Raw genomic sequence first — 61,440 nt, 5'->3', positions numbered from 1 at the left:
CTGGAATTAAAGGTGTAAGCCACCACGCCCGGCTGTGTGTAGTGGTTTTTTGTTTTTTGAGATGAAGTCTCGCAGTGTCGCCCAGGCAAGAGTACAGTGGCGTGATCTCAGCTCACTGCAACCTCCACCTTCCGGGTTCAAGCCATTCTCTCACCTCAGCTTCCCAAGTAGCTGGGATTACAGGCATGCGCCACCATGCCGGGCTAATTTTTGTATTTTCAGTACAGACGGGGTTTCACCATGTTGGCCATGCTGGCCTCGAACTCCTGAGCTCAAGTGGTCCACCCACCTCGGCCTCCCAAAGGGCTGAGATTACAGGTGTAACATGGCCCGGCCCCGGCCATGTTTTTAACTGCCTTTCTCTAATAGCTAATAATGCTGAGCATCTTTTTGTGTGTTTCTTAGCCATTAGTGTATCTTTTTTGGTAAAATGTCTGGTTTTTTTTTTTTTTGGTCCATCTTAAAATTATTTTTTGTTTTGTTTTGAGAGAAGCACTCACTTTGTTGCCCAGGCTAGAGTGCAGTGGCACAATCATGGCTCACTGCAGCTTCGACCTCCCTGGGCTCAGGTGATCCTCCCACCTCAGTCTCCCGAGTAGATGGGACTATAGGCGTATGTCACCATGCCCAGCTAATTTTTGTATTTTTTTGTAGAGGTGGGGTTTTGCTATGTTGCCCAGGCTGGTCTTGAACTTCTGAGGCTCAAATGATCCACCTCAGCCTCCCAAAGTGCTGAGATAACAGGCGTGAACCACCACACCCAGCTAAAATTGTTTTAAAAATCTTTTTCTTGAGTTTTGAGAGTTTTTATGTGTTAGGGATACCAGTCCCTTATGAGGTATATAATTAGCAAGTAGTTTCTCCCACTATGTGACTGTGACCTTTCTTTTTTTGAGGCAGGGTCTCACTCTGTTACTTAGGCTGGAGTGCAGTGGTGTGATCATGGTTCACTGCAACCTGGAACTCCTAGGCTCAAGGGCTTTTCCCACCTCAGCCTCCCAAGTAGCTGGGTCTACAGGTGTGTTATTGTGCCAGGGTTAATGTTTTACATTTTTTGTAGAGATAATGTCTCTACAAAAGACGCCATCTTTGTTGCTGAACTCCTGGCTTCAAGGAATCCTCCAGCCTCAGCCTCCCAAAGTGTTGGGATTACAGCATGAGCCACATCCAGCCTATGACTTTTCTTTTCTTTTCTTTTTTTGAGACGGAGTCTCACTCTGTCGCCCAGGCTGGAGTGCAGTGGCGCGACCTCCACTCACTGCAAGCTCCGCCTCCCAGGTTCACGCCACTCTCCTGCCTCAGCCTCCCGAGTAGCCGGGACTACAGGTGCCCGCCACCGCCACCTGGCTAATTTTTGTATTTTTAGTAGAGACGGGGTTTCACCGTGTTAGCCAGGATGGTCTCGATCTCCTGACCTCGTGATCCGCCTGTCTCGCCCTCCCAAAGTGCTGGGATTACAGGCGTGAGCCACCGCGCCCGGCCAACTTTTCTTAATGATACCTTTGTAGTAAAAGAGTTTTTAATTTTAATAAAGTTAACTTTTTTGTTTATTGTTCAAGCTTCTAGTGCTGTGTCTTAAGAACTCGTTGCCATAAAGCTGTTCTCTTACGTTTTCTTTTTTCTTTTTCTTTTTTCTATTTTTTTTGAGATGGAGTCTCACTGTGTCACCCATGTTGGAGTGCAATGGCACGATCTCGGCTGACTGCAACCTCTGCCACCCTGGTTCAAACGATTCTTCCGCCTCAGCCTCCAGAGTAGCTGGGATTACAGGCGCACGACACCACGCCCGGCTAATTTTTGTATTTTTGTGAAGACGGTTTCACCATGTTGGCTAGGCTGGTTTACGTTTTCTTTTAGAAGTTTTATATTTTTGGCTCTTATATTTAGTTTGTGATCCATTGAGTTGATGTTATGTATGTATGTATGTATGTATGGTAGCGTTCTTTCCTGTCTTTTTTCTTTCTTTTTTGAGACGGAGTCTCACTCTGTCGCCCAGGCTGGAGTGCAGTGGCGCGACCTCCACTCACTGCAAGCTCCGCCTCCCAGGTTCACGCCACTCTCCTGCCTCAGCCTCCCGAGTAGCCGGGACTACAGGTGCCCGCCACCGCCACCTGGCTAATTTTTGTATTTTTAGTAGAGACGGGGTTTCACCGTGTTAGCCAGGATGGTCTCGATCTCCTGACCTCGTGATCCGCCTGTCTCGCCCTCCCAAAGTGCTGGGATTACAGGCGTGAGCCACCGCGCCCGGCCAACTTTTCTTAATGATACCTTTGTAGTAAAAGAGTTTTTAATTTTAATAAAGTTAACTTTTTTGTTTATTGTTCAAGCTTCTAGTGCTGTGTCTTAAGAACTCGTTGCCATAAAGCTGTTCTCTTACGTTTTCTTTTTTCTTTTTCTTTTTTCTATTTTTTTTGAGATGGAGTCTCACTGTGTCACCCATGTTGGAGTGCAATGGCACGATCTCGGCTGACTGCAACCTCTGCCACCCTGGTTCAAACGATTCTTCCGCCTCAGCCTCCAGAGTAGCTGGGATTACAGGCGCACGACACCACGCCCGGCTAATTTTTGTATTTTTGTGAAGACGGTTTCACCATGTTGGCTAGGCTGGTTTACGTTTTCTTTTAGAAGTTTTATATTTTTGGCTCTTATATTTAGTTTGTGATCCATTGAGTTGATGTTATGTATGTATGTATGTATGTATGGTAGCGTTCTTTCCTGTCTTTTTTCTTTCTTTTTGCATATGAATATTCAATTCTATTTAATTTGAAAGGATTGGGCAGGTACCTTTGAGCAGTGCAAGTACAGAGCGGCACTGCCAGCAGTCAGACTACACGAGGTAGAGCGCCGACCGTGGTGAGCATGTTGGTGTTGGACAGTGAGCAGAGAAAGGATGGACGATTACGGAGCGTACTCGTCTCCAGTCAGCGTTTTCTGGAAACACCGTCCGCCAGGGCGGGGCTGTTCCACGCCGGGGGCGGCGCGGGGGTTGTTCCACGCCAGGGCGGTACTACGACTCCCAGCATGCACCTCGCGGCCGGCCCTCGGTGGAAGCGGGAACCCAGGCGGACCTGGGAGTGTGGCAGCGAGGAAGGGGCAAGCCACGGACTGTGGAGCCGAGACTCGCTCCCGCCACCCTTTCTCGAGGCTGTGGCCTCCGCGAGGGCCGAGCGGACCGCACCGCCGGCCGTGCGACTGCCCCAGACACGGCCCCCGCTTCTAGCCCGCCTAAGCCTACCTGTCGGGGGTTGCTGACTCGTTTCCTCCCCGAGTTTCCCGCGGGAACTAACTCTTGAAGAGGACCAACCGCAGCCCAGAGCTTCGCAGGCCCTGCCAACCACAGGCGAGGTTGAGAGCCGGGCGGGCCGCGCTGAGAGAGCGTCCCATCTGTCCTGGAAAGCCTGGGCGGGTGAATTGGGACCCCGAGGGAAGCAGAGGAGCTCGGCGGGGTGCGGAAGTGCCCAGGCCCCTCCCCGCTGGGGTTGAGAGCTTGAGCGTGCCAGCTTCACCCTTCCCGAGTCCGCTTCAGGTGTCTGGGCCCAGCCTCGGCCACCATGTCCCGCCACACCACCTCTGTGGGCTCCAGCTGCCTGGACCTGTGGAGAGAAAAGAATGACCGGCTCGTTCGACAGGCCAAGGTAACACGGTTGGTGGCACCCTCGGTTTGCAGCCCCAAGATCCCTGAAAGCGGGTTTGCAGTGGATTTACCCCAACCGATGGGGAGGGGCTGAGCTTGACCAAAGAGCCAGAAATGACCGGAGAATGCATCCCTTGCCACTGCTTCAAGGGGAGAAAAAAGGATTGATCCTCAATGACAACCTCTCCCTCATGTGGCAGGTGGCTCAGAACTCCGATCTGACTCTGAGGCGACGACAGTTGGCTCAGGATGCACTGGAAGGTCTCAGAGGGCTCCTCCATAGTCTGCAAGGTAAGCACGTCCTCCTCAGGATGGTCACTTCCCCTCCTCCATAGCCAGAGACTCATCCGCTCCTGCATTTCTGGCATTGACATAATTACTCAGGGGGCAGGGAGTCCTGTTTAAGGCACAGAGGGTACTGGAGTGAATCATCTTTGTACAGGCAAATCCCTCTCTTCCTTACGCACAGAGTGGCATTTGAAAAATGATTTCCAGGATGGTCTGATCTGGATAACTTTTTTGCCCTTTCCAGACTCTCTGTCCAAAGGTTGGGTTCTTTTTTTTAATCCTTAGCTAATCGGCTGGAGGGTGGGTTCTTTATTTTGGCCATTTTTGGTTGGAGTGGGGTGATCTCTGGGTTGGGATCTTATTTGGAAGATCTTCCACGGGGGAGCAGTCTGTAAGACCAACATTGTTGCTCCAGGGCTCCCTGCCGCAGTTCCTGTTCTCCCCTTGGAGCTGACTGTCATCTGCAACTTCATTATCCTGAGGGCAAGCTTGGCCCAGGGTTTCACAGAGGATCAGGCCCAGGATATCCAGCGGGGCCTAGAGAGAGGTGAGGGCCAGAGATTGTTCCCGATTCCCCTGCCAGCTTCAGTCTGGGTTTAAGTTATTGCAGGGGGATGGGAGGATCAACAACATCTGTCACCTCCATGGAGAGAAGTGCCCTTCTCTGTACTCCTCAGACCAGGTTGAGGTATTATTATTGTGACCTTTGGGGTCCTACAGGAGAGGAAAGCCAGAGTGTGTGGGGAGATGGAAGATGAGGTCCTACCTCAGCTGTGTGTGTGTCTGTGTGTGTGTGTATACTCTACAGTGCTGGAGACACAGGAGCAGCGGGGGCCCAGGTTGGAACAGGGGCTCAGGGAGCTGTGGGACTCTGCCCTTCGTGCTTCCTGCCTTCTGCCAGAGCTGCTATCTGCCCTGCACCGCCTGGCTGGCCTGCAGGCTGCCCTCTGGTTGAGCGCTGACCGTCTTGGGGACTTGGCCTTGTTGCTAGAGACCCTGAATGACAGCCAGGTAATAGGGAAAGTGACCTGAAGCTGAGGGTCTCCTCCTTCCTTCCTCCTCCTTTCTCTCCAGCTGCAGTAGCATCATCATGTACTGGACAGGCGGCTGGGTTGGTGGTCAGAAAACCTAGATTTTCTCTGGGACCCTTGGGTGACCTTGCCCTGGTTGGTCTCTCATTGTGGGGATTCTCTTAGTGTTTTTTAAAAATGGGACAGGCATGGTGACTCATACCTGTAATCTCAACACTTAGGGAGGCTGAGGTAGGAGGATCACTTGAACCCAAGAGGTGGAGGCAACAGTGAACTGTGAGCTATGATCATGCCACTGCACTCCAGCCCTCTAGCCTGGGTGACAGAAGGAGACCCTGTCTCAAAAAAAAATAAAATTTTTTTTTGGGGGGGATAGGGATAGGGCTCTAGTGAACTTGCTGAAGTCACCTCTCAGCCTTAGTCTCCTTACTGGTAATTCAAATATGGTCCTTGCCCTGAGTGAGGAGCCACGCTAGAGTAGTAGATCATCACTGCCCCAGGTTTTTCTTTCTTTTTTAAATCCTTGCCTCATAGCTGTCTATCTCTTAGAATTGGGGGAAACCACAGGCATTATGCATAGCTTCTTGCTTTGTAAGGGTAGCTTAGGCCTGTGTCCTCAAGGATCAAGAGGACCCTTGAGCTCAAGGTCTAGCCATGATGGAGATAGGAGAAGACAGGGAGGTTGTAGGCTTGGAGCTTCTGGTTGTCCTTCTTTCCCCAGAGTGGAGCCTCTGAGGATCTGCTGTTACTTCTGAAAACTTGGAGTCCCCCAGCTGAGGAATTAGATGCTCCGTTGACCCTGCAGGATGCCCAGGGATTGAAGGATGTCCTCCTGACAGCATTTGCCTACCGCCGAGGTCAGCTAGCAACCTGACTCATCTCTTCCTCTCTTAAGTGGTCCTCCAGACTCATGCCCTCTCTCGTACCATTCAGTTCCATGGGCTTCTTAGACCCTTGTCCCCCATCATGACCCCTGCTCTATAGGCCTCTCCAAGCTCACACCCTGATTGTCCTCAGGTCTCCAGGAGCTGATCACAGGGAACCCAGATAAGGCACTAAGCAGCCTTCATGAAGTGGCCTCAGGCCTGTGTCCACGGCCTGTGTTGGTCCAGGTGTACACAGCACTGGGGTCCTGTCACCGTAAGATGGTAAAGACAGTCCTAGGGTGGATTGGGGAAACCACAAGCATTATGTATAGCTTTTTGCTGTGTAAGGGTAGCTGAGGCCCGTATCCTCCTATCCCTCTAGGGAAATCCACAGAGAGCACTGTTGTACTTGGTTGCAGCCCTGAAAGAGGGATCAGCCTGGGGTCCTCCGCTTCTGGAGGCCTCTAGACTCTATCAGCAACTGGGGGACATACCAGCAGAGCTGGAAAGTCTGGAGCTGCTAGTTGAGGTAGGGAATTGCCAGGTGAAGATATAGGGTGGAGAATTCCTGGGGTGCTTGTGTTGGGGTGACTTGACTAGTCAAGATCCAAGTATAAGGAAGTATGGTTCCCAAAGATTATAGATACAATTTTTTTCTTTCTCTTTTAGGCCTTAAATGTCCCTTACAGTTCCAAAGCCCCACAGTTTCTCATTGAGGTAGAATTACTACTGCCACCACCTGACCTAGCCTCACCCTTTCACTGTGGCACTCAGAGCCAGGCCAAGCACATACTAGCAAGCAGGTGCCTGCAGACCGGGAGGTGAGGTTCCCCTTGCTCACTTGAGCTTCTCTTCCCACTTCTGATGCCTCCCCTGGGGTGTGACTCTGCTTTTGTTCTTGTGACTTGGGGGATGAATGAGGCAGTGGAAGGACATAGGTCGCCACTACTCAGCCTCCTACCTTGCTTCTAGACCTGAACTGAGGACTCTTCACTAAGACATTAACCCCCACTATCTTTGACACTCTGAAGTCTCTTCCCCAGTCAATTCTGTAACGGGTAGATCTATACTGAGCCAGAATTGGAGCCCTAAGACCTTCCCTTCCCTCCTCCTCCTCAGGGCCCATGAGCATCCCTCTGTTAGCTAAGAGAGAACATTTTCAGGACCCTTGCAGGGCCCTGCTAGGGCCTAGGGTGAGGCTTATGGGCTCTGACTCCTTAGGGCAGAGGACGCTGCAGAGCATTACTTGGACCTGCTGGCCCTGTTGCTGGATAGCTCGGAGCCAAGGGTGAGTGTGTCTTCAAGCTTCTCTACAGTGGGGTAGAAGGGTTGGTGTCCCCTTTGGAATAGAGGGGGATTTTGTGTTTCCCTCTTTTTTTTTTTTTTTTTTTTGCAATTTTTTGTTTTCCCCTCTTTTCTGTCTGTCCAGTCTGGGGGCCCAGGACTCTGCATGGTACCAGAGCCTGGTGAAGAGGTTGGGGATGGTGGCTTATGCCTTTGAAGACACTGCCTCTTCTTCCCTCTCCAGTTCTCCCCACCCCTCTCCCCTCCAGGGCCCTGTATGCCTGAGGTGTTTTTGGAAGCAGCGGTAGCACTGATCCAGGCAGGCAGAGCCCAAGATGCCTTGACTCTATGTGAGGAGTTGCTCAGCCGCACATCATCTCTGCTACCCAAGATGTCCCGGCTGTGGGAAGATGCCAGAAAAGGAACCAAGGAACTGCCATACTGCCCACTCTGGGTCTCTGCCACCCACCTGCTTCAGGGCCAGGCCTGGGTACAACTGGGTGCCCAAAAAGTGGCAATTAGTGAATTTAGCAGGTGGGCCCGGGGTCCTAGAAGGGGTGTGGAGGGATGATTTTCTGATTGGGACCTGAGTTGGTGAGCTCCATGTTCACCTACTCACCCTAGAGTTTCTGAAATTGATTCCTCTTCACCCCTGTTCCGTGTCCTACTTCAGGTGTCTCGAGCTGCTCTTCCGGACCACACCTGAGGAAAAAGAACAAGGTGATCTAGACTTTCAGTTTTCCTCTTACCTCCTGGAAGTGGTAGTGGTGGAAGTGGGTTCCCTTTAAGGTGTCCCAGCCCACCAGGAGACTTAAGAGAAAGGGACTGTGGACACAGGAAGAAATAGAGGAGGATTTGGGGTTTTGGTGACTGTGAGGCTGGGAAGACACTTCTTGATTTTGGGAGTGGTCCCCAGGGGCAGCTTCCAACTGTGAGCAAGGATGTAAGTCAGATGTGGCACTGCAGCAGCTTCGGGCAGCCGCCCTCATTAGTCGTGGACTGGAATGGGTAGCCAGCGGCCAGGATACCAAAGCCTTACAGGACTTCCTCCTCGGTGTGCAGATGTGCCCAGGTACGTATACTTGCATGACATCAGCTATGCATAGATGTGCAAGGACAGAGAAGCCCATGGGAAATACTTGGGCATAAGTGTACGAGTGATGTTCTCAGACAGGAGGGGTGATTTGGGTTGTGCTATATATACCTAGGGTTATATCCAGGTGTTCAAACATACACTGTGTATGCAGGGCTCCCAAGAGTTCCCTGATTTCCCCAATATCCTCAGACACAAAGACCATGACTCTGCTGGGGTGGTTTGCACAGGAGTAGGGGGCAGATGATGGACACCGGGATGGGAATGGTTGTGAATGATCTGCCCCTGCTTCCATATGTGAGTGTAGGCAAAATATTTCCTCTCTCTAGGCCTCAGTTTCCCTTTTTATAAAACAGTGCCTAAGATTATGTCAAGTTCTAAGATTCTGTACTCTGGGCTGGGGCTACAGGTAATGGAGACACTTACTTTCACCTGCTTCAGACTCTGAAGAGGCTAGATCGGAGGGATGAGGCCACTGCACTCTGGTGGAGGCTGGAGGCCCAAACTAAGGGGCCACAGGAAGATGCTACTTGGTGAGGCTCAGGCCTGCTGGCTTGGGGCTGAGGGGCAGTTGGTGTCCTAGAGTCCTTGGACCTATTGTGGGTGGTGAACACTGAAAGAGGGGGCATGGCTGCCCAGCTTTCTGCCAATGTTTCACCCTTAGGCATCATCCTTATTGCTCTCCAGGTCTCTCCCCCTGTACCTAGAAAGCTATTTGAGCTGGATCCGCCCCTCTGATCGGGATGCCTTCCTTGAAGAGTTTCGGACATCTCTACCAAAGTCTTGTGACCTGTAGCTGCCACGTTTCCAAGAGCTTGAGCTGGGGCCCCATTGGGCTGTCTCTCTGTGGGGAGGGCTTTCTGCTTCACCATCATTAGGAATGTGACCATTCCTATATAATTTCTGGACTGGTGAGGTTGGTGGTAGGCCTGTGAAATTTGCCCTAGTTACTACCATTCTGGTTTTGGAGGAAACAATCTCTGCCACCACCAAGTCATTGGCTTCGCTCGAGGCACCTTTTTTCCTGTTTCCCCTTTTCTTTTGTCGAGTAAAATTTCATATTTATCTCTTGTCTGCCTACTACATATACTTGCGTGGGAAGGCTCATGACCGTCTAGGTCAGTGCTAGTTGTCTATGATGCCCTTTCCTGACATCGTCTACCTTACAAACTTGAAGTCTGGGTATGAAGAAAGGGCTACAATAATCCTTCCTTAGGAGGCAGTGGCTTTAGTCCTTCACATTGCCTAAATGCAGAGCCCCAAAGCCCAGGACAGTGACAATGAGTTGGGTCTGAAGGGTGGTCTAGATAGGCTTCTCAGGACAAGAGCAGATACGTGATACTTAGAGACAGGCAGATTTCTCTCCGAGTGACTCTCATTCCCTTCCTAATTCCAAATTCTAGAAATTGGACTCGTCTCAGTCAAATGTGTCTGTGTGGCTAGAAGGTGAAAGGTGAATTGAGTCGGCATTACCACCAAAAGCTAGCTGCCTGTTGACTGCAAACAGGGACCCCTGTTATTTGGGGCTTAAGGATTTTCAAGTCCCAACATACGCAGTTTTCTTGCTAATTTGGGTTCTGCTGAATTGGCTGTGTGTTCTGTGGTTGCCCTTTGACTTCTCTGGATTTGAGTGCCTTATTATAATGTATTAATATTAATGACGGGAGGAAGAAAGGCACAAGCACTGAGAAACTGCAAAGGTGTGGGATTGGGGTTACCAGAGGGTGCAGTGACAATGGGGTAGGAGTGGGGTGCTAGTCACAAAGTTCAGAGTAGGGGTGGTTGGAGGCAGCGTTGGAAAGGAGCAAGAAGGGTCAGGGTGGTGATGGCGTCTTAGAGGATCCCCAGGTTTTGGGAAAAGATGGATGTATAGGTTACCACAACAGGACTAGACTAATACAAGGGTTCAGTCTATTGTGCCACGTTCTTCTAGGAGGATAAACTCCGGAGCCAATGAACTGGAGCCAAGTGGGAGAGTCCGCCTCTAAGGGATTAAAGGGTCTCCTTTCACAAGTCGATCTCGCCCTATTCCTTTCGTTGATTGGCTGAGAATTCCAATCCGTCGAGGAAGCGTAGCGTTGCGGCCAATTGACGTGGCGTTACTAGGCGTGTCGCATCACTGAGGCGGGAGCCAGGCCGCAAGCGAATTTCCTGATTGGTTGCGGTCTGCGGGTTGCTGGGGAGAGGCACGGAGAGGCGGGCGAGAGTCCGCAGGGCAGACGCTGATTGGCTGAGGTGGGAGCAGCTTCCCTTCCGATGATTCGGCTCTTCTCGGCTCAGTCTCAGCGAAGCGTCTGCGGCCGTCGTTTGAGTCGTCGCTGCCGGTGCCACTGCCACCTCGCGGATCAGGAGCCAGCGTTGTTCGCCCGACGCCTCGCTGCTGGTGGGAGCAAGCGAGAAGGAAGCTGCTTGCGGGTTTGTCGCCGCTGCTCGCCCACCGCCTGGGAGAGCCGAGCCCCGGCCCAGTCGGTCGCTTGCCACCGCTCGTAGCCGTTACCCGCGGGCCGCCACAGCCGCCGGCCGGGAGAGGCGCGCGCCATGGCTTCTGGAGCCGAGTGAGTGTGCGCGCGCCGTCCGCTTGCTGCGGCGGCGCGCACCGGGACCCGCGGCGCTGGGTAGGCCTGGCGGGGCCTGGCCGTGGGCGCGTCAGAGAGGTGGAGACCAGGAAAGAGGGAAGGGGAACTAGGGAGCGAGTGAGGGGCCGTGGACCCGGCAGGCCCGGCTGGGCCAGCTGCGCACCCGCGCGCCCCCTAGGCGGGGCTTGCGTTGGGCCCGGGTCGGAGCCTGGGGCCGGATCGTGCTGTGTCATGCAGGCCCCGGCCCGCCCGATTGGCTCTCTTGGAATGGCCGTCCGGGCCTGACGAGGTCTTCCGGCCCACACCGCCGGCGCGGAACCCCGAGGCCTTGGGGCGCCAGTCTGCAGACCTGCCTACCACCCGCCGAAGGCCTTAGGTCCCTGGAGAGAGCGGGCCCCACGAGCCCGAGGCCCCAACCGGGCCCAGTGGGCGTGGACTTTGCGCCATGTGAAGGCCTCAGGAGCGCTGCCACCGAGGCGGAGGCCGGGGTCGGGGAAGGCCGGGCGAGCTCAGGGAAGCTCACAGCCGCCTTTTTGGAGCCATGTCGGCCGGTACAAGGTGGGCATCCTCTGTGTGTGATCTGAGTAGTGAGGGACTCTTAGGGAGAGGGCGAGCCCTACCTTTCGCTTCTGGTGTTCTTACTTTAGGCCTGTTGTTCATACTAGAAAGTTTGAGCCAGTTTTCCTTAATGTTATGATTAGTGGGTGGGGAGAAAAGAATTTTTGTTTAACATTTTAGCTTCTTGCTAAAGTTGGAATCTCAGTTCGTGTTTTGTGCGCCTTTCCAGATTTCCAGCTTTCGTGGTGTGCAGTTTTGAGTTGCACTAACTCTTCAAAAACAAACGTGCGCGCACCGCTTCCCCCAGCTAGCTGTATTGAGAAATTATCCGGGCTCTGGGGCTTTCTGACCCCACCTCCATCCTCCAGGAAAGCGTCAGATAAAACTTGGCTACCTACCTCAGCCGATTCAATTTAGAATAGAGCTTTTAGAGGCTAAAAAAAAAAAAAAAACAACCAGCCCAAGGAAACTCTTCTATGCAAATTACCTTCCTTCCTTGAAGAGAGTAGTTTTTTGAAGTGTGTTCCTTTTTCTCAAGTTTCTGAATTGGGATAAAGTATTACTCAGTTGCTTATTTAAAAGGGTCACTTATTCTGAAAGTGTTCTTTTGGTTTATATGCAGTCAGCCTTTATTTTCAAAAGTAAAGATCTAAAATTCTTGGAACCTGGAATCACCAGCTGTTTCTAACTTCTTGGTCACCCTGATGACTCTTAGCTGAACCCCCTCCAAGTCCCTTGGAGTCCCCTGTGCAGTTCTGGAAAGGGATTGACTCATACAGAAGACAGTGGAGAATGGTCCCAAAGAGTGTCCAGAACTGCTGTTGGCCCATGGTCAGGCCGAATTCACTGTTTTAGAGATTAACACCTCTGATCTCACTAGATAGATGGGGAATTAGAGGCTTTACCTTAAGAAAAGGGCATACCACTCATCTCCAGAGCCAGAGTCCTGGCTATCCCCATCCTAACGGGATGGTAGGCAGAATGGAGGTTTTCCTAGGATGCAACTTTGAGATTAAAATACAAACTATTGGCTGGTCACAGTGGCTCAGGCCTGTAATCCCAGCATTTTGGGAGGCCGAGGCAGGCAGATCACCTGAGGTCGGGAGTTCAAGACCAACCCGGGCAACAAGGAGAAGCCCCATCTCTCTTAAAATGCAAAAATTAGCCAGGCATGGTGGTGGCGCACACCTGTAGTCCCAGCCACTCTGGAGGCTGAGGCAGGAGAATCACTCGAACCCAGGGAGGCAGAGGTTACAGTGAGGGAGATGGCGCCACTGCACTCCAGCCTGGGCAACAGGGAGACTCTGTTTCAAAAAATAAAAAACTATGATGACTAGAGGCATCTGGCATTTTATTTTTCTCCAGTCCCAGTTCTATAAGTCAAGCAAGAAGATGGCAACCCCTGAAAGAGTATTTTGATGGGACAGGAGTGGGAGAGCTCATGGGTTTACATTGCTCTCAGCTGTCGCATTGAGCATGCTTGGCTTCCAGTGTGTTGATAAGCATTGGAAAAGTCTACCTACTCAGCAGCATCGTGCCTAGAGTGGCACACTTTTGGAATGGGGGAAGCAAATTTGAGCAGAGGAAACTGTCGTTAGAAACTAGTTTAGAGGCAGTGGTTAAAAATGCAGCCTATGTGTGAGGGTTAGCAGAAGGCCTACCATTTTGTTCGATGAATGGGGTTTGTTTTTCTCTTGGGTGTATCAGGACCCAGAGATGTAAGAACCCCACAGCTTCCTAGCTGAGCACAGTGTCTTGGAAATTGTGAGGATATTTCCAATGGGAATACTATTTTGTGTTGTTTTGTTGACTGCAGTATCCCCAGCCCTTAGAACAATGCCTGGCACATAATTGACACTCATGAATTTGTTGAATGAAGAAATTCCTTTTAAAAATTTATTTTCTTGGCTTCCTTCATTGTCTAGCCTTCCTACTTTGGTTAATGCTTATGTTTTCCTGAGCCTTACTAACAGGAGGCAGCTCTTAAAAAAAAGAGAGAGAGTGCTGGGCGCGGTGGCTCACGCCTGTAGTCCCAGCACTTTGGGAGGCCGAGGTGGGCAGATCACCTGAGGTCAGGAGTTCGAGACCAGCCTGACCAAGATGGTGAAACCCCATCTCTAGTAAAAATGCAGAATTAGCTGGGCGTGGTGGCGCATGCCTGTAATCCCAGCTACTGGGAAGGCTGAGACAGGAGAATCACTTGAGCCGGGAGGCAGAGCAGAGGTTGCAGTTAGCTGAGATCGCTTCATTGCATTCCAGCCTGTTCAACAAGAATGAAACTCCATCTCAAAAAAAAAAAAAGAGAACTTGAGTCTACTAAGTGACAGCTGGAGATGGGCTAGGTAATAAGTTGGTGTCACTGTCTGGTGAATGACCCTGTCTTGTAGGAAATAACAAACTGAGTATAGACCCAGTCAACTTTGATTTGGGTGAGAGGGATTTGTATTTGCCCCATGTTTCAGCATTTCTTGGTTTTGGTTTTTTGAGCCAACTTTATGGAATTGTGTGCTTTTGCAGAAATTACTGTGAAGTTCCTTTTGACCTTGAGCCTCTTTCTGGCGGTTTCATGTCTGTTAGTGTTGTTTCCAAATATGATGGTCTTTATGCTTGGCATTCCTTTGGTACTATGGAATGCCCTGGCATCAGTAGGTTTAGCCTATAAGGAGGGTAGTGCCAGTAATTCTGCTTCATTGTCCCCAGGCTTGCTTGGTAGAACTTGAGAGCTCCCTGAGCCTCAAGGGAAGTTGTCTGGCTTACTTCATTCCCTGGAAAGTTAGCTTATGCTTTATACTGTTAATCATGGTGACTGTTAATACCATGTGCCAGCTATTATGTTAAGCATTTTACATTCATTATCTCCCTTAAGACAATAAGCCTCTGAGGTAAGTGTTATAGTCTCTCTTTTATAGAGGAGGACATCAAAGTTCAGAGATTAGGTAACTTGCCCAAGATCACAGTTAAGCAGTGGCAGAATTGGAATTCAGACCCAATGGGTCTGACTATTATAGAGTTCCCGCTCTTAACAACTCTTCTATAAGTCTAAGACTATTTTTATTTCTCTAATAACTATTCAGTCTCCACTTCTATTATGTCTTCTTGGGGCAGGATCACTTACTTGGAGCCTTATACCTGGGACACTGATGCTCAAAATACCAGGAGCTGCTGGAATGGGTATTGTAATATGTATACTAGATACTCCTCCTCGTGACCTTGGCTGCCTTTCCTTCATCCGAGCTCTCTGGTCTAGGAACAGCTTCATCTATTCACTGTTTCTTTCCTAAGTATGAGTTTTAGAGACTGGTGAGGCCCTTGGGGCAGGAGTATCTACTGGGACTGACTCCATTTCCTGCTTCTAGTTCAAAAGGTGATGACCTATCAACAGCCATTCTCAAACAGAAGAACCGTCCCAATCGGTTAATTGTTGATGAAGCCATCAATGAGGACAACAGTGTGGTGTCCTTGTCCCAGGTAAGCTGGGGCCACAGACTAGTCTTTCTTCACTGCACTTACTTGAGGGATTTGCCCAGGTTTCTTTTCTCATTTTGCAGATATTTCTGTTTGCAGACTGCAGATAGAGTGGGGTTTACTGGGAATCCCAATCTCCAGGGCTGTTGCTTACTCCCCTTCTGCCCAGTGACCCAAAGGCCTTAACTTTCTTTCCTCAGCCCAAGATGGATGAATTGCAGTTGTTCCGAGGTGACACAGTGTTGCTGAAAGGAAAGAAGAGACGAGAAGCTGTTTGCATCGTCCTTTCTGATGACACTTGTTCTGATGAGAAGATTCGGATGAATAGAGTTGTTCGGAATAACCTTCGTGTACGCCTAGGGGATGTCATCAGGTGTGTGGGGTTTTTGGCTCCACATGGATGGGAGGCCAGATATAGCCTGCATTACAGACAGTACCCTTGTATTACAGGGAGGACCAAGTTCTTGGAACCTGTCGATGCAGGAAGCCTCCTGGTCTTCTCGATGCAGGAAGCCTCCTGGTCATGGGAAGACTTATGCTTCACTATTGTCTTTAGGTTTTGGTTCTGCCTTCCTGGGACTTCAAAATCCATTTCTGCAGGTCCCTTGAGACAAATTGGCATTCCTGTAACTTTCTTGGTGCCTTTATTTTTTCCTACTAGAAGTGTAATTTATCATACTTATAGCCTAGCTTAGGATACCACTCGAGGGTGTGTATGTATCTGCCAAATAACCTCCTCACTACTTACTAGTATGTCCAGTTAATAGCTTGTGTTGGGGTTGGAATGAGGTGGGGATATGGACATGGAAGGTGAGCTGCTAGCAGGCCTTTTAAGCCCCTAAGTGAACCCGGGAGAGAGGAATAGTTGGAGCCAGACCCAGAATAGTTCTCAATGTGAGTGATTTTGCTTGTTATTGCATAATTTTAGGCAAGAGATTACCCCATCTTGGAGTCATCTCTAGCCACTCCTACCCAACCAGCCATCAGCTGGCCAGGATCATCTCAGGCTTTTGATTCTTTTTGATGGAGTCTAAGTTTCATGTAGCTTTTTTCTTGGGGGTGCTTAGTCACTTCCTCAAGGTGTTCTGAACACCTGGCTGAGATAATTTTGTTTTTTTTCACTTCTGTTTCACTGACTCTGACAATTGTTAGCTTAAGACCTTCCCTTGGAATATTGGGTCACCAGTATTAGCTAGAAGGGGATCATCCTTGGATATCTCACTGAAGACTTTGCATATCTTTGTGGGGTTTCTAAATGTGTGGCTCTTGATTTTGGCTCACTGATTAGAAGTGAGTGGGGCTGTTCCTTTGCCCTCACTTCCACCGTGTTCTCCTTCCTCTCTTCACCTAAAGCCATCCTGCCTTTTCTTTTTCACTTACTATCAGCTATCTGTGCCAGGCCCTTTTGGACACCCAGTGCTTGGGCCCGAAGTGTGGTTGGTAATATGGAGTCTGCTTGTCATCCTCAGCATCCAGCCATGCCCTGATGTGAAGTACGGCAAACGTATCCACGTGCTGCCCATTGATGACACGGTGGAAGGCATTACTGGTAATCTCTTTGAGGTATACCTTAAGCCGTACTTCCTGGAAGCTTATCGACCCATTCGGAAAGGTGAGAGCTAATTCTGAGCTTAAGGATTATTGACTGTAGGGAATAAACCCTGGAACATCTTCGTCTCGTTTTCTTTTTTTTTTTTTTTAATCTTTTATGCTTTTCTCCTGTATTTATTTATTTATTTTTTAAGAGATGGGGTCAGCTGGGCACTGTGGCTCACACCTATAACCCCAGCAATTTGGGAGGCTGAGGCGGGTGGATCACTTGAGGCCAGGAGTTCGAGACCAGCCTGGCCAACATGGCAAAACCCCATTGTGGGAACCTGTAATCCCAGCTACCTGGGGGTCTGAGGCACAAGAATGGCTTGAACCCAAGAGGTGGAGGTTGCAGTGAGCCAAGACCAGGCCACTGTACTCCAGCCTGGGTGACAGAGCAAGACTCTGTCTCAAAAAAAAAAAAAAAGAAACGAGATCTCAATGTGATGCCCATGCTGGTCTCAAACTGCTGGGCTCAAGTGATCCACCTGCCATGGCCTCCCAAAGTGCTGGGATTACAGGCATGAGCCATCATGCCTAGTCTCATTTTCTTTTCTTTTTTTTTTTTTTGAGACAGAGTCTCGCTCTGTCCCCCAGGCTGGAGTGCAATCGTCCAGTCTTGGCTCACTGCAACCTCCACCTCCTGGGTTCAAGCAGTTCTCCTGCCTCAGCCTCCCGAGTAGCTGGGATTATAGGCGTCTGCCACCACGCCCGGCTAATTTTTGTATTTTTAGTAGAGATGGGGTGTCACTGTGTTGGTCAGGCTGGTCTTGAACTCGACCTCAGGTGAACCACCGTGCCCAGCCACTAGACTCATTTTCATATATTTGTATACACACGCATGCAAACTCTGCACACATATTCATATGTCTTACCCTGCTCCTTTCCTCCATCCTTCCCTGGCTCCCATCTCTCCCCTTCTGTGTTCTGGGAGAGTAAGCTATCTTTATGGATCTCTGAAGGAGAAGGTGGTCCATTTTGGCTGGGTCAGGGTCCAGAGTGCACAGTTCTACCATTGGTGGTTGTAGTGAAAACTTGGGCTACTTACATGGCAGAAGTCAGAACTCGATAGTCTTCTGACATGTCAGGTTTTGTTGACTGACCTCTTGAGCATTAGGGGGACTCTTCACAGTTTACCTTTCTCTTCTTACCTGCTGCTTATTAAGACAGGTGGAGTTGGGGAGAGATAGGGCAATATCTAATGAGTTTGGCATTTTGACCCCGGGGTCTGATGAGTTCTCACTTTGTCTTGTAGTTGACACCCCTAACTGTGCTTGTACTGCTTGCTCTCATAGGAGACATTTTTCTTGTCCGTGGTGGGATGCGTGCCGTGGAGTTCAAAGTGGTGGAAACAGATCCTAGCCCTTATTGCATTGTTGCTCCAGACACAGTGATCCACTGCGAAGGAGAGCCTATCAAACGAGAGGTGAGTTTTCTCCCTGATTCTAGTATCTGATTTCATGATTACTCAGTGTGGCATCATGTGGTAACTGTCAAGACTGGGTGCTCGGCCGGCTGCGGTGGCTCACACCTGTAATCCCAGTACTTTGGGAGGCTGAGGTGGGCAGATCACTTGAGGTCAGGTGTTCGAGACCAGCCTGGGCAACATGGTGATACCCCGTCTCTACTAAAAATACAAAAATTAGCCGGGCCTGGTGGTGCACATCTGGAATCCCAGCTACTCAGGAGACTGAGGCAGGAGAATCGGTTGAACCCAGGAGTTGGAGGTTGCAGTGAGCTGAGTTTGTACCACTTCTCTCCAGCCTGGGTGACAAAAAAAAAAAAAAAAGAGACTGGGTGTTCTTTGGAGAACTAACCATCTTTCAAGGGTGAGAGACCTGCCAGCTATTCATTTCTGGGCCCAATTGTTTCTTGGATGTACCTAATGTCAGGAATTTCAAAAACCTAGACTGAATCCAAAATATATAAGTGATTGAAACCATTTTTGAAGTAAAGCTGATGGTGGCTTCAGGCCTCTGCCCATTCCCAGGGTTTCCAGCTTCAGATTTTAGAGACCCCTTCTCAGTAAGACTACGAGTAATGTGAGAGGCAAGGACTGTGCTGGAAATCTTTGCCTTGGGATTTTTGTGGTTGTTCTTTGAGGCTGGATCCCTTTAGAGGAGAATCTTCTTTTTTAAATTTAATTTTTAATGAGATGGGATCTTGCTGTATTGCCCAGGAACTCCTGGACTCAAGCGGTCCTCCCACCTCTGCCTTCCAAAGTGCTGAGATTACAGATGTGAGCCACCATGCCGGATTGAGAATCTTATATGCTCACACGCTAGGTTTTTGCACACTAGGTAGTGGAATGATTTAGAGAAACTCAACTTTTGCTGATATAATATTCTTGCCTTCTCCTTTCTTTATCTTTTCCACATTCAGGATGAGGAAGAGTCCTTGAATGAAGTAGGGTATGATGACATTGGTGGCTGCAGGAAGCAGCTAGCTCAGATAAAGGAGATGGTGGAACTGCCCCTGAGACATCCTGCCCTCTTTAAGGCAATTGGTGTGAAGGTGAGCATCCTGAGCTCTGGGATCAAGTCTAAAGTGGTGATTAATATCCAGTGTCTAATCCTGGGACTGTTTTCATACATGGCTTTCATTATTGCCTTGGATTAGAGGGGCAATAATATATCCTTTAGTTTACCTAAGGCTCTAAATTCATTAGAGCTGATGGTCTAGACCAGAGTAGGCTAGTTAAATTGTCTGTCGTGTGCGTGTGCACACAAAACACACACATATATATGGGTTTTTTTCACAACTCTTAGAATATAAAAGCCATCATTGTATCAATGGACCCCGTAAAAACAAATCTCACAATAGTTTGCCAGCCTGTCTAGAGCAATGTCACCCAATAGAAGTAAGGAAGTTAAGGAAATTTTCAGAGTGTTAAAGGGTTTTGAGTCTGAAACATTTGAGAACTATTGGTCTAGAGTGTAGCTTCCCAATCTTTTCTATATCATGGAACACACTGAAGATGAAGTTACTCATTTTTCTAGTAGGTGTCACACAAATTCATCTTCTCTGTGGACAGTTTACATGTTCTGCTTGTGGATAGGGCCATAGAAAGGGTATTGTCAAAGAAGAAAATTGATGATTGTAAGGAACACCATTCCAGTGTGATAAATTCTGGAGGGCATGGTTATTGGAGTGAGTGATCCTCTGGCAATGAAGAAAATAGACCCTGCTCTCTTAAATGGCTTAGCTAGTCTTTAGCCCTTGGTCTGTCTAAAATCGAGCCCTTAGTGTAATGGCCTCTTGCCTTTCCCTAGTCATGTATCTTCAAATACATTTGGACTAGAGTTTCTCTGCCCTTAGTCTCCTATGCAAGTTGCAATCATAAATATTGCCCACTTTCTAGCAGTATTTTCCCTGCTAGTAATAGAAATGATTGTGGCCTAAGGTAAATCGTCTGTTTAGCATTTACTGCTGAGGGCTTATTCTTAATATAGTCAGGGTTGAAGCCTGATTCTCCCCATCTCTGGAGCCCTAGTTAAGCCGTTTTAGGGTTTGGGAGAAGGTGGGAACGTAATCACCACTCTGCATTGGTCCACAGCCTCCTAGAGGAATCCTGCTTTACGGACCTCCTGGAACAGGAAAGACCCTGATTGCTCGAGCTGTAGCAAATGAGACTGGAGCCTTTTTCTTCTTGATCAATGGTAAGATACTTGGTTCATCTTATGTCTAGCTAGACCCAATTTTGAACTGGGCTCATGAGCTGGAGCACTCATGGTCACATCCTTTTTGCACCCATGCCCTCCTGCACCTTTTTAGCATATTCTGCTTGGGTATGTTACAGACAGATGAGCAACAAAGGGAAGATATTTTACACTGGTGCTCCCTGTCCTACCCCCCTTGAGAAAGATTGTGGACAGACTGAAGAGCAGGAGCAAGCTAGAACGAGAAATCAAAGGGTGAATGCTTAGTGATTTGAGAGAGTTTGGGGAAAATGAACTTCAATCACTGGCTCTTGGAGAATGCTATTTAGTGGTGTGCCATCTCTCCTGCTCTGGCTAGAGCATTTGTCACATTTACACTTCTAGTTCAACTGTGAGAAGAGTATACTGAGTCCCTGGGCTTCTCTCCAGCCTTGCCTGGTGGCTATCCTGGGATAATGGCTGGTAGAGGATCTGAGAAGTAGGCATAGGTTACCACCTTTTCACCCAGGACCTGTCTCTGGGCCAAACAAGCAAGATAACTGATTTTTGGGGGGAAATGGGAAAGACTGTCATTTTGTTATTGCCTCCATTCTGTATCCTTTCAGGTCCTGAGATCATGAGCAAATTGGCTGGTGAGTCTGAGAGCAACCTTCGTAAAGCCTTTGAGGAGGCTGAGAAGAATGCTCCTGCCATCATCTTCATTGATGAGCTGGATGCCATCGCTCCCAAAAGAGAGAAAGTAGGAGCTTACCCGAAGGGATAGTGGGGGGTTGAAAGGCCCTGACTTCACTTCTGACCAGACATCCTGTTCTGGCAGACTCATGGTGAGGTGGAGCGGCGCATCGTATCACAGTTGTTGACCCTCATGGATGGCCTAAAGCAGAGAGCACATGTGATTGTCATGGCAGCAACCAACAGACCCAACAGCATTGACCCAGCTCTACGGCGATTTGGTAAGGACTCCAGATACTTTTGACCATGTCCTTGCTTAGGTCCTACCTCTCTCCTTCATCTAAGTCACCTAATCCTCTTGAAGCCCTTCACAGTGATTGGATCTGGGGTTCTTTTTCCTTTATCCTGCGTCCTGTCTACAGTGACCATCCACCCTGGTTTTCCTGAGACTGAAAGGTTTCCCAGGGTTGAGACTTTCTCAGTGCTAACATTAGGACAATCCTGTGCTAGCTGAGATGGTTGGTCACCCTAGGCTTGTCTCTTACCTCTGGACTAGAAACGAGCCCTGTCTATGTTCATGCACTGTCCCACAGGTCGTTTTGACAGGGAGGTAGATATTGGAATTCCTGATGCTACGGGACGCTTAGAGATTCTTCAGATCCATACCAAGAACATGAAGCTGGCAGATGATGTGGACTTGGAACAGGTGAAGTGATGATGAGGGCTGACCAGGCGTTACAATATCTCTAGGCAGTTGCTGGGAACTGGCTAAAGACATAAGGTTTAGATGTGAGGAGATGGGTTTTTATTTCTGGACAGGGGAAAGGAGGTAATCTGAGATTAAATCCAGAAAATTGGAGTTGGCATTTTTCTCACTTGATGCTGCATTTAGAGTAAATCAGAATTGTTGGAGCAGCTTTATTTCTAGGTCCCAAGTCCAGGATTAAGTACTTAAAACCCGGCCCATAAAGGTATTGCTAGTATATATATTCAAGGAAATCAGAGGACGCAGGGATAGCAGTCAGGGGAAGCATTCTATTGTCTCTGAGCCTCCTGCGGCAACTGGGTCTTTGAGGCAGCACAGTAAATAGATCTTTCTCTGCAGGTAGCCAATGAGACTCACGGGCATGTGGGTGCTGACTTAGCAGCCCTGTGCTCAGAGGCTGCTCTGCAAGCCATCCGCAAGAAGATGGATCTCATTGACCTAGAGGATGAGACCATTGATGCCGAGGTCATGAACTCTCTAGCAGTTACTATGGATGACTTCCGGGTAAGGACCACACCCCTGCCTCAGGTACACACATATGTGCTTTGACCCCTCCCCTGGTAAGTCTCATCCCCAGTTTTCCCTCCTTTTCTAGTGGGCCTTGAGCCAGAGTAACCCATCAGCACTGCGGGAAACCGTGGTAGAGGTGCCACAGGTAACCTGGGAAGACATCGGGGGCCTAGAGGATGTCAAACGTGAGCTTCAGGAGCTGGTCCAGGTAGGGTAACTTGGTCCAGGGTGAGTCACTGCCTCAATACATTGTAATTGACCTTGGTGATCTCAGGGTGTCAACACGTTTGCTGCAAGAGATGTGAGAGCATGACTTAGGAACCTAGTGTTCTTAGGTTTGAGGCACTAAGGAGTCTGCTTCTAGAGAAGCTGGATCTGATACCATTGGGTACACCATGAAGTAATGGAGGAGATGTTTCTGTTTAGTTAGGTTTCTTTCACAATGTGGAGGTAGCCTTGAACCCTCTTTCCTTTTCCTCCTAGTATCCTGTGGAGCACCCAGACAAATTCCTGAAGTTTGGCATGACACCCTCCAAGGGAGTTCTATTCTATGGACCTCCTGGCTGTGGGAAAACTTTGTTGGCCAAAGCTATTGCTAATGAATGCCAGGCCAACTTCATCTCCATCAAAGGTCCTGAGCTGCTCACCATGTGGTTTGGGGAGTCTGAGGCCAATGTCAGAGAAATCTTTGACAAGGTGAGCTACAATAGGCTGAGCTATCTATTGATTTGCCTGGGGACAAGGAATAGAGGCTGTTTTTCTTTAAGAGGGTTGAAACATTCTTATTGCTGGCTGCTCAGCTGGACAGCAAGTCACTTGATTTTCTTTCTGAGGTGTGAGAGAGCTGGTGTTTTTTTTTTTTTTTTTTTTTTGAGGCGGAGTCTCGCTCTGTCGCCCGGACTGGAGTGCAGTGGCCGGATCTCAGCTCACTGCAAGCTCCGCCTCCCGGGTTCACGCCATTCTCCTGCCTCAGCCTCCCGAGTAGCTGGGACTACAGGTGCCTGCCACTTCGCCCGGCTAGTTTTTTGTATTTTTAGTAGAGATGGGGTTTCACCGTGTTAGCCAGGATGGTCTCGATCTCCTGACCTCGTGATCCGCCCGTCTCGGCCTCCCAAAGTGCTGGGATTACAGGCTTGAGCCACCGCGCCCGGCCCTTTTTTTTTTTTCTTAAATTGAGACAGGGTCTGGCTCTGTTGCCCAGGCTGGAGGGCAGTGGTACAGTCATAGTTCACAGTAACCTTGAAACCTGGGCTTAAGCCATTCTACTGCAGCCTCCTGAGTAGCTGGGACTACAGGCATGCTTCACCACATCTGGCTAATTTTTTATTTTTTGTAGAGATGAAGTCTCAGTATGTTGCCATGCTGGTTTCGGATTTCTGGCCTCAAGTGATCCTCCCACCTTGGCCTCCCAAAGTGCTGGGAATACAGGTGTGAGCTACCACGTTTGGCCGAGAGATCTTGTTTTGTTAATGCTTGAATCAATCCATTCCTCCTACAGGCCCGCCAAGCTGCCCCCTGTGTGCTATTCTTTGATGAGCTGGATTCGATTGCCAAGGCTCGTGGAGGTAACATTGGAGATGGTGGTGGGGCTGCTGACCGAGTCATCAACCAGATCCTGACAGAAATGGATGGCATGTCCACAAAAAAAAATGTGTTCATCATTGGCGCTACCAACCGGCCTGACATCATTGATCCTGCCATCCTCAGACCTGGCCGTCTTGATCAGCTCATCTACATCCCACTTCCCGATGAGAAGTCACGTGTTGCCATCCTCAAGGCTAACCTGCGCAAGTCACCAGTTGCCAAGGCAGGTGCAGGATCATGGGCTGTGGGAGACTTGTATGAGTCCTCAGTCTGGTATGGAGTGCTCTTTGGGTTCTGGACAAGATTGCTTTGGGGTTAGGGTCGGTCTAAAGGGAAGGTAGAATTTTTGAGGGTATTAAGATAATCTAGAATCAGGAATAAAATGGGGTGGCCAAAGAAGGGGCAAACTAGTTGGGAGTGCTTGGATGGCCCAAAGATCTGTGTATCTCAAGAGAGAAGAGGCTAAATGCTAAGGTAGTTCTGCTGCTTCTTTCAGGATGTGGACTTGGAGTTCCTGGCTAAAATGACTAATGGCTTCTCTGGAGCTGACCTTACAGAGATTTGCCAGCGTGCTTGCAAGCTGGCCATCCGTGAATCCATCGAAAGTGAGATTAGGCGAGAACGAGAGAGGCAGACAAACCCATCAGCAATGGTGAGTCTGTATCCTTTCCCCAGATGTGCCATTCATGGGGAGCCAGGCAGCAGCCACCACCATGCCCTAGAGTTGAGAGTAGAAGTTGTTGAAAGATCATCTGAGAAGAATGTTTTTTTTTTTTTTTTTTTTTTTTTTTGAGACGGAGTCTCACTCTGTCACCCAGGCTGGAGTGCAGTGGCCAGATCTCAGCTCACTGCAAGCTCCGCCCCCCGGGTTTACGCCATTCTCCTGCCTCAGCCTCCCGAGTAGCTGCGACTACAGGCGCCCACCACCTCGCCCGGCTAGTTTTTTGTATTTTTTAGTAGAGACGGGGTTTCACCGTATTAGCCAGGATGGTCTCGATCTCCTGACCTCGTGATCCGCCCGTCTCGGCCTCCCAAAGTGCTGGGATTACAGGCTTGAGCCACCGCGCCTGGCAGAAGAATGTTAATAGGGCATCAAAGATAAAGAATACTGAGATGAATCCATTCAATTTGAAGTAAGGCCGAGAAGAGATGGGCAGGCTCCATTCTCAGTCTGAACCAAGCTCCATGAGGGAAATCAGAGTATGAGAGTGCACCAAACAGAGCAAGGTTTTTGTTTTTGTTCTTGTTTTTGTTTTTTTTGAGACAAAGTCTTGCTCTGTTGCCCAGACCGAAGTGCAGTGGCACGATCTCGGCTCACTACAACCTCCGCCTCCCAGGTTCAAGCCATTCTCCTGCCTCAGCCTCCCGAGTAGCTGGGACTACAGGTGCATGCCACCACGCCCGGCTAGTTTTTTGTGTTTTTTTTAGTAGAGACGGGGTTTCACCGTGTTATCCAGGATGGTCTCGATCTCCTGACCTTGTGATCCGCCCACCTTGGGCTTTCAAAGTGCTGAGATTACAGGCGTGAGCTGCAGAGCAAGGTTTTGAACTGAGATGAGACCCATATACCTATCCCTGATGGTTGGGGAAGGGATGGGGTCCACAGACCTCCCAAAATGAAAAGACAAATTCATGTGTGTGTAAGCTCCATAAAGGTAGGATCTCTGTCATCTCACTTGTTTTCCACTGTGTCTTGTGTTACCCTTAATTAATTCATTAAGTTCCAAACGTGGGACTTAATGAATGAGCAAATAAATGGCTTTCTTTCTGTTTTGAAGGGTCTGTGACAGTCCTTCTCTCTCCCATAAAAGCTTAAAACTACTGATGAACTTATCCTAGGAAGCAGTCTCATAAGTCACAGCAATTGGCCTCTCAATGGAAGAGATAGGTTTTGAGCCGGGCTGTGAAGAGAGTAGAATTTGAATGAAGGGAATAAGCAGCCCCAATAATGTGCTCCAGTAGTAGCATTGCAATCATTGGGAAACTCTGGGTATATTTAAGAGTATATATGTCTCTGAAAGTGAGACCACTGGGTAGGATGTAATCCAAATGTGGTAAGCACTGAAAGCCATTGGCATTTCCTTTTAAAGTATTAAGCCCTAGTGATCTGTGTTTACCAACTATAGGAGGTAGAAGAGGATGATCCAGTGCCTGAGATCCGTCGAGATCACTTTGAAGAAGCCATGCGCTTTGCGCGCCGTTCTGTCAGTGACAATGACATTCGGAAGTACGAGATGTTCGCCCAGACCCTTCAGCAGAGTCGGGGCTTTGGCAGCTTCAGGTAACTTGGTTGGGAGCCTTAGACAGTGCTTAAGTTACTTTGGGGACCTACACCAAAAAGGGAATGGGAGTCCTAAGGAAGCTAGAGGGGTAGTTGTGGAAATCTTACACAGGCTCTATCCTAACCGTCTTTTTTGGCTTTGCTCTTGTACACAGATTCCCTTCAGGGAACCAGGGTGGAGCTGGCCCCAGTCAGGGCAGTGGAGGCGGCACAGGTGGCAGTGTATACACAGAAGACAATGACGATGACCTGTATGGCTAAGTGGTGGTGGCCAGCATGCAATGAGCTGGCCTGCCCGGACCTTGTTCCCTGGGGGTGGGGGCGCTTGCCCAGGAGAGGGACCAGGGGTGCGCCCACAGCCTGCTCCATTCTTCAGTCTGAACAGTTCAGCTACAGTCTGACTCTGGACAGGGGGTTTCTGTTGCAAAAATACAAAACAAAAGCGAAAAAATAAAAGCGATTTTCATTTGGTAGGTGGAGAGTGAATTACCAACAGGGAATTGGGCCTTGGGCCTGTGCCATTTCTGTTGTAGTTTGGGACAGTGCAGGGCACCTGTGTGGGGTGTAAACCAAGGCGCTACTGCCACCTGCCACAGTAAAGCATCTGCACTTGACTCAATGCTGCCCGAGCCCTCCCTTCCCCCTATTCAACCTGGGTAGGCGGGTAGGGGCCACAGTTACTGGGTAAACGTTTATATAGAGAGTAGGTTGATTTATTTTACATGCTTTTGAGTTAATGTTGGAAAACTAATCACAAGCAGTTTCTAAACCAAAAAATGACATGTTGTAAAAGGACAATAAACGTTGGGTCAAAATGGAGCCTGAGTCCTGGGCCCTGTGCCTGCTTCTTTTCATGGGAAGAACTTTGGGCTACCCACCACTCCCAAGGCATTCTTCCAAATGTGAAATCCTGGAAGTAAGATCGCACCTTCTTCCTCTCCTGATCAGCATCAGTATGATATCTCCTGTTGCCTCACCCTGTGTCTGCAGTATCACTGGATAGGACTGGTGGAAAGGGAGCAACCTGACAGAGCTCCAAATGTGGAGAATATGGCATCCCTCCACCTATATTTGATGTGAACGGTAAGGCTAGGCCTGCAGAATCCCTTATCCTGACCAAAGACTGTGTTGGGGAGCCATTTGAAAATTATAGGGTTGCAAAAAAATACAATCTTATTTGCAGGTGGATATTCTCTGTATTCCCTTTTAATGCATCTAAAAATCCCAAACATCCCCTGGTTGGTGATCACTTAGAGTTGTACCCACCTTTATTTTATGTACTTTGTTTGATTTTTTTTTTTTTTTTTTTGAGACGGAGTCTCGCTCTGCCACCCAGGCTGGAGTGCTGTGGCCAGATCTCAGCTCACTGCAAGCTCCGCTCCCGGGTTCACGCCATTCTCCTGTCTCAGCCTCCCGAGTAGCTGGGATTATAGGCGCCCGCCACCTCGCCCGCTAATTTTTTTGTATTTTTTAGTAGAGACGGGGTTTCACCGTGTTAGCCAGGATGGTCTCGATCTCCTGACCTCGTGATCCGCCCGTCTCGGCCTCCCAAAGTGCTGGATTACAGGCTTGAGCCACCGCGCCCGGCCTTTGTTTGATTTAAAAAAAAAAAAACAAAACTTTTTGTTAATATAAGATTTTAGTATTGAATTTTCTTTTCCAAACAGAAAATAGACTGTCCTCTTAAATCACTTAGTGCTTCTGGGGTCAGTACAATGATGCCTCACCCAGAGAGAAAGTAGTGCAGAGAAAATAAATTACTAAATATATGTTGATTGGGTTCGGGACATAAAAGACAGTCCTGAACACCATAATTTTGAATAAAATACTGTAGTCTCCAAAGATCAAAATCCCTAAAGTCTAAAATTCTGAAAATCACAATCCCAAAAGGTCAAAATCCCAAAATACAGCTCTGGAAGAAATGCTAAACGTTCTTCAAAAATTTACTTACATTTTTAAAAGCGTATTTATTTGAGAAACAACACGACAGAACATTTCATAGGCCACTTTACACAATAAAATAGGGAATAGTAACATTTTTGCAAGGTAAACACTCAGGTATACCAACAACAGTTGCACAGATATAACGGTGATGAGCAGATGAAACATATTCATAAAGAAATAGGTCAGAAAGTGAAGTGTATAAATGCTTGTCACTATGCTTGGTAATTGTGGGCACCTAGCTTTATAACTGTGGTCAACTGTAATACTGTGACAGAAAACCGAAGTCTTGATGAGATGGTTCAAAAACTTACGTTAACCACTGCATTGTCTCCCAAAGAGATGAGGTCTTCAGAACGTTTTCTTCTTCGCAAATGCACGTGTACAAAAAACAGACGTCTCTTCATTTATTGAGGAACTTTCAACATTTTTATGCACACATACAATGCTTACACACAGAGTCAACATTGTGGTCATGGAGTCAAATTTTTAATGTCCAAGGCGCCAGAAGAAAAATCTGTCCTAGTCTGGACGCGGTGGCTCGTGCCTGTAATCCCAGCACTTTGGGAGGCTGAGGCGAGCGGATCACCTGAGGTCAGGAGTTTGAGACCAGCCTGACCAACCAACGTGGAGAAACCCTTCTCCACTAAAAATACAAAATTAGCCAGGCGTGGTGGCGCATGCCTGTACTCCCAGCTGCTTGGGAGGCTGAGGCAGAGAATAGCTTGAACCTGGGACACAGAGGTTGCGGTGAGCTGAGATCATGCCATTGCTCCCCAGACTGGGCAACAAGAGTGAAACTCCATCTTAAGAGGAAAAATCTATCCTAGCTCTTACAGACCAATTGCCTTCTGTATTTGTTCTCTCTGGGACACCGCCTGTTGGATGGTACCCAACAACATTGAAGGCAGATCTTCCCCACTGAGCCCACTCAGACTTACAAACTAATCTCCAGAAACAACCTCACAGACACACCCAGATAATGCTTTGCCAGATTTCTAAATACTTAATCCAGTAAAATTGACACCTAAAATTAAGTCCACAATTCTGCTCATTGGCAACTTGGCACCCTGATGTGTCTCTTTAAACCATACTTAAGACAATAGCAAGGTAATAGTTCTGTATAACATGATGCAAATATCTAGTTTACAACCAAAAACGTACTAATCCCTTCCCCAGAATTTGAAATTTTATGTTGTCCAGCTTGTGATTTTAGGGATTTTGATCTTTTGGGACTTCAACATTTGGGATTATGGTGTTTGGGATTGTGTCCTTCAGGATTATGATCAACACTGGTATTAGTCATCCTAGACTTTATACTAGGCAAGACCAGGCTCCCTTTTGGTCTACATAGATAATCTTTAAGGATGCATGATACTTATATTGGTTGATTAAACTGGAGCAGCTCTGGAACTCATGCTGTGAAATGGATATTTTTGCACTTTTGGTATTTGTTATTTCAGTAGGTTTTGTTTTTTTTTTTCTTTTTTTCTTTTTGAGGCGGAGTCTCGCTCTGTCGCCCAGGCTGGAGTGCAGTGGCCGGATCTCAGCTCACTGCAAACTCCGCCTTCCGGGTTCACGCCATTCTCCTGCCTCAGCCTCCCGAGCAGCTGGGACTACAGGCGCCCACCACCACGCCTGGCTAGTTTTTTTGTATTTTTTAGTAGAGACGGGGTTTCACCGTGTTAGCCAGGATGGTCTCGATCTCCTGACCTCGTGATCCGCCCGTCTCGGCCTCCCAAAGTGCTGGGATTACAGGCTTCAGTAGGTTTTTAGGGAACAAGTGGTAGTTGGTTACATAAATTCTTTAGTGGTGATTTCTAAGGTTTTGGTGCACCTGTCATTTGAGCGGTGTACACCGTACTCAATGTGTAGTCTTTTATCCCTCACCCCCCTCCCACCTTTTCCCTGAGTCCCCAAAGTCTGTTGTGTCATTCTTATGCCTTTGCATTCTTATAGCTTAGCTCCCATTTACAAGTGAGAACATGCGATGTTTTGTTTTCCATTCCTGAGTTACTTCACTTAGAATAATGATATTCCGGTTGCTGCAAATGCCATTATTTTCGTTCCTTATGGCTGAGTAGTATTCCCTGGTAGGTATATATACCACACATTTTTTTTTTTTTTTGAGACGGAATCTCCCTCTGTCACCCAGGCTGAAGTGCAGTGGCATGATTTCGGCTCACTGCAACCTCTGCCTCCCGAGTTCAAGCCATTCTCCTGTCTCAGCCTCCCATGTAGCTGGGATTACAGGCACATGCCACCACACCCAGCTAGTTTTTGTATTTTTAGTAGAGATGGGGCTTCGCCATGTTGGCCAGGCTGGTCTAGAACTCCTGACCTCAGTTATACCACAATTCAATTTATCCACTCATTGATGGGCATTTGGGCTGGTTCCATTAGTTTTGCAATTGCAAATTGTGCTGCTATAAATGTGCGTTTACAAATATCTTTTTCATATAATGACTTATTTTCCTCTGGGTAGATACCTAGTAGTGGGATTGCTGGAATAAATGATAGTTCTACTTTTAGTTCTTTAAGGACCCTCCACACTGTTTTCCATAGTGGTTGTACTAGTTTACATTCCCACCAGCAGTGTAAAGTGTTCCTGATCACCACATCCACACCAACATCTTTTATTTTTTGACTTTGATTATGGCCATTCTTACAGGAGTAAGGTGTTATCACACTGTGGGTTTGATTTGCATTTCTGTGATCATTAGTGATATTGAGCATTTTTTAATATGTTTGTTGGCCATTTGTGTATCTTCTTTTGAAAATTGTCTATTCATGTCCTTAGAGCACTTTTTGATAGGATTGTTTTTTTCTTGCTGATTTGTTTGAGTTTCTTGTAGATCCTGGATCTACAAGATCTTTTGTTGGGTGTATAGGTTGCAAAGATTTTCTCCCACTCTGTGGGTTGTCTTTTTACTCTGCTGATTGTTTCTTTTGCTGTGCAGAAGCTTTTTAATTTAATTGAGTTCCATCTGTTTATCTTTGTTTTTGTTGCATTTACTTTTGGGTTCTTGGGTCATGAAGTCTTCGCTTAAGCCAATGTCTAGAAGGGTTTTTCTGAGGTTCTAGAATTTTTATGGTTTCAGGTTTTAGATTTAAGTCTTTGAACCATCTGGAGTTGATTTTTTTTTTTTTTTTTTTTTGAGTCGGAGTCTCCCTCCATCACCCAGCCTAGGAGTACTCCATCTCAGCTCAGTGCAACCTCTGCCTCCCGGGCTCAAGTGATTCTCCTTCAAGCCTCCCAAGTAGCTGGGATTGCAGGCATGCACCACCACGCCTCTGGCTAATTTTTGTATTTTTAGTAGAGACGGGGTTTCACCCATGTTGGCCAGGCTGATCTCAAACTCCTGACCTCAGGTGATCCTCCCACCTCGGCCTCCCAAAGTGCTGGGATTTCAGGCATGAGCTACTGCACCAGGCCTCGAGTTGATTTTTGTATAAGGTGAGAGATGAGGATCCAGTTTCATTCTTCTACATATGAGTTGCCAGTTATACCTGTATAGCTGTGAACAAGGTGATATCTCTTTTGGGGCCTCAAGTTTCTTAGTCTGATAAAATGATTGAAAAATGCTTTCTAAACTGCAGAAACCTGCATACTTAAACCAAGAGGCAAATTGTATAGGCAGTCCATCTTTCCCCTCACATTATTCCTAGAAAGAAATTGGAATGTGATCTTACTGTAGCTGATCACTTTATAGAGGGTAAACACTGCGATTAGAAGTTGGATTTCTGACCAAGAATATGGTATCAAATAGAGGACCAGCAGTATGCCATAGAGGCAAAAACAAAGATGGAACAGTATACCTAATATCTTAAAACATGTTTACGTCTGGCCAGGTGCAGTGGCTGACACCTGTAATCCCAGCACTTTGGGAGGCCGAGGCGGGTGGATCACTAGGTCAGGAGATTGAGACCATTCTGGATAACACAATGAAACCCTGTCTCCACTAAAAATAAAAAAAATTAGCCGGGTGTGGTGGTGGACACCCGTAATCCCAGCTACTCGGGAGGAGAATGGCATGAACCCGGGAGACAAAGCTTGCAGTAAGTCTAGGCGACAGAGCAAGACTCCGTCTCAAAAAAAAAAAAAGCTATCTGTCTATATATATATAGATAGATCGATCTAAGGTACTGATCCTACAAATTCCCCTGAAAGTCCAGTGTACACAATGCCCATGAAGGATGCAGGTCTTCCATTTCAGCTGAACTGTGGCAAGTGTCAAGTGGTTTGCTAACCATTGCTCAGCCCTACAACCCACTAAGGGCTTTAAAATACTTAATATAGTATTTGGATTTTTTTTTTATATAAAGCTACTCAGAGAAGTGTGGACTCACGTTCCCATGTAAAATGGAAATTCAGAATTGCATTGTCTTTGGAGATATAGTAGTGGGAGAGGGAAAGTACCTTTAGTTCCACCCTTGGCCAGCAGGTGGTGAGTTTTGGACTCAGACCCTATAGACAGGTTTGGGCTAAATAAAGTTTTGGAACCAAACAGTGACACAAGGAAGCAGCGTGTACCTTCTGACTGGTTGATTCTCAACCAGATATACAGACTAGAGGGAATATGATAGAGTGGAAAGAGCACTGGATTGAGAATTTGGGCTTGACCTCAGAGAACCTCATGTTAAAGCCTTACTATCAGGAAACAGGAGTTATCAACAAGGCACACAGTGTTTCAGTGGGACTGCAGGGAAGGCAGTACCATATAAAATACGGTTTCTAGGCCTTAAAGGAAGGTGGGAAACTTGACGTGGAGAAGTGGAGGAGAACAGTTTGAGGCACAGGTCAGAAAGTACAGCACTTGCTCATAAAGCTTAAAGTTAGACTAGCAAGAGAGTCCTGTGGTAAATTTGGAGAGATCAGGAACCATGTTGTGAAGACCCTCAAATGCCAGGACTGAACTTTCCTACAGGTGTGGGTCATCTGGAGGATTCAGGCAAGAAAGTGACTTAGATTTTGGTGTTAAAACAATTCAATTTCTTTCTTGTGGCAAAAAAAAAAAAAAAAAAATTCAAGTAATTCATCCAACAGTTTCTAAGTGTACAATACAATATTGTCAATCACATGCACATGGTTATGCAGACAATTTACATTAAATAACCTTTTATTTTTATAGAAGCAGTAATGTGCATTGTAGAAATTTAGAAAAATAGGCCAGGACATGGTGACTCACACTGGTAATCCCAGCATTTTGGGATGCCGAGGTGAGCAGACCGCTTTAGCTTAGGAGTTCGAGACCAGACTGGGCAACTTGGTAAGATCTCATCTCTACAAAAAATACAAAAGTTAGCTGGGTATGGTAGTGTGTGCTGGTAGTCCTAGCTGCTTGGGAGGCTGAGGTGGGAAGATCACTTGAGCTCAGGAGGTAGAGGCCACAGTGAACAGTGATCATACCACTGCACTCCAGCCTGGGTGACAGAATGAGACCCTGTCTAAGAAAGAAATTGATTACAAGCAAAATTTAAAAAATATTTCCAATAACCGGAGGTCATCACTATTTTAATAACTTTAGTGCATATGTTTCTGGATCTTTTTTGTGTATGTGTCTATACATGTGATATTTTTAAACCCAAATTGAGATCATACTGCATTATAACTTTTTGGTTTTGGTCAGTATCTTTTTCTTTTTTTTTTTTTGAGACGGAGTCTCACTCTGTCGCCCAGGCTGGAGTCCAATGGCGTGATTTCAGCTCACTGCCAGCTCTGCCTCCCAGGTTCACGCCATTCTCCTGCCTCAGCCTCCCGAGTAGCTGGGACTACGGGCACCCGCCACCACGCCCGGCTAATTTATTTGTATTTTTAGTAGAAATGGGGTTTCACCGTGTTAGCCAAGATGGTCTCGATCTCCTGACCTTGTGATCCGCCCACTTCAGCCTCCCAAAGTGCTGGGATTACAGGCGTGAGCCACCACCCCTGGTCTTGGTCAGTATCTTTACCTTTCCCTTTATGTAAATGTTCTTGGTTGAGCATGGTGGTGGTGGCTCATGCCTAAATCGCCAGCATTTTGGGAGGTCAAGGCAGAAGGACTGGTTGAGGCCAGGAGTTTGACACCAGTCCAGGTAACAGAGTGAGTCCTCATTTCTACAAAAAATAAATTAAAAAAAAAAGTTAACTGGGCATGGTGGTACACAGCTGTAGTCCTAGCTACTCAGGAGGCTGAGGCAGGAGGATCACTGAAGCCCAGGAGTTAGAGGCTGCAGTGAACTATGGTCACACCACTGCACCCTAGCCTGGGTGACAGAGCATGACCCTGTCTCTAAAAGCAAAATTCTAGAGGTCAAGAACCAATCTAGATACCCATACCATATTCAGAGTTTCCCCCAACAGACCCAAATGTCATTCACAGCTATTTGGACCAAACCAATATCCAACTTAGGTCCACAAGTTGGTATCTGTTAGGTTCCTTTTTTTTTTTTTTGAAACAGAGTCTCGCTCTGTCGCCTGGGCTGGAGTACAGTGGCCGGATCTCAGCTCACTGCAAGCTCCGCCTCCCGGGTTCACGCCATTCTCCTGCCTCAGCCTCCCGAGTAGCTGGGACTACAGGCGCCCACCACTTCGCCCGGCTAGTTTTTTGTATTTTTTAGTAGAGACGGGGTTTCACCATGTTAGCCAGGATGGTCTCCATCTCCTGACCTCATGATCCGCCCGTCTCGGCCTCCCAAAGTGCTGGGATTACAGGCTTGAACCACCGCGCCCGGCCTCTGTTAGGTTCCTTTATTCAAACTTTAAAAAATTAGAGGATTTTGTTCTGTTGCTCAGGCTAGAGTGTAGTGGCTATTTATGGGTGCTATACCACTACTGATCTGTACAGGAATTTTATCTGCTCTGTTTCCTACCTGGGCCAGTTCACCCCTACTTAGGCACTAGTGGTCCCCCACTTCTGGAAGGTCACCATATTGATGCCAAACTTAGCATCAGTCGGTTTACAATCGGCATAGCACACTACATCCTAGGCTCAAGGGATTCTCCTGCGTCAGCCTTCCAAGTAGCTGGAATGATAAGCGTGTACCACTACTCCTAGCCTTTTACTCAAACTTTTATGACACTTGTTGAAGAGATCAGGGCAGTTGATCTCCAGAGAATTGTAGCCATGTGCAGGATAGATTAGAAGGAATAGAGCAACCAATTTACTGAGAAATAATGACTAAGACAATAGTGATGGTGGAAATGGAGAGGAGAAGATGGATTTGAAATACATTTCATAGGAATAATTGACAAGTTTTTTTTTTTGAGATGGAGTCTTGCTCTGTTGTCCAGGCTAGAGTGCAGTGGCATGATCTTAGCTCACTGCATCCTCCACCTCCTGGTTCAAGTGATTCTTCTGCCTCAGCCTCCCAAGTAGCTAAGATTACAGGTGCACACCACCATCACACCTGGCTAATTTTTGTATTTTTAATAGAGATGGGGTATCACATAGGCTGGTATCGATCTCCTGACCTCAAATGATCCTCCTGCCTCAGCCTGCCAAAGTGCTGGGATTACAGGCATGAACCACTGAGCCTGGCTGACAAGATTTGATGATGGATTAGATCAGGGAGGAAGGAGGAGTCAAAGCTTAAGTATTTAGATGGATGTCATGCCTTTTGATAGGAATGGGCATGTTGGAGGAAAAGGTTAAAGGGAAAATATGTTTTTGGACAAGTCAAATATGAGATGATGTCTGGTATGCTGTTGGATATGGGGACCTGAAGCCTAGAGATACTTAGAAATGACTCATGTTTTTACAGTACACCATATTTAATGGAATGGGCTCAAGACATTCTATTTTTTAAAAATGGTATTGGTAAATTGGACATGATTTTGGGGAAGGTTAGATTATCACTTCATACTGTAAAAATCAGTAATCTAAAACATAAATACGCAAAATTATCAAAGTGCCAGGAGAAAATGTTTTAGAAGTCATGAAGGAAAATGTTGGTAGATTTAACTACATAAAAAAAATTAACTTTGATACAGTAGAAGTCACCATAAAATTAGACAGTACGCTACAGATTGGAAGAAAATATTTGGAACATACATAACAGATTGGGTTACTATCTCTGTAGGCAGGATCATGGCCCTCAAGATGCCCACATCGTAATCCTTGGAACCTATGTGTATATTATTTCACATGGAAAGAGGGCATTAAGGTTCCAGATGGAATTAAGGTTGCTAATCAACTGACTTTATTCATTTATTTATTTAGAGACAGGGTCCTGCTCTGTCATCAAGGCTGGAGTGCAGTGGCATGATCTTGGCAACCTCCACCTCCTGAGTTCAAGCAGTTCTCCTGCCTAAGCCTCCGGAGTAGCTGGGATTACAGGCACACACACCATGCCCGGCTAATTTTTGTATTTTTAGTAGAGATGGGGTTTTGCCATGTTGGCCAGACTGGTCTTGAACTCCTGGCCGCAAACGATCCACCTGCCGTGGCCTCCTGAAGTGCTGGGACTGTTAACGGGCATGAGCCACTGCTGCGACTGGCCATCAACTGACTTTAAATTGGAAGTGTCCTGGAGTATTCAGCTTTGCCTAGTGTAATCATAAGGGTTCTTAAAAGTGGAAGAGGTAAGGTTGGGCGTGGTGGCTCACACCTGTAATCCCAGCACTTTGGGAGGCCACGGTGGGTGGATCACCTGAGGTCGGGAGTTCGAGACCAGCCTGACCAACGTGGAGAAACCCCATCTCTACTAAAAGTACAAAATTAGCCAGGTGTGGTGGTGCATCCCTGTAATCCCAGCTACTCAGGAGGCTGAGGCAGGAGAATCACTTGAACACAGGAGGTGGAGGTTGCAGTGAGCCAAGATTGTGCCATTGCACTGCAGCTTGGGTGATAAGAGTGAAACTCCGTCTCAAAAAAAAGAAAAAAAAAAAGTGGAAGAGGGAGGCAGAAGAGGTCAGAGTGATATACTGCGAGAAGAACTTGACTTGCCTTTGCTAGCTTTAAAGATAGAAGAAGGGGATCAGTAACCAAGGAATGTGGGCAGCCTCTAGAAACTGGGAAAGGCAAGGAGTGAATCCTACCCAGAGCCTAGAGAAAAGGATGCAGCCCCGCCAACCCCTTGATTTTAGCCCTGTGAGGAATGTGTCAGACTTTTTTTTTGCCAGGAGGAGACAGGGTCTGTTGCCCAGGCTGGAATGTAGTGGTGCAGTGGCTCACTGTAGCCTTGACTTCTCTGGTTTAGGTGATCCTCCCACCTCACCTTGCTGAGTAGCTGGGACTATAGGCGTGCACCACCATGCCCAGCTAATTTTTTTTTCTTCTTTTGTAGAGACAGTGGTTTGCCATGTTGCCCAGGCTGGTCTTAAACTTCTGGGCTCAAGCTATCAGCCCATCTTAGCCTCCCAAAGCATTGGGATTACAGATGTGAGCCATTGCACCCAGGCCCTGTGTCAGACTTCTGACAAAATAAATTTGTTTTGTGGTAATTTGTTATAGCAGTCGTAGAAAAGTGTAATACATTGACTAACACAATATCCAACAAATAGTGCGTTAGAAAATGGGTAGAGGATATGACCAGGTGATTATAGACATCCAGATGGTTACTAGACATATTAAAAGGCATTTGTTTTCATGGCCTTGGAGATGGATGAGCTAACCCAGGGAGAGAAAAGAGCAGAGGGCTGAGAAGAAATGGTCAAAAAGATACGTGGAGAACTTATGGGTCAAGTGGATGAAGAAGAGAATACCCAGGACCAAGCACAGTGGCCTAGACTCAGGCTACCTGTGCTCATGTGAATGGATGTAGTTTTTTGTTCACATGCTGTGAAATCGTTCCCTCTCAAGGGCGACTCTGGGCTATGCTGACCTGGCCTTGTAGCCTCACCCTGTAGAGTAGGGATGTGTGGACTCCAGATGTGATCATCTGTGAAGATCCATAAAAGAGAGTTAAGCCTGCAGAATCCTGAGTGCTGTACTTCTGGGACTTGAATCTGAGGGGATATGGCTGCAGCAGAATTGGGAATTGACATTTTCAGTACCCTGGATTCCAAAGAAGACATGAATGGGATTTGTCTAATTCAGCTAGTTTATTAGAATTTCCATTTCTTGTCTCCACATCCCCACCATCCCCCTGGTTTGGCTTCAGGTCTTGGCATACCAAGTGCCAGTATTACCAGCCTTTTCTCTACTGACTAGATTTGGTGGGTAGGGGTCGATGGTTACCCAGGCATTTGGCTAACACCTTTTGGAAACCCCTGGTAAGGGAAGCCTTGAGGGTAGGGGAGGAGAGATGCTTCTCCATGTGGGCCCAAGGACAGTGCTTACAGTGGTGAGGGGTCAGGATGTCACTTGCTCTCAGACCTGCCTCTGGCTGATCCTGGGGACCCGAAGCTTTGGGGAGAAGCAGCTGGGGAAGAGCAGTGTGTTGAGAGCTTTGACCCCTGTGTTGAGACCTTTGAGGAAATGTGCTTACAGGGGCCTCTACTAGGCTTCTGGCCTGGGCAGGGTGGTTCTTCCCTGTGACTGTGGATAACCCCAACCTTGCAGTCTCTCCTCTATGGTCTCCTGCTTTGGGTTTCCTAGGGTGCTCTCTTTTTTTGGCTGAGGATGAGGCTGAAGCCTTGTCCTTTCTCTTGTCTGAGACCAGAACCTTGGAGTTTGAGGGTTCTCCTGGGCCTGGAGATGGATAGTTCACACCAGCCTCCATGTGTACAAATGACCCTTGGAATGGGACCTGGCTCACCATCTTCCCCTTCATTTTCTCCCCTCTTTGAGGTCCTTGTTCTGCCCTGCCAGACTCCTGTGACTGAAGCTGGGAAGAGGATTGGGAGTGATGACAGTGGGAGGACTGGACAGGCTGAGGTACTGTGCCCTGAACTTTTTGAGGATGACAACTTGAAGAGTGGGGGCATGGATTGGGGGGATGAATCTGCTGTGGTGGGCAGGAAGGGAGTCCCCAGGAGTCTGGAATTGTGGAGCTCAGAATAGGGGAGCTGCAAAATGATTGACTTGTTCCAGGGGCTCTGGAGGCAGAGCTCTGCTGCAGTTTCTTCAGCCTGAGTTTCAACTCTCTACTCCACTGCCAGGCATGGATCCTAGGATGGGTGAGCACCTCTGGGACAGTCCCTCTCTGGGAGTGTGGGACTTCTGCCTTAACCCCTGGGCACTTCTGTCCCTTGGGTAGACCAGGATGAGGGTGCTCAATCTTCACAGCTTCAGCTAGGGTGGGAGGCCAGGGCACTGGGTGTAGGGGATCCACTGCCGGAGGGCTAGGGCCTTGGGGAACTTCTCTTTGTTGCACGTTTCTCCACACAAATTCAAGGTCAATGTGTAGCTCTGGTAGAGGAGTACAGAGTGACCTGGGGGCTGGGAGCTCAGTGGCCCAGTGGTTCTTTCTTTGCTCCACTGCTTCCCCATCAGGCTTACAGTTGCTTTGGTCTGCGATAGGCTCACTTATGTGGGACTTTGAAACAGAGTTTGAGGATGGACTGGAGCCCCCACCTGGGAACACAGGAACACAGTTTTCTTTTTGCCCCATTTCCCCTACAGTAGACTGAGAATCAGACCAGACTCCCAGAGGGCTGACTCCATGCAGGTCTTGGGGTGAGTTACAAACTGGGTGCTTAGAGGCCCAGGAGTTCTTTCTCTTTCGTATGTTCCCATGTCTAGCTTCAGAATCAGACAGGACCCCCATGGATCTAACTCTGAGTGGCTCCAGTGCAAGAGCTGGGAGTGGGCTGAGGGCCAGAGATGGAGACCTAGAAACCCAGGAATTCCTGGAATGCTCAGTGTCCTTCCATGTAGCTTCTGATGTAGTGAGGCCTTCCCCAGGATTGACTCTGTGTGGTTCCATAAGGGAAGTTGGAGATGCGCTATGAACAGGGTCTGGGGAATCAGATGCCCAGAGGTTCTCTTTCTGCCCCATGGTCTCCCACAAAGTTTTGGATTCAGACAGGACTCCCTGGAGGCCCATTACTAGAGACTCCAGGAGAGGGACTGAGGGAAGGCTGGTAGGTGAAACTAGGTCTGCAGGGACCCAAATATTTTCTCTACTCTGCATGCCCTTCCATGGTGTCTCAGATCTTGGTGGGACACATTCAGGGCTGGTTCCAGAGAGCCCTGGATTGAGGTCCAAGGCTGGAGACTCAAAAGCCCAGAGATTTCCTGAGTTTTCTCTGCATTCCCACTGGGGCTTATATCTGGATGGATTTCGCAGGAAACACTCTCCCTGGAGTTCTGGCAGGGAGTCCAGGGGAGGGCAAGGGACTGGCATTGAAGACTCAGAGGCCTGAGGTTTCTCTTTATATCCCATGGTTCCCAAGAAGTCCTTAGATGTAGTAAGTCCTCCTTCAGGGCTAACTTTTTTGGGTTCTGACAGAGAAGCTGGGAATTGGCAGGGGGGTGGCATCGGAGGCTCAAAAGCCTGGGGCATCTTTTTGTGTCTTGTGGTCTCCAACCGAGTCTCATATCCAGGGAGAACTTCTAGGGGCCTGGTTCCAGGGGACTGTGTGGGTACCTCAGTGCCAGATAAAACTCCCTTGTGGTCCACAGGGAAGGGCCTCAGATGGAGGGGTAGTGATGAGACAGAAGGAGAAGATAGAGGTGGAAGCAACTGAGGATCGGGGGCCATCCCTTCTAGATCTTCCATAGTATGGGCCTCATGGGTAGAAAACTGGGCTGAGGAGTGATCCTGGGGAAGCAACAGGTTGGACCTAGGTAGGAAGGCAAGCTTGTTGAAGAAGACAGAAGAACAAACAGACAACTTCAGAGGAGAGGGGCCACCTGAGCTCACCAAGATGGCCTCCAAGGACTCGCTATGCAGGGAAGGGAGACCCCAGAAGAGCTGGCTTTTTCTCTGCTGCCGGTGGTTGCCTGATGCTATCTTGTGCCTCACAGGAAAGCTGGTCAGAATCTGGAAGATGGGGAAGGATCTTGAAGGGCTCGCGGGCTGCATGACTGTTTGCTCTGGTATCCCTGTGGCCTTGAGGAGGCCCTCAGAACCACAGGATGGCTGGGATGGGGCTGGAGTGGCTTGCTCTCCAGTGGGAGCTGCTTTGATAGGAGAACATGGCTTCAGTGGATCCAGAGATGCCTCGTCTTCCACCTCTTCCTCCTCTTCTTCCCCTTCTTCCCCTTCTTCCTCCACTTCTGATTTCTGCTTGCACAGGCAATCAAGGAAGGCCACATGGTGCAGAAGTGGTAGGTCCTGGGAAGTAGAGAAAGATACTCTCAGGCATGAAGCCTTTTTGGATACACAGGGTTTGTTACAAGGCACTCAGTCGGCTCCATATCCAGAGTGGACAGTTACTCACCAATCCCACGTGTGGTCAGTCACCTACACAGCTGCTCATCTAGTATTAATGGTCATTACCCAGTCCTCATTTGGAGATCACTGTTCCCTCACATAGCCCTATATCTAGAGTCCATGGTCACTCACCTGGCTTCAAATCTAATGTCAGTGGTTACTCACCCAGCCTCACATCTAGGGCTTATAGTCACTCACCTGGGCCCACATTCATACCAGTGACCTCACATGTGGTGTCAGCAGTCATTCATCCAGCTGTACAGTCACAGGTCACCCACCTTGCCTTGCACCATATTCCCAGAGCACCAGGGATGAAGCTGTTCCAACCTCCCAAGCTGCCACCATCTCCGAATCTGCCAAACTGTGAATAAGAATAGTGTCACCAGATTTCCTGGACTCTGGAAGCAGCTGCTGCCGCAGTGTCTGCAGGCTAGGGTATGGGTCAGTTGGCCCCAGAGAAGCCCCATATCCCCCTTAGCCCCGAGCAGGTCCTCCAGCAGCCATTCCATTTCCCTTAGCCTTGTGGCAGTTTACCCTGAGGTCATCACTGCATCACAGAACAAAGAACTCCCATCCCCCACAGAGGCCGGGGCTTAACAGCCTTCTTCCTGAATTTAGAGCCAAAAAAAATTTCCTCCGTCAGGCAATTCCTGCTTCACTGGGTGAAATGTGGGTGATCCCCTTTTGATTGCCCAGTTCAGAATTATGCTTCAGGCATTGTGGTTAAGTACATGGATTCTAGCACCTAACTGCCTTATTCAAATCATAGCTCTGTCATTTGCTACCTGTGAAAACTCAAACTACTTAATCTTTTCAGTGCCTCATTTTTCTTATCTGTTTTTTCTTATCTGTATAGATAGATAAGAAAAATGAGGCACTGAAAAGATTAAGTAGTTTGATAAGATATCATTATCTTTATTTTATAGATATTTATTATTACTGTTATTTTCAGACAGCATCTCACTGTGTCACCCAGACTGGAGTGCAGTGGTGTGGTCACAACTCACTGCAGCCTCAACCTCCTGGGCTCAGGTGCTCCTCCTGCCTCAGCCTCCTGAGTAGCTGGGACCACAGGCCTGTGCTACCATGCCCAGCTAATTTTTATATTTTTTATTTTTATAGAGACAGGATCTCTCTATATTGCCCAGGCTGGTCTTTACTCCTGAGCTCTAGGGATCCTCCTGCCTTGGCCTCCCAAAGTGGTGGGATTATAGGCGTGAGCCATCTTGCCCGGCATGTTATTTTTAGAGGTGGGGTCTCATTGTATTGCCCCAGCTGGTCTTGACCTCTTGAGTTCAAGAGAGCTTCCCATCTCAGCCTCCGAGTAGCTGGGATTACACGCATGGGCCACTGTACCCAGCACAATAATATTATTACTTACTACATAGGATTGTTTTGAGGATGTAAAAAGTAAAGTAGTGGTTCCTCTTCAAAGACTTTCCTCTCCGTCTAATTAGGAATAAATAGTAACTTCTCTTAGAAGCAAAATTTATTCAAATACCTGTGCTAACATTCTTAAATATCTGCTAGCCATAATAAAGAATTCAATGTACTTTATGTTCTTAGTTTCCACAGTTTAGCCTAAATATTTGCCCTGGCATGCTTATATTGATCCAAGCAAGCATTAGGTCATAGCCTGTTCCTCTTCTGTATTTGAAGGTGTTTTTACCTTTCTCAGCATTCCACAAGTTAACTTCCTCCTTCCTTTGTTCTCCTCTGCCTTTGCCTCTTTTTAAAAAGTTCTAAGTTGCTAGCCAGTCAGGACAAATACAGAATGTGAGGTCCCGTTACAGCCAATGGAAACCGGACACAGCAGTAGGGTGGATGTGTCAGGCTATAAATGACCCTGCCTCCTTTGTTCGGTATACTCTTCATGGCAAAACTGCTGGCGAGTGTACCCTTTCTGCAGAAAGTAAAAATGACCTTGCTGAGGAAATTTAATTTATATTCAAGTGCTATTTCTTTTTTTTTTTTTTTTTTTTTTTTTTTTTTGAGGCAGAGTCTCGCTCTGTCGCCCAGACTGGAGTGCAGTGGTGCAATCTCGGCTCACTGCAAGCTCCGCCTCCCGGGTTCATGCCATTCTCCTGTCTCAGCCTCCCGAGTAGCTGGGACTACAGGCGCCCGCCACCTCGCCCGGCTAGTTTTTTGTATTTTTAGTAGAGACGGGGTTTCACCATGTTAGCCAGGATGGTCTCGATCTCCCGACCTCGTGATCCGCCCGTCTTGGCCTCCCAAAGTGCTGGGATTACAGGCTTGAGCCACCGCGCCCGGCCTCAAGTGCTATTTCTTTATGGCACCGGGGAACAAGCATTTCTAACAAGGATTAAATGAATAAATGTGAATGCTTAGAATAATTCCTGGTACATAATGTATGCTGTATTAAATTTCTATTTAATAAAGTTTCTGATTATAAGCTTCATTCTGTCTTTAATGGTTGGAAGCTATCCCCTCTTATGCTTATGTCAGCTGTGAACTGTGAAGCATTCATGTTAAGGATGACATAAATATGCTTTGCCTTTCTTATTTCCTCCATTTTCCCCTAAAACCACCACTTTGTTCCATGTCGGCCCTTCCTTTCAGGGCCACACTTCAATCCCTGTCCTCATTAAAAGCTAATTTGTTCTGGTGGAAAGTGTGCTGAGCTGAAAGTGAGGAGACTTGGGTTCTCTAGCTCCGTCACTGATCCACCACATGATCTTGAGAAACCAAGAGAGGTTTCTCCTTTGGTACCATGAGTTGGACTAGGCTGATTCATTCATTCATGCAACATTTGTTGAATGCCTATTATGGACCAGGTATTGTGCTCAGACTTGAAACTGGAGAAGGAAGATAGAGTCTCTGCACTAAACTAGGTCCCATTTCATTGGGGGATCAGTGAAGTAATAGATAATGAAAATAGAGATACGCACAGAGTATTATGGGGCCAGAGAACAGATACCCACCAGTCCGAAGAAGGAGGTTGATGGTGAGGGGTGCTTCCTAGAGGAGATGATTCATGCTTGATTTGAGGAACCAAGAAAGTGAGGATGTAATGTAGGGAATGAGAGGACAATCAGGCAGTAGGAAGAGCCTGTGTAAATGTGCTAGGGCAGAGAAACTATGACCCATTATGGAAATTGAAGGTATTTCAGTGTGGCTGTAGTTTTGTTTGGGGGTTGGGGAAACGGTAGGAGATGAACCTAGAAAGACAAGATCACAAAGCCCCTGAACACCCAGCTAAGAAGTTGGAACTCTGTCACTTTTCAATGTGAAACCACTGAAAAGTTTTAAACAGGGAAGTGAGAAGATGAAGTTTGTGTCTTGGAAATAACATTCTAGTGAGGGTAGAGACATGAAAGGCAAGAGGTTAGGTGAGTCTTGCTTCAGTTAAAGAAAAACTAAAGTGAGGCTGGAACCATGGCAGTGATGGTGGGCATGGGGAATATGGATTCAAGTAGAATTCCAAAGATAAAATTGATTAGACTTGTAGACTTGTTTACCAATAGGATGGGTTGGGGGAGAGAGTAAATTGAGGGTGACTCCAAGATTTCTGACTTGGGAAACTGGATGTTTGTTGGTGCAATTTCACTGAGATAAGAAACAAAAGACCTGGGAACCAAGTTAGGGTGGTTGGGGGGTGGTGATGGGTTCCATTTTAGATATTTGAATTTGAGGTTCTGATGTCACCTCAAGGTAAAGCTAGGCAAGGGACAGATACATGGATCTGAAGCTTGGGAGAACAGCTGTGGGGAGGGGTGGATGTAGATTTGACATCTAGCAGCATATATGTAGCAGCTGAAACCACTGAAGGGCATCAAGATGAGCTACTTATGTGTAACATTTGGCCCAGACAGTGCTTTTTAACTGTGACCAATGGTGTTTTTTTAGAAAAACCTGAATGAGTAGCCACTATTGTAAATCAGTAGATTGTATATAATATTATTTCCAACTTAAAATCTGGCAACACTGGACTTACGTTCCCACAAAGTAAAGGCTATTTGGAGCTAAGTAGTAAGTGCTCCCTCTGGAATGAACTTGTGCTCTCCAGTTCACTGCAGTTCTCACCCTGTTTTTAGAGTAAATGCCAAGACTGAGTATGGTGACTACTCACACCTGTAATCCCAGCACTTTGGAAGACCAAGGCAAGAGGATTGCTTGAGACCAGGAGTTCAAGGCTGCGGTGAGCTATGATCATGCCACTGCACTCCAGTCAGGGCAACAGAGTGAGTTCATGTCTCAAAAAAAAAAAAAAGTTTAATGCCAAAACTAAGGGCTAGTTACTGTTGATCATTGTGCCTGTGATTTTGTTTTCTTCCACTTGTCTATTTTTACTAATTTATATTATCTGTGTGGTATTTGAATTTGCAACCACTAGATGAAGAAGGTAAATTGAGTCCTGATGGAAGACAGAGAAGGTAATACTCAACACTTATTCTGTGCTTGTTAATTTACATTATGGCAAGATAATTTACCAGTTTCTGTCTCCTACTCCTTGCCAGATGGGATGACTAGTAGGATAAAAAGATAACTTTGCTCAGTTTTCTTCCAGGAATACTGGATTTCTTGTCTCATATGATTGTCTTTTTGGGACAGGGTCTCACTGTCACCCAGGCTGAAATGTGGTGGCGTGATCTCACCCTTGATCTCCCAGGTTCAAGTGATCCTCCCATCTCAGCCTCTCGAGTAGCTGGGACTACAGGCACACACACCACCGCACCTGGCTAATGTTTGTATTTTTTTGTAGACAGTGTTTTGCATTGTTGCCCAGGCTGGTCTCGAACTCCTGGGTTTAAGTGATCCACCTGCCTGGGCCTCCCAGTGTTGGGATTACAAGCATGAGCCACCACACCTGTCCTGTCTCATGGGATTGTTGGTGGATTTTGTGTTTCCAAACCAAAAAAAAACGACCCAGCGAAACTAAATTCCCCTTCACTCAGAATCTGGATAAAGTTGTATGACAGTGGAGCAATCTCAGCTCACTGCTAACTTCGCTTACCGGGTTCAAGCGATTCTTCTGCTTCAGCCTCCCAAGTATCTGGGATTGCAGGCGCCTGCCAACATGCCTGGCTAATTTTTGTATATTTATTAGAGATAGCATTTCACCATGTTGTCCAAGCTGGTCTTGAACTCCTGACCTCAGGTGATCTGCCCACCTCAGCCTCCCAAAGTGCTGAGATTACAGGCGTGAGGACACCACGCCTGGCCATGACTTCTGATAGGGAGTGCTGATTTAATGGCTTTGGGACTAAGCATCTAGCACTTTGTCTTGGGAACTGCAGAGATCTAGGGTGCATACTTGGCAGAGATGCTATGAATGTGCCTGCCTTTGAATGGACCATCATATGGATTTAAAGAATGGTCATCCCAGGAGCGACCGTGACAGACTGAAGACCAGAGTTTCTTTTTTTTTTTTTTTTTTCTTCCTTCCTTCCTTCCTTCCTTCCTTCCTCTTTCCTTCCTTCCTTCCTTCCTCCCTCCCTCCTTCCTTCTCTCTCTTTCTTTCTTTTTTTTTTTTTAAAGATGGAGTCTAGTCCCAGGCTGGTCTCCAACTCCTGGGCTCAAGTGATCCTCCCACCTCAGCCTCCCAAAGTTAAGGGATTACAGGCCTGAGCCACTACACCTGGCCCAGAGGCTATTTTCTAAGTTTGTTTTTTTTTTTTTTGTCAGTGTACAACATGCTAAAGAGGGAAATGGGCCCCAATAAATAGTTGATATTGGTTGTCTTTCCACCCTAGTAAATGGGGTTGTGAGCCAGATCTAATTTAATTTAGAAAAATTAAATAATGTAATTTTGTTTGCTCCTCCGTGATGTGGAACACATTTATACTCTAACATTTATTATCTCATTTAACCTTTTTTTCTTTTCTTTTCTTTTTTTTTTTTGTTTCTGGCTTAAACAACAAGCATTTATTTCTCATAATTCTGGAGGCTGGGAAGTCCAAGATCAAGGCCCCCTCAACTTCTTTTCTCCTCCACCCCCAGCAGCCAGCAGGTCTCAGAGGAACCAGAAGACTTCAGATGGTAACTTTTCATCATCAAAAACCATCGCATCCGTTCTACTTCTGTCCTGCTACTGTGGCTGGTGCCCCTCTGGAGACCTCCCTTGACTCTCCCAAGCTGCAATGAGTGCCCTTATCACTGCTTCCCCAACCCCCACACACAGCGCTTTCCACAGTAGGTTGTAACTTGTGGCTTAAATATGTCTTTTCAGACGGAAGGAACCTGGTACCCAGTTCACTGCCCCAACGTCAGTAACTTGCACTTAGTTTCTGGTTAGGACTCAGCACCCTCTGGGTGAATGAACAAACTATGAGCGTGGTTTCTGGGAGAGGCCCCTCCCAGTATGCCCAGGCACGGAGCCTAGCTTGGGACAGGGCCGCCAGTGGGCGCTCTCAGGCTTCCTAGCAGCGGCCTCCGCTGGTATCACCTCAGGAGGCTGAAGGTGCCTTCGCTTCCTTGATATGAGAGCTGGGCATTTAAGCTCACAACCGAGATTCGGGCGGAGCGCCCAAGAGGCCTTTCTGCTGCAGGACCTGCCCCCACCTCCCGGGCTCTCGGGCTTCTGGTACCCGCGCCGGATCTCCAGCGTCCTGGTCGAGCATCGACGCGAAGCCACAGCCTCCATCGGAACTCGTGGGTTCTTCCTCTCCACCCTCCCCTCTGCCTTTCCCTTCTCTTGCTACTCCTCTCTCCTGTTCTGCCCTCTCCGTAGGGATGTAGTGTTCAACCAGCTCCAGTTGCCACCTGGGCTTGGACGGGTCTCATAGAGTGAGAGGCCCAGCGTCCTGGCGGTGGCAGGACTAGTCAGGACAGTGAGATCTCACGGAGCCGCCCCTCCGTGAGGGGTCAGTTTCTTAAACTCTGCTTGTGGGGCCGACGTCCACTGGAGGGATAATGCCCACGGTCCTGGGGGAATTGCTTCCCAGGGGATGAGGGAGTTGTGAGGCCCCAGTGCCCCTGGTGGTCCGGTGGGAATGGGGAGTAGGAGCCCCAAAAAGGCCCATGGGGCAGAGTGTCAGCGGCCAGAGGTGAAATGGAGCCCCGAGGGGCAGAAGCTGAACCTGCCCTGCCGGCCCAGGATGGCATCTCGGAGGCCGAGCCATGGTGAGGCCTCTGGCAGAGAGAGACTTCAGGCTTCTAGAAGGGAGGAGTGTCTACAGGAGCTGCCTTCACATCTAGGTATTGGCACATGACTGCGTTTTGTGAGGGGCTCCTGTGTGTCAGGTCCTGTGTTTGATAGGAACTCTAGCTATGTCCCGCTAGAGGTGGTAGGAAATGTTGTTTCTTTTAAAATTTTCTCCATTATGATAACATTATATACTGAATTTGGAAGATGTGAGAAGGTAGAAGGAAGAATTTCATCAATCTCAAGTTTCTATATTTGTCGTTTCTATAGCAATTTGATGTATTTATTTCCAGACTTTGTTACTCTCTCTTTTTTTTTTTTTTAAGACGGAGTCTCCCTCTATTGCCCAGGGTGGAGTACAATGGCGCAGTCTCGACCCACTGCAACCTCTGCCTCCCGGGTTCAAGTGATTCTCCTGCTGCAGCCTCCCTAATAGCTGGGTGCGCCACCATGCCCAGCTAGTTTTTTTGTATTTTTAGTAGAGATGGGGTTTCACCGTATTGGCCAGGCTGGTCTCAAACTCCTGACGTTGTGATCTGCCAGCCTCAGCCTCCCAAAGTGTTGGAATTACAGATGTGAGCCTCTGCGCCCGGACTTTGTTACTCTTATTTTTATATTGTTTAAATCCTATGTAGTGTTTATTTATTTTATTTTATTTTATTTTTGAGACAGAGTATTGCTCTGTTGCCCAGGCTGGAGTGCAGTGGCTCGATCCTGGCTTACTGCAATCTCCCTCTCCAGGGTTCAAGCAATTCTCCTGCGTCAGCCTCCCGAGTAGCTGGGATTACAGGTGTCCCCCACCGCACCCGGCTACATTTTTTTTTTTTTTTTTGAGATGGATTCTCACTCTGTCGCCCAGGCTGGAATGCAGTAGCACGATCTTGGCTCACTGCAATCTCTGCCTCCCTGGTTCAAGCGATTCCCCTGCCTCAGCCTGCTGAGTAGCTGGGATTACAGGCGCACATCACCACGCCAGGCTAATTTTTGTAGTTTTAGTAGAGACGTGGATCGTCATGTTGGCCAGTCTGGTCTTGAACTCCTGACCTCGTGATCCGCCCGCCTTGGCCTCCCAAAGTGCTGGGATTACAGGCATGAGCCACTGCACCCAGCAACGCCTGGCTAATTTTTGTACTTTTAGTAGACACAAGGTTTCACCGTCTTGGCCAGGCTGGTCTCAAACTCCTGACCTCGTGATCCACCTGCCTTGGCCTCCCAAAGTGTTGGGATTACAGGCGTGAGCCACTGCGCCCAGCTCGTAGTGTTTTTTAAAGGTAGGAAAGCAGTTAACATTTTATTATAAACCTTTTCTACACTCTGTAAACTTCCTAAACTTTTTTGTTTTTTTTTGAGACAGAGTCTTGCTCTGTTGCCCAGGCTGGAGTGCAATGGCGCAATCTTGGCTCACTGCAACCTTCGCCTCCCAGGTTCAAGCAATTCTCCTGCCTCAGGCTCCTGAGTAGCTGGAATTACAGGCATGCACCACCAAACCTGGCTAATTTTTGTTTGTTTGTTTGTTTAGACAGAGTTTTGCTCTTGTCGCCCAGGCTGGAGTGCAGTGGCACGATCTCAGCTCACTGCAACTTCTGCCTCCTGGGTTCAAGCAACTTTCCTGCCTCTGCCTCCCAACTAGCTGGAATTACAGGTGTCCACCACCATGCCCAGCTAATTTTTGTATTTTTAGTAGAGACAGGGTTTTGCCATATTGTGCAGGCTGGTGTCAAACTCCTGATCTCAGGTGATCCACCTGCTTCGGCCTCCCAAAGTGCTAGGATTACAGGCTTGAGCCACCATACCTGGCCTAATTTTTATATTTTTAGTAGAGATGGGGTTTTCCATGTTGGCCAGGCTGGTGTCAAACTCTTGGGCTCAAGCTATCAGCACGCCTCGGCCTCCCAAAGTGCTGAGATTACAGGTGTGAGCCACTGGCGCCTGGCCTAAACATCATTTTTAATGACTACGATATTTTTCCAAAGGGATATACTGTAATAATTAACCATTCTATTTTATTTTATTTTTTTACTTTTAGATAGTTTCCAACTTTTGATACTGTAAGACTTGCTTAATATCTATACATAATTTATATTTTGCTTATTAGCATTTTTTAAAAACTTATACAATTTGTCATGAACTTCAGATTATTTCCTAATCCTGAATTCCACACTTGGATCACTGTGCTTCTGTCTCTCCTTAGGTGAATTAGCCACTTTTGTAGTTAATTATTTCAGCATTGACTTCTCATATGAGCTTCAATCTCATAAATCCAGTTGCTTGATAAACATCTCCAAGCTTGATTCCTCATAAGTACTCAGACCTAACATCTTCATTATTTAGGGCATTATCATCTGTCCCAACCTGCTCTTCCTGTTGTATTCCCCAAATCAATTAATATCACCTAGTCACCCAAGCAAGAAACACAGGAACCATTCTATGCTGCTTCCCCTTCATCCTTCCCAAAAGTAGTCACCAGATTTTGCTAATTTTAGCTGCAGTTTCTCAAATCTGCCTCTCCTCCCACCCTTACAGTCACTCTGGTAGTTCAGACCCTCATCATTTCTCCTGTAATCTGTGCAGCAGTTGATCTGTAGCTGATCCTAGCTGATCTCTGTTCCTCCAGCTTTGCCCATCTTAAATCCTTTTCCCTCACTACTAACAAAGCAGTCTACCAAAAACAAAACTGACCATGTTTTCCCCTCCTTAAAATCCTTCAGTGAGGCTGTACTTCCTACATATGGTATACAAAACCATCTACCTCCTGATATCCTACTTCTTCAGCTTCTCTTGCTCTTTCTTGCTCTGCATTTATTACTGTAGTAACAGAGGATGCTTGAAGTTTTCCCCGAGTCCCCCATGCTGTTCAGTGTGTCCATGTCTTTGCTTATGATTTTGATTTCTTGTTATGGAATGCCCCACCACTTTTTTCCACCTCTTTTTTTTTTTTTTCATATCCTGATCGCATTATATCTTGACTAATTCTTTTTTTTTTTTTTTTTTGAGACAGAGTCTTGCTCTGTCACCCAGGCTGGAGTGCAGTGGCCGGATCTCAGCTCACTGCAAGCTCCGCCTCCCGGGTTTACGCCATTCTCCAGCCTCAGCCTCCCGAGTAGCTGGCATTCTCGGCTAGTTTTTTGTATTTTTTAGTAGAGACGGGGTTTCACTGTGTTAGTCAGGATGGTCTTGATCTCCTGACCTTGTGATCCACCCGTCTCGGCCTCCCAAAGTGCTGGGATTACAGGCGTGAGCCACCGTGCCCGGCCTATCTTGACTAATTCTTAATTGTCCTTCTAGCTCAACTCAAGCATCATATCCTCAGGGAACTTACCCTGAAGGTCCAGGTTGACCTAAATGTCCCTTCTTTCTGCTTTACATTCTGCTTATCTCTGCCTTTCAGTTAAAACACTTTAAACGTATTTACTTCATATACTATTTTTTATCATTTTAATATCTGCAGTCTGTGTATGTCTTACTTTTCAGTTTGTAGTCTCTCTTGACTCTACTCATGGTTGTCTGTTTCCTTGTATGTTTGATATTTTATTAGGAATTGATGTTTGGTTAAACTTTATTATTATTATTATTTTTGAGACGGAGTCTCGCTCTGTCTCCCGGGGTGGAGTGCAGTGGCCGGATCTCAGCTCACTGCAAGCTCCGCCTCCCGGGTTTACGCCATTCTCCTGCCTCAGCCTCCAGAGTAGCTGGGACTACAGGCGCCTGCCACCTCACCCGGCTAGTTTTTTGTATTTTTTAGTAGAGACGGGGTTTCACCATGTTAGCCAGGATGGTCTCGATCTCCTGACCTCGTGATCCGCCCGTCTCGGCCTCCCAAAGTGCTGGGATTACAGGCTTGAGCCACCGCGCCCGGCCTTGGTTAAACTTTAACTTTGGGAATCCTGAGAGGTCTGGGTTGAGATGATTTGTCTTGGTTTCTTCTGTGTGCTAGGGAACACTATCTTTTATTTATTTATTTATTTTTATTTTTATTTTTATTTTTTGAGACAGAGTCTTGCTCTGCCACTCAGGTTAGAGTGCAGTGGTGCTATCTCGGCTCACTGCAGCCTCTGCCTCCTGAGTTCAAGCAGTTCTCCTGCCTCAGCCTCCTGAGTTGCTGGGATTACAGGCGCCTGCCACCACATCCAGCTAATTTTTGTATTTTTAGTAAAGACGGGGTTCCACTCTGTTGCCCAGGCTGGTCTCGAATTCCTGACCTCAAGTGATCTGCCCACCTCGGCCTCCCGAAGTATAGAGCTTACCATGCCCAGCTGGGAGCACTATCAACCTAGGACTATATTTCTACTTATTTCTTGAATTGGGGTTTATCAGACTCTGAGTATGGTGTACATTCAAATACTGGAACTGCATGAGACTAGGGCTATGATTATAAATGGTTAGGGAAAATGATTAATGTTATTAGTCCTTTCCACCCAGTTTTGCCATTTTTGTCTATTTCTCAAATGTGTCTCTCCTCCCCGTTCTTACTATTACCAGAGACAGACTGGTTTTCTTGTTGGTTCATGTTGCCAGTATACAAATTTTTCTCTTCACCTCATCAACAGATGATAAAGCCCATTTGGGTGCCTGGCTTTCTGTACAGTTCTTAGATTCAGCTCCTCTACTTTATTAAGTCTAAATACTATTCCTCAGTGATGCTGATACCTAGCAAAGTTTTAGTTTCTATGTTGGGCATGTTTTTAGGGCAGCCCTGTAAGGATGTGCTCCATGGTACAATGACTTCATGAGTGCAAATCTTAAGTGGATCCTAAGATAGGATCTTGGATCCTGAAGATAGTTCAGAATATTTGCAGGAAAGCAGAGTCCCTCAACACCCATTCCTCAGTCACCTTCCCTTCTGAGGTGTCTGTGGGTCAAATGTTTCCTTTGTAGTTGAGCTAATCTGGAGAGCAATGCTAAAATGTTAGAGTCTAAGTAAGCTCTGTACCCTAGGGGATAAAATCTGACTGGACAGAGCATACATGTATCTGTTGGAGTGAGATTCTTTGCTCTTTTCAGTAAAGGACTACTGACAAAATCAATTGAAGGTCACATACTGGAAAACTTTGAGGTTTTTTTTTTTTTTTCTTCCTCAAATCATGGGAGAGATTTTCAAAGAAGAAAAAATAGAAAATATTTCAATGCACTTTAAAAATAAATTTCAGGTTTGTCTGCACCATCTATCAGGTGAAAAAAAATGAATTTTGAGGAAAGAGCACAGATGTTTATTAATTCAATGTAGAAATTATATTACCGGCTGGCCTGGGGGCAGTGGCTCATGTCTGTAATCCCAGCACTTTGGGAGGTCGAGGCGGATGGATCACGAGGTCATGAGTTCAAGACCAGCCTGGCCAGGATGGTGAAACCCCATCTCTACTAAAAATACAAAAATTAGCCAGGTGCTGTGGCAGCGCCTGTAATCCCAGCTACTCTGGAGGCTGAGGCAGGAGAATCGCTTGAACCTGGGAAGTGAAGGTTGCAGTGAGCCAAGACCACACCATTGCACTCCAGCCTGGGTGACAGAGCGAGACTCCGTCTCAAAAAAAAAAAAAAAAAAAAGGAATTCTATTACTGGCTGGGAGCAGTGGCTCACACTTATAATCCCAGCACTCTAAGAGGCTCAGGCAGAGGATTGCTTGAGGCCAGGAGTTTGTTAACAGCCTGGGCAACATAGTGAGACCCTGTCTCTAAAAAAAAAGAATTAAAAGATTATCCAGGTGTGGTAGTGTGTGCCTGTAGTTCAGCTACTCAGGAGGCTGAGGTGGGAGGTGACATAGCAAGATTCTGTCAAAGAAAGAAAGAAAGAGAGAGAGAGAGGAAGGAAGAAAAGGAAGGAAGGAAGGGAGGGAGGGAGGGAGGGAGGAAGGAAGGAAGGAAGGAAGGATCATATTAATTTATTTATAATGAATGTCTGCCTTAGTTTATTTAGTGTTGCTATAAGGAATACCTGAGGCTGGGTATTTTTAAGGAAAAGAGGTTTACTTGGCTCGGACCTTCTGGTGAAAGCCTCAGGCTGCTTCCACTGTGGTGGAAGGTGAAGTGGAGTTGGCATGTGCAGAGATCACATGGTGAGAGAGGAAGAGAACGGGGGAAGTGAGGTGCCAGGCTCTTTTTAATAACCAGCTTTCACTGAACTAATAGAGTAAGTTCTCTTACTTCAAGGGTGGCACCAAGCCATTGGTAAGGGATCTGCCTCCATGATCCAAACAGCTCCCATTAAGCCCCACCTCCAACACTGGGGATCAAATTTCAACATGAGATTTGGGTAAAGGATGTTCCAGTAAAGGACTACTGACTAAAAATCAATTGAGGATCACAAACAGCGACAGATTTGGATGTTTGGGACAAACAAGCATGCTGCCCCTGGCCTTCCAAATCTCATGTCCTTCCATACAGAATACAATCATTCCATCCCAATAGTCTCCAAAAGTCTTAACTTGTTCTAGCATCAACTTGTAAGTCCAAAGTCTCACCTGAGATTTAAGGCAAGTTCCTCAAAGCTATGAGCCTTTAAAATAAAAATCAGGTTATTTACATACAAGATATAATGGTTGTACAGTCATTGGGTAAACGTTCCCATTCCAAGAGGGAGAAATTGGCCCAAGAAAGGGGTAACAGGCCCAGGCATAGTGGGTCACACCTGTAATCCCAACACTTTGGGAGGCTGAGGTGGGAGGATTGCTTGAGGCCAGGAGTTGGAGACAGGCCTGGGCAACATAATGAGACAGGTCTCTACAAACATTTTAAAAATTAGCTGGGTGTGGTGGTGTGTGCCTATAGTCTCAGCTACTTGGGAGGATGAGGTGGGAGGATTGCTTGAGCTCAGGAGTTTGATGATGTAGTAAGCTATAATGGTGCCACTGGACTCCAGCCTGGGAGACAGAATGAACTATGATTGTGCTACTGCACCTATATGTGTAGGTGTGTGTATGTAATGGACCTTATGCAAATCCAGACCCCAGCAGAGCAGACATTAAATCTTAAAGTTCCAAAACAATCTCCTTTGACTTCATGATCTGCATCCTAGGCACTCTGGTGTGAGGGATGGACCTCAAAGGCCTCCAACAGCCCCACCCCTGTGGCATTGCTCCGTCCATGTGGCTGCTCTCATGGGTTAGGTTGAATGCCTGCAGCTTTTCCAGGCTGAGGTTGCACACTGCCAGTGGTTCTATAATTCTGGGGTCTGGAGCACAATGGGCCTGCTTCCACAGCTCCACTGGGCATTGCCCTAATACAGGTCTCTATGGGGGCTGCAATCTCACATTCCTGATTGTCGTTACCTTAGTAGAGGCTCTTTGTGGTAGCTCTGCCCCTTCAGCAGGCTTCTGCCTGGACACCTAGGCTTTCTGATGCATCCTCTGAAATCTAGGTGGAAGCCACCACGACTTCTCCACCACTCTTGCATTCTGGGTGCCTGCAGACTTAACCATATGATAGCTGATAAGACTTATGACTTGTGCACTCCAGAGCAGCATCCTGAGCAGTACCTGAGGTTCTTTAAGCTGTGGCTGGAGCCAGAGTGTCTGGGATGTGGGAGCAGCATCCCTAGGCAGTACAGGGCACAGAGCCCTGAGCCTGTCCTCCAAAAAGCATTCTGTCCTCCTGGACCTCTCAGCTTGTGATGGAGAGGCTGCCTGTTTTCTGAAGTGCCTTTGGGGACTTTTCCCCATTGCCTTAACTATCAGCATGATTAACTTTTAGTCATGCTCTCTTGCAAGTCATTTCTCTTGCAAATGGTTGCTCTACATCACCCTTGGATTCCTCTCCTGAAAATGCTTTTTCATTTTGTATTACATGGCCAGACTACAAATATTTCAAATTTTTATACTCTGCGTCCCTTTTAATTATAAATTCCACCTTTAAATCTGTGATCTCAGACCTCAAAATCACTAATCCAAGGGGAAAGTCAAGCTGGGACCTGTGTCAGGAAAACTTGCCTCTCATTTTATTTGTAAAGAAGATAGCTACAAAGATTTAAAAAATAATAATAATAAATATAAATAAATAAATAAAGCTACATATCTCCCTCACAATTTGCCCACAGCAATTTCTTGTGGGCCTCAAGATCTTTACTCTAAAACAGTTTTGTTGAATTTCACCCTGGCAATGTAAACTGATAGATTATTTTCACAGGTGTGACACAGGAAGTCATCCCTCTGAGACAAATGCATATCTGATTGCTTCCTCTGTCCTATTGTTTATGTAAAAATGCAGATTCACTGAGCCAGACTAAATTGTGTATTCAGTGAAAGGCTGATCAAGGACTCAAAATAATGAAATCTTTTGTTGCTTATCTACCTACGACCTGGAAGCCCCCACTCCCCTGACTTCGAGTTGTCCTAGCTTTCCAGACTAAACCCATGTACATCTTATACATATTGATTGATGTCTGGTGTCTCCCTAAAATATATAAAATCAAGCTGTACCCCAACTGCCTTGGGTACCTGTCATCAAGGCTTCCTGAGGCTGTGTTATGGGTGTGTCCTTAACTTTGGCAAAATAAACTAGAAAAATTGATTGAGACCTGACTCAGATATTTTGGGAACCACGAAGGGATTCTGAGTGGAGGTTCTCCTGATCTTTGACAAATCTCCTTTTGGTGCTTGGTACTAGCTTGAGCTATCCTTATGACTCAAACCAATAGAACAATTTGCTGATGCCTGGAAGCTCCCTTCCTCCAGAGAATCCCTGATCTCTCCAAATTTGGTTGAGATCTAATGTTTATTTTGCTGTACAACTTTTCTGGAGTTTTACTTGCTTCCAACAAGGAGGGCAAGTTTTCCTGCTTCCATGCTGATGGCGGCAGGTAACTTCTTTCTGGAGTTTCAACTCTCTTCCAAGAGGGAGGGTGAGTTTGAGCTTTTTCTCGCTTCTAGGATGGTAGAGAGCAGTCTTCAGTTTGAGCCCTATTCCTCGGTAAGTAGCTGAATTGAGTTTTTGTCTTGGCTAAAGTTAGGATTAACATACAGCTAGTCTTAATTTCTCCTTATTATTAGAGTGCTCAGTAATTGTATAAATTGTGCAATCATTTGTTTGTTTTGCTTAACTGTTTTTTGTTTTGATTTTTTTTTGTTTCTGTTTTTGTTGTTGTTTGGTCTCTTTTTGCGGAGTCCTAATTAGGGAAAAGGAGTCAGGCTGGCGAGATCAGAGGAAAGCAAAGAGATAAAGCAGATAAGCTATATAATAGGTCTGCCTTTCTTTGTGGCCCAGGACATAGAGCCCTCCTTTGCAGATAATGTACAACTCACAGTCTTCCTGCTTATCATCAAATGGTTCCATTTATCATCAGACACCTTGGCTGACAGAAAAATGCAAATTAGCTCCACTGCAACCTTGTCATTATCAGTACTGCATGTAGCACTCTGCAGCCCAAGAATCAGCTTATAAAATCTCCAGCAATCCTTTGTTTCCTTGCAGTCAGCTCCTCTCTTGCTGATTCTGTTACTGGAAAGGGGTCCCAATCCAAACCCCAAGAGAGGGTTATTGGATCTCTCGCAAGAAAGAATTCAGGGCGAGTCCATAAAGTGAAAGCAAATTTATTAGCAAAGTAGAGGAAGAAAGAATGGCTACTCCACAGGCAGAGCAAGCCCTGAGGGCTGCTGGTTGCCCATTTTTATGGCTATTTCTTGATTATATGCTAAACAAGGGGTGGGTTATTCATGCCTCCCCCTTTTAGACCATATAGGGTAACTTCTTGATGTCACCATGTCATTTTTAAACTGCCATGGCCCTGGTGGTAGTATAGCATTGAGGATGACCAGAGGTCACTCTCGTGGCCATCTTGGTTTTAGTGGGTTTTGGCCAGCTTTGGCTTCTTTACACAACCTGTTTTATCAGCAAGGTCTTTATGACCTGTATCTTGTGCTGACCTCCTATCTCATCCTGTGACTAATGCCTTAGTCATCTGGGAATGCAGCCCAGTAGGTCTCAGCCTCATTTTACCCAGCCCCTATTCAAGATGGAGTTGCTCTGATTCACACACCTCTGATAATTCTGCCCATTGCTTTTTTGAAATGTATTTTAATACTTTCTCTAATAAATATGCCTTTTTTACCTACAACTGTCCTGGTAAATTTTTTGTTTTGTTTTGTTTTGTTTTTCGAGACAGTCTCACTCTGTCACCCAGGCTGGAGTGCAGTGGCATGATCCTGACTCACTGCAACCTCTGCCTCCTGGGTTCAAGTGATTCTCTTGCCTCAGCCTCCTGAGTAGCTAGAATTACAGGCATGTGCCATCACGCCCAACTAATTTTTGTATGTTTAGTAGAGACAGGGTTTCACCATGTTGGCCATGCTGGTCTCAAACTCCTCAAGTGATCCACCGGCCTCAGCCTCCCGAAGTGCTGGGATTACAGGCATGAGCCACTACGCCCAGTCAATTTTTTTTTTAAAGGAGCTCAATGTTTAAAAGTCAGCTTAATTAAAAGCTAGTATTCAAGGGGTGTGTGTGTGTGTGTGTGTGTGTGTGTGTGTGTATGTGTGTATTTAAAAGGCCTTTGTGGTTTTCTTTTCTCTCCTAGGACCTTGTTTTGTTTTTTTCTTTCTTTTTTTTTTTTTTATTTGATAAAAAGGTTTTTTTCTTCTTCTTAGTCAACTGAATTCTGTTTTCTTCATTTACTTCTGCTGTCTCTCCTTTCTCTTGCCACCCTCTGCTGCATGAGGAACCTAAAATAGTTTCTAACAGCCTGGGATTCCTTAAAGAAAACAGAGAAGGTGTCAGACTCCCTTTTGGGAAGAAATCTCTGTTTTTCCTTATGGAACCCCAAGAGTGTAAACAGACAAGTTCATCTCAGATCTTTTTTTTTTTTTTTTTTTGAGGCAGAGTCTCGCTCTGTCGCCCAGGCTGGAGTGCAGTGGCGCGATTTCGGCTCACTGCAAGCTCCGCCTCCTGGGTTCACGCCATTCTCCTGCCTCAGCCTCCTGAGTAGCTGGGACTACAGGTGCCCGCCACCACTTTTTTTGTATTTTTAGTAGAGATGGGATTTCACTGTGTTAGCCAGGATGGCCTCGATCTCCCGACCTCGTGATCCGCCCACCTCAGCCTCCCAAAGTGCTGGGATTACAGGTGTGAGCCACTGCGCCTGGCCTCATCTCAGATCTTAAACTGCTTGCTTTTGTATTGTGTTACCTGATTTTTTTTTTACTAAAATAGTTATTACAACAGAGGTTGCTCTTGGGTGTTTAAATCAAGGAAGAGTGTAGTTTAGACACTTAGAGAAATGTCTTTGTTAAAAAAAAAAAAGTGCACAGTAAAAGCATCACATGGTCTAGCCTCATAATAATTGTCAGGCCTCTGAGCCCAAGCTAAGCCATCATACCCCCTGTGACCTGCACGTATACATCCAGATGGCCTGAAGCAATTGAAGATCCACAAAAGAAGTGAAAATAGCCTTAACTGATGACATTCCACCATTGTGATTTGTTTTTGCCCCACCCTAACTGATCAATGTACTTTGTAATCTCCCCCATCCTTAAGTAGGTTATTTGTAATCTCCCCTACCCTTAAGAAGGTTCTTTGTAATTTCCCCACCCTTGAGAATGTACTTTGTGAGATCCACCTCCTGCCGGCAAAACATTGCTCCTAACTCCACTGCCTATCCCAAAACCTGTAAATACTAATGATAATCCCACCACCCTTTGCTGACTCTCTTTTCGGACTCAGCCCGCCTGCACCCAGGTGAAATAGCCTTGTTGCTCACACAAAGCCTGTTTGGTGGTCTCTTTACATGGACACAAGAGACATTTAGTGCCGAAGACCCAGGTCAGAGGGACTCCTTCAGGAGACCAGTCCCCTGTCCTCACCCTCACTCCATGAAGAGATCCACCTACAACCTTGGGTCCTCAGACCAGCCAGCCTAAGGAACATCTCACCAATTTCAAATTGTGTGAGCGAACTTTTCACTCTCTTCTCCAGCCTCTCTCACTACCCTTCAATCTCCCTGTCTTTCCAATTCCAGTTCTTTTTCCTCTCTAGTAGAGACAAAGGAGACACATTTTATCCGTGGACCCGAAACTCCGGCACTGGTCATGGACTCGGGAAGACAGACTTCCCTTGGTGTTTAATCATTACGGGGACGCCTGCCTGATTATTCACCCACACTCCATTGGTGTCTGATCACTGCGGGGACGCCTGCCATGGTCATTCACCCACATTCCCCTGGTGGCAAGTTAATTGCGGGGATGCCTGCTTTGGCTGCTCACCCACATTGCAGCCCAGGGCTGCTCCCCACCCTCCTTCTCCATGTCTCTACCTTTCTCTTTAAACTTACCTCCTTCACTGTGGACAACTTTCCGCCCTCCATTCCCCCTTCTTCTCCCTTAGCCTGTGTTCTCAAGAACCTAAAACGTTTTCAACTCACACCTGACCTAAAACTTAACACCTTATTTTCTTCTGCAGTACCGCTTGGCCCCAGTAGAAACTTGACAGTAGTTCCAAGTGGCCAGAGAATGGCACTTTTGATTTGTCTACCCTACAAGATCTAGATAATTTTTGTCGAAAAATGGGCAAATGGTCTGAGATGCCTGACATCCAGGCATTGTTTTACACATTGGTCCCTCCCTAGTCTCTGCTCCCAATGCGACTCATCCCAAATCTTTCTTCTTTCTCTCCTGTCTGTTCCTTCAGTCTCCACCCCAAGCTCTGAGTCCTTTGAATCCTCCTTTTCTACAGACCCATCTGACCTCTCCCCTCCTCCCCAGGCTGCTCCTCGCCAGGCTGAGCCAGGTCCCAATTCTCCCTCAGCTTCTGCTCCCCGACCCTATAATCCTTTTATCGCCTCCTCTCCTCACACCAGGTCCATTTTACAGTTTTGTTCTGCAACTAGCTCTCCCCCACCTGGCCAACAGTTTCCTCTTAGAGAGATGGCTGGAGCTGAAGGCATAGTTTGGGTACATGTGCCTTTTTCTCTATCAGACCTTTCCCAAATCAGCCAGCATTTAGGCTCTTTCTCATCAGAGAAAGATATCACTAAATATATACAGGAATTCTGATATCTAACTCTGTACTACAATTTAACTTGGAGTGACCTAAATGTCATCCTAACCTCTACCATCTCCCCAGGTGAATGGGAAAGAGTTTTTTCTCTAGCCCAATCTCACGGTGATAACCACTGGCTTCGTAGCCAGATCTCCAGGAAGGCATTGGAGCAGTTCCCTGAGAATATCCCCAATGGGACTATCAGGCAGATTCCCCAGGTATAGCTAGGTGAGATTACATGGTTTCCCTAGTTAAAGGGCTTAAAAAGGCAGCTTACAAAACTGTTAATTATGAAACTTAAAGAAACTACCCAAGGTAAAGATGAAAACCCAGCTCAG

At 47.0% G+C, this 61,440-nt stretch overlaps 3 protein-coding genes across 7 annotated transcripts; 2 read left to right on the top strand and 1 right to left on the bottom strand.

Moving 5' to 3' along the window:
• Positions 1 to 3,011: 3,011 nt before the first annotated feature.
• On the top strand, positions 3,012 to 9,265 carry FANCG (FA complementation group G). 2 transcript variants are annotated; one of them, XM_033238204.1, is made up of 14 exons: positions 3,012 to 3,635; positions 3,835 to 3,925; positions 4,338 to 4,469; positions 4,731 to 4,933; positions 5,675 to 5,810; positions 5,971 to 6,101; positions 6,202 to 6,348; positions 6,489 to 6,640; positions 7,041 to 7,107; positions 7,348 to 7,637; positions 7,777 to 7,823; positions 8,020 to 8,175; positions 8,606 to 8,729; positions 8,884 to 9,262. In XM_033238204.1, exons 1-14 carry the CDS (start codon positions 3,552 to 3,554, stop codon positions 8,990 to 8,992), a joined length of 1,869 nt encoding a protein of 622 aa, XP_033094095.1. In that variant the 5' UTR covers positions 3,012 to 3,551; the 3' UTR covers positions 8,993 to 9,262. The 2 variants fall into 2 exon arrangements, with proteins under 2 accessions (XP_033094095.1, XP_033094096.1); XM_033238205.1 differs by having other exon boundaries at positions 3,355 to 3,635; positions 8,606 to 8,726; positions 8,884 to 9,265.
• Positions 9,266 to 9,856: 591 nt separating this feature from the next.
• Positions 9,857 to 26,679, top strand: VCP (valosin containing protein). 4 transcript variants are annotated; one of them, XM_033238200.1, is made up of 17 exons: positions 9,857 to 10,751; positions 14,687 to 14,798; positions 14,996 to 15,168; positions 16,265 to 16,407; positions 17,681 to 17,811; positions 18,768 to 18,899; positions 19,942 to 20,044; positions 20,650 to 20,783; positions 20,862 to 20,997; positions 21,310 to 21,422; positions 21,822 to 21,986; positions 22,078 to 22,200; positions 22,476 to 22,688; positions 23,491 to 23,799; positions 24,073 to 24,228; positions 25,703 to 25,857; positions 26,013 to 26,679. In XM_033238200.1, exons 1-17 carry the CDS (start codon positions 10,735 to 10,737, stop codon positions 26,116 to 26,118), a joined length of 2,421 nt encoding a protein of 806 aa, XP_033094091.1. In that variant the 5' UTR covers positions 9,857 to 10,734; the 3' UTR covers positions 26,119 to 26,679. The 4 variants fall into 4 exon arrangements, with proteins under 4 accessions (XP_033094091.1, XP_033094094.1, XP_033094092.1 ...); XM_033238201.1 differs by lacking the exon at positions 9,857 to 10,751 and adding an exon at positions 10,813 to 11,330 and having other exon boundaries at positions 26,013 to 26,676; XM_033238203.1 differs by lacking the exons at positions 25,703 to 25,857; positions 26,013 to 26,679 and adding an exon at positions 24,657 to 24,728 and having other exon boundaries at positions 24,073 to 24,339.
• An 11,119-nt stretch (positions 26,680 to 37,798) lies between these two features.
• Positions 37,799 to 41,596, bottom strand: CUNH9orf131 (chromosome unknown C9orf131 homolog). Its single transcript, XM_033238199.1, has 2 exons — positions 41,319 to 41,596; positions 37,799 to 40,941 (listed from the first exon to the last, which is right to left on the bottom strand). Exons 1-2 carry the CDS (start codon positions 41,547 to 41,549, stop codon positions 37,921 to 37,923), a joined length of 3,252 nt encoding a protein of 1,083 aa, XP_033094090.1. The 5' UTR covers positions 41,550 to 41,596; the 3' UTR covers positions 37,799 to 37,920.
• Between the last annotated feature and the right edge of the window lie 19,844 nt (positions 41,597 to 61,440).

This window comes from Trachypithecus francoisi, unplaced genomic scaffold (genome assembly GCF_009764315.1).
Source record: "Trachypithecus francoisi isolate TF-2019V2 unplaced genomic scaffold, Tfra_2.0 Lachesis_group16, whole genome shotgun sequence".
Classification (NCBI taxonomy): Eukaryota; Metazoa; Chordata; class Mammalia; order Primates; family Cercopithecidae; genus Trachypithecus; species Trachypithecus francoisi.
Note: the sequence above shows the minus strand (reverse complement) of the source record. Positions and strands in the feature narration are given on the sequence as shown.

What these genes read in the sequence shown, in the direction of transcription:
- VCP (XM_033238200.1), top strand. An exon ending in TCGCTCCCAAAAGAGAGAAA is followed by an intron (nt 20,784 to 20,861) that starts GTAGGAGCTTAC and finishes CTGTTCTGGCAG; the next exon opens with ACTCATGGTGAGGTGGAGCG. An exon ending in TTACTATGGATGACTTCCGG is followed by an intron (nt 21,987 to 22,077) that starts GTAAGGACCACA and finishes CTCCTTTTCTAG; the next exon opens with TGGGCCTTGAGCCAGAGTAA.
- FANCG (XM_033238204.1), top strand. Translation starts at nt 3,552, where the DNA reads ATGTCCCGCCACACCACCTCTGTGGGCTCCAGCTGCCTGGACCTGTGG. An exon ending in TGGATAGCTCGGAGCCAAGG is followed by an intron (nt 7,108 to 7,347) that starts GTGAGTGTGTCT and finishes TTCCCTCTCCAG; the next exon opens with TTCTCCCCACCCCTCTCCCC. An exon ending in GCAATTAGTGAATTTAGCAG is followed by an intron (nt 7,638 to 7,776) that starts GTGGGCCCGGGG and finishes GTCCTACTTCAG; the next exon opens with GTGTCTCGAGCTGCTCTTCC.
- CUNH9orf131 (XM_033238199.1), bottom strand. Translation starts at nt 41,549, where the DNA reads ATGGAATGGCTGCTGGAGGACCTGCTCGGGGCTAAGGGGGATATGGGG. An exon ending in GGAATATGGTGCAAGGCAAG is followed by an intron (nt 40,942 to 41,318) that starts GTGGGTGACCTG and finishes TCTACTTCCCAG; the next exon opens with GACCTACCACTTCTGCACCA.